Source organism: Ochotona curzoniae, unplaced genomic scaffold (assembly GCF_017591425.1).
Source record: "Ochotona curzoniae isolate NIBS_2020 unplaced genomic scaffold, NIBS_Ocur_1.0 scaffold_1852, whole genome shotgun sequence".
Classification (NCBI taxonomy): Eukaryota; Metazoa; Chordata; class Mammalia; order Lagomorpha; family Ochotonidae; genus Ochotona; species Ochotona curzoniae.
Window position 1 is genome coordinate 34,787,160 of NW_024467087.1, and position 72,089 is coordinate 34,859,248.

Genomic DNA, 72,089 nt, shown 5'->3' on the forward strand with positions numbered 1-72,089 from the left:
GACGTGGAGCTGCGTGGGCTTGGTCAGCTCTCCCGCGTGGACTCTCACCAGCCACTCAGAGGAACGCTTGCAAGTCGTGACCTTGTATCCAAGTGAGAAAGATTCTGATTGGGCTGGCTCTCGCGTGCTACTTTAAACCAGCGCACGTGACCCCAGCATGCCTTAGGACGAAGGTTCCTCATGCTGGGTTCAGACCAGGGCTAGTGCGCATGCGCTCTCTGTCTCTCTGTCATATTCAATGAAACACAATAATTGGATATTATCAGCCAAAGAATTTGACTTGATATGAAACACACAAGGGCTCTTGAGGGTAGATTTTGTAGAGCTGACCATTTCATGGATGGATGCTGGGTTCATGAGGAAATGTGCATTTGGCCCCAACCAATTCTTCATCATGGGCAGCTTTCTTGAGCTGATCCAAATGTACCTTTGGTTTCCTGTCTCTGAATTGCTTCATCTAAGTCCCACTGCCTACCGATGACTGCAATGACCTGTTCCTCCTAAGGCCACACACCCAAGTCCTTCCCTGTCAAATACACCATTAGTGGCCACTCACTCCAACATATCCACCCACCCTCTCCTGGGGGCGGGGTTTCATGTTCAAGCACACCATTACACAACTTCCCCACTTACTTCGATGAACATTATGAACTAGGCAAGTGTGCTGGCACACTGGTATAGTTAACACAAATTTGGTATTAACCAGGTTCAGAATGCCTGCCAGCCTTGGGCTACTTTTCTCCCAGCACTTTAGCACTTGTCCAGGTACAAGGCAACCTAGGCAGCTGCCCGAGGCTGAAGGAGAAGTAGAACATTCAGACTGCGATGTTGGAGAAGCCATTTCCAAGTGCTCCTACACTGGTGTCAGCTTAAGTGCTCTGATCTGCTGACCCATCTTCATGAGCCTTTCCATCTAGAGCTAGGAGCTGCTCAGCAGCGCTCCCTGTGATTGGCTGCTCTGTCTCTGGGCGGAATAGCTGTCCAATCACGCGTGAGCCGAGCAAGTGTGTGGAGGGGGAGGCAGGGGGCAGCAGGCCTGTCATCCTGTCTGGGGCGGAGACTGCCGGATCGGGCAGCCGTCCTGAGTATATAAGCCAGACTGCAGCGCCACCCGCGGCGACAAGGAGATGGCTGAGCCCCATGGTGACTCGACTTCTGAGGAGACCCAGGAGCCAGCCTCGAACCCTCCAAGGGAGGAGACACCTCGACGCCGCTACCGCCACCACCGCCGCCGCCACCGCCACCAAGGCCATGAACACAGCTTCGCCGGCTGCTTCCCCAGGCTTCTCCTGAGGCGCCATGAGGACCTCACTCTGTCCAGGGCGGCCAGGAGCCTGCTGGACAGTTACGTGAGGGAACTCTTGGAGCGCATCGCCCAGGAGGCCTCCTGCTTGCTCCGGGAGAGGAACCGCTCCGTCCTCACCCACGTCGAGATCCAGGACGCCATCCAGCGCCTGCTGTCTGGCGAGCTTCGCCTGGTCTCTGTCTTCCAGGGCTCCAATGCCCTCCTGAATTACCACAGACACAACTGAGCTGCCGAGGCGCTGCCCAGCGTCTCCCCACAAAGGCTCTTTTCAGAGCCACACACTGAGGCGAAAAGCCTGTAGCACTGTCTCTGAGCACCCACCCCGGGCTGTACCCCCAGTCACTCTCCTTGTTGCTTCACATCGCAGGCCTGACTAGCATAGCTTACACTGCCCACACTGCACACCGTGCGTCCTCTGTGTTTCTTTTTGGTTTTGTTGTTCCGACCTCCCAGTAGGTTGTTCTCCCCGCCTTCCGGTTGGTGTTCTATCCCCTCCTTGATGGTTACCACCAGCTCTGATTCCAGAAAGGAGCCCACAGAGGCTGTACCCTGAGGCCCACAGAGGCTGCACTGGCAGGCTGCTTTGGCAGCTGTTCCCCGAGTGTTGGGTGGTGATTGTGGGCACAGTGTTCTGACTCCGCAAATCGTGTATGGTTCCTGGTCCCTGACGACATACAAATTCTGTTTCTCTGAGACAAGACCCCAGAGGTGGGGGAGGAGAAAGAAGGGGTTGGAGGCTGTTGATCATTGGATGGGGAACCTTAGGAGGCCATGGTGTCCTCCATGTTCTCTGCTACAGGCTGGCCAGGTAAGTGGAGGGACTTGTGTTGGGTATCTGTCTGGTGGTCATGTTGCAGTCAGAGGAGCACTTGATGTCACACAGCACATGGGCGGCCATGAGGACGCTGGGCTGTCAGACATGCCTCACCCAGGAGTGAGTGAGGTTGTTCCTGCACCCAGGACAGGCCGAGGTCTATGTTCTCCTGCTTTCAGACACTGTGCTGGTACTGTCTGAGTTCCGTGAAGATTAGACTCTGCTCAGAAGTCGGGTGAGTGGCAGACTCGGCCTCTGGGGTGCCATGGGTTGGTGTAAGGGAACCCCACACGGATGGGTGGGTGCTTCGTATGGTACCCATTCCGTACCCAGCTGTCTTCCCCCTCCCACTAATGTCTCTTTTCAGAGCTGCCCACTGAGGCTGAAAAATCCTGGAGCAGTGCAGCTGGAATTATTAGATTGTATTGATGTCCTGGGCCTTTGTTGAAAGCACTAGGGACCCTGCCTGAGACCTGGCTGACTGGATTGAGCTCCTGGACCTGGCTTCAGGGACATCCAATAATACCAATTTTAGAACTTAAGGAAAGAAGAGCAGATGGGATATTTCTATGTCCCTCTGTCTGTCAGTTACTGTAAAATATTGGTCACATTTAGGGGAAATCTGGGCTAGAGAGAGCCATTGGGAGACTGAGTAGGTCTTTGAACTACTGAATCACTCTCCAAGTGGCAACAATGACTGTGGCTGGGACAAGCTGAAGCATGGAATCAAGATCAGGCTAATCTTGGCTTTGGGCAGTAAGGGCTGCAAGTGCTTGGGCTATCATCTTCTGCTGACTCCTGAGCCACACTGATTAGCAGGGAGCTGCATGGGAAGTAGTGCAGCTGGGAACAGGTGCTCCCAGGGCAAGCCAACATGGCAGGCTGCACTGTAACTGTGTTGCAGAAGTGTAAAGTGGTAGCATGGGCACTTGGTCCTGCAGGTGAGATATCTGCCATGATGACAATATCTAACATTGGAAGGCCTGAGTTCCAGTTCAGGATCTGTTTCCATTCTGGTTTTCTGCTCATGCCCACTGTGAGATTCCGCAAGTGAGGGCAAGAGCTGTTGTGCTCCAGTCATTCCCATGCAGACCTGCATTTTGGTCCCGGTGCTTGGATTAGGCCTAGTTCATGCAATATGTTTAAAAAAATGTCAGTGTGGAATCAACGGTGGGCATTTCTTGTCTTTCTCCCTCTGTCTATAGCTATGCTTTTCCTTAGTTTTGAAAACTGGTATTCATTTCAAAGGCTGAGTCAGCGAGAGAGAAGGAGAGCCAGGATAGAGAGACATATTTTCCTTCCTTCTGCTTCTCACACAAATTGACCAACATCCTCGGTAGGACCACAGGGAAGCCTGGATCCTGTCATTCCACCCAGGTCTCCAGTGTGGGTTGGAGGGACCAGAAGATGATGAAAATGCTCCCTTGCTTTTCCATTTACATCAGCAGGATCAGGATCAGGATCAGGATCAGGGCAGGAGCAGCCTGAACTCAGATCCTGGCTTTGATATGCATTGTTGGAGATGCAACTGCAGATTAACTTTCTTGAATACTATGCTGGCAGACACTCTGCTCTTTAATTTCACTAAATCGTTGGCTGATACATGTTTTGAAGCTAAACTTTCTTATGATAGGAAGTGAAGTGAGAGGTGAGTATTGCAGGCATTTGGGAACTGGACTTGCCCCGGGGGTGCGGGGGGCAGAGATAACTGTATTGCCTCCGACTCATCCTTCTCCCCTTCTCTGCCTCTGCCCATGTAATTCACGCAGTCTCTAAAATAAATAAAATTTGTTTTTGAGAGCTAAAGCTGTGGGCTGTGCATCAATTGTGCAGTTTATGTCTGCAGATGCTCACATGCCACATCATGGAACCTGGTTTACAGTCCATGTTGCCTCCCACACTTAGCTTCCTGCCTATTGACTGTGCACAGCAGTAGGTCCTGGTTCAAGCTCTAGGGACACTGCCTCGGACCTGGAAGACTGCAGATAAACTTCCAGTCTTACCTTCCTGCTGGTCCAACGTGAGTGGTTTTGGAATTTTTGCAGGAAAACAACACGTGGAAGATTGCAGTCCGGTTGTCTCTTAACGTGATTTTTTTTTAAAACTTGTTTTATTTCCCTGAAAAGCTGAGGGAGGGGGAGAAATGGAGGCACTGAAGGAGAAGGAGAGTTTTCAGCTGCTCTATCACTCCCAAAATGGCAGCTGAGTCTGGGCTAGGCTGAAGCCATGTGCTCAGAGGGCCTCCCTGGTCTCTCTGTGGAAGGCAGTGGACCAAAAGCTTTGGGCTATCATTTTCTGCTACCTTGCCAGGTAGGGGGCTTGATGGAAAGTGAAGTAGCAGGACTAGATCACATGTTCACGTGGGATGCCAGTGTGTCAGATGGCACCTCAGTATGTTGCCCCAAAATGCGAACCCCCCCCATATTGTTTTAAGGGCATAAAGGGGTTGCATGGGCATTTGGTACAGCAGGTCAGACATTTCCTTTGATGCCAGCATCCCCTGCAGTAGCGTCTGGCTTCCAGTGCACACATCATCCCTGCTCTAGCATACAGTGCTTTACCCAAAGTGATGGCAAGAGCAGGCCTATCTCAGCCAGTCATCTGGTTGTCCTAGTTTAAGCTCCTGTCCTCTGCCTGGTCCACCACTAACACCTTTCAGAACATTTGGGAGATCAGCAACTGGGAGGTTTCTGTGTGCCTGATTGTGCTTCTAATATTTATTTATTGCTTTTTCAAAATATTTATTTTGTTTTTGTTGGAGAGTCAGATGCACAGAGATGAGGAGAGACGTAGAGGAAGATGTTAGGTCCCTTGATTCAATCCTCAAGTTGCCACAATGTCCAGAGCTGAGCTGACACAAAGCTTGGAGCTCAGAGCCTCTTCTGGGTCTCCCACATGGGTGCAGGGTCCCAAGCCTTTGGGCCATCCTCAGCTGCTTTCCCAGGCCCATGCAGGGAGCTGTTTCCTGGACCTGCACCCATTTTTCTGTGTGGATGGAAGGTCCCCAAGGACTCAGGGTAGCCTTGTGGACTTCCCAAGCACATTTTCAGGAAACCGCTTTACAAATGGAGCAGCAGTGCCTCCAATCTGTGCTCATATGGGAGGCAGGCATGGCAGGCATGGCAGGCAGCTCCTTAACCTGAGATGCTACAATGCCAGTGCCCAGAAGTAGGCTTTCCAAATCTATAGCTGCTGTGCAATGGGCATTTCGTGCAGTAGATGAAGTCTTCCCTGTGATGGCCACAGTGTACAGTCTGGCTTCTAGGCCAGATCAGAATCTGTTCCCATTGCACCTGCCTGCTCATGTGCTGTGGGTATGGCACAAGACGGTCAGAACAATGGTGTCCTAGCCACCCACGTGGCAGCCTGCATTTCACTGCTGGTACCATGTTTAGATCTGTGTGCACAAAGTGTTTCAGATATTCTTGGAAGGAATCAGCCAATACGAGGTTTCTGTCTGTCCTGCCTTTTATCCATTTTCTTAAAAATGTGTTTGAGAGGCAGAGTCACCAGACAGAGGAGGGAAAGGGAGAGAAAGAGATTGTCCCCACCACTCGGTCAGGGCCAAAGTCAGGTTCCCGGAAGTCCATTGGGATATCCTGTGTGGGCAGAAGGTGTCAGAGCCCTTGGACAGTCTTCCACCTTGCCGGACACATCAACAGGGTGCTAGATCAGAGCAGGAGCACGAGGAATTCACAACAGGTGCGTTGCTGGAGTTGTGAACTGTGAATTAACTTTCTGGGATATGGAAGCTGGTGCTCCCAGGTTTTCAAATGAACGAATTAAGTGATATACGTTGTAAGGTTAAACTTAAGCACGATACTGGCGGCAGTGGGCATTCTACGTAGGCATTTAGACACTGAACTAGAAGATACCATGCTTCCCTGGGCCTCTCCCAACCCCTGTACGTCTGTCTCTCTGTTTCCAGTTTCAGAACAGAATATTGTGGGTATGTGCATTTGTGTGTGTACATGTGTGTTTCAGTGTGTGTGTCAGTGTGAACCTGGGATTCCAATTTTTACTTTATAAAGCTGTGTGCCTGTAAAACTAGGGCCTGGGAAAACTAGTGGAAGCACATTGGTAGCAGCAGGTACCACATTTGAAACATGGCCCCATCTCACTTTGTAGAGCCTGGGACCAGTCCAGTCTCTGTTCCCCATCCCAGCTTCCTGCCAGTCCACACTGTGGGGGAAACATGTGGTGCTTTAAGCAGTAGGTTCTCTGCCCCATTCCTAGGAGACTTGGATTAAGCCCCTGAGGCTTAGCTGTGGCCTGGCCTAGCATAGCAATTTCATAAATTTTGAGAGGGAAACACTGATGGCAGATTTTTTTTTAAAGATTTATTTATTTTTATTGGAAAATCAGATATACAGAGATGAGGAGAGACAGAGATTTCCTGTCCAATGAATCACTCCCCAAGAGACTTCAACAGCCAGAGCTGTGCTGATCCGAAGCCAGGAGCCAGGAGCCTCTACTGGGTCTCCCACATGGGTGCAGGGTCCCAAGGCTTTGCGCTTTCCTCAACTGCTTTCCCAGACCCAATCAGGGAGCTGGATGGGAAGCAGGGCTGCTGGGATTAGAACCAGCGCCATATGAGATCATGGAGTGTTCAGGCGAGGACTTCAGCTGCTAGGACACCACGCTGGGCCCTGATGGCAGAATTTTACCTCTGTGTCTCTGTCTCCTTTTTCTCTCTCCCTTTTCTTTTTAAAGTTTGCATTTAGCAGAAAGAGTGAGAAAATAGTTGTCGCTGAAGGAGATGTAGGTCTTTGGTCTGATGTATGCCCTCAAGTGTCTGCAAATGCAGGGACTGTGGTCACGTGTTTGTCAGTGTGGCAGCCATGGCTTTTATATGCTGTCCCATAATCTGACCCCAAATATATGCACTAAAGATGGAAAGCTGGCCCAGCATTGTGATGTAGCAGGGAAAACTGTCACCTGTCAGTTCATACTGGCACTTCCTGTGAGCACTCATTTGAGCCACAGATGTTCCTTTTATGATTGTTCTCACTGCTAACGTCCTGGGAAGGCAGCAAAGGATGGCCGAAGTGCTTGGGCTTTGGCAGCCATGTGGGAGACCCAGAAAATGCTCCTGGCTCCAGCTTCAGCTTGGTCAGCCATGGCCATGACAGCCACTGGAAGGGTGAATCAATGGACTGTCTGTCTGTCTGTCTGTCTGTCTCTCCCTCTCTGCAGTTCTGATTTAAAAATAAATCAGTAAATAAAATAAAATCTTTCTGAGTATGAAGAAGTGTATGTTAGCAATGATATAAAGGAACTATATGGGGTGGGTGAAATTGGTGAGGGGATAAGGGAATATGGAACTGTATCATAAAATGATAGCAATAATAATAAAATGCAAAAAAAGTTACAATAAAAATATACTTTTATGTTTAAAAACAATGTAAAGCTGGAGGATGGTCATTAGGTGCAGTAGCTTAGATATTTATTCTACACTCTTCACATTTTGGCATTGCCTGGGTTCTAGTCAAGGCTGTATTCCATTTCCAGCTTCCTGTGTAGACTCTCCCTGGGGTGCTGTGTGTGATGGAGAGAGCCATCGTGTCTGGGACAGCCACCTGTTTTTGCTGTTGGTGCTGTTTGTTCTGGCTAAACACAAGCTATTTCAGAACGTTTGAGCAGGAGTCAGCTGAAGGAAGGTTTCTGTGTTTCTGTCCTGTGTCTCCATTTGTCTCTCTGCCTGCAATTGTTTTCTTTTTAAAAGATTAATTTATGGCTTTTGTAAAGGAAGATTTAGAGAAAGACACACACACAGAGAGAGAGAGAGCGTTTCTCCATCTACTGGTATACTCCCCACATGGCTACAATGGCTAGTGCTGCAATGGTGTGATGTGAGAGTTAGGCCAAAATCAGCAGCTTAGAACACCATCCCTGTCTCCTTTATGACTGGCATAGGCACACCATGCCAACAGGTGGCCAATTTAGTAATAGGGCCAGCATGTGCTATTTTCTTTCCCATGTGCATTAGCAAGGAACTAAACAGGAAGCACAGCAGTGAGGACTCAAATGTGTGCTGCTATGGGGTGTCAGCTTCAAAGGCAATGGCTTAATCTACTGCACCCTGTCAAAGCCCCTCTTGATGTTTTAAATAATCTCCAGAACAGGGGGCATTTAGAAGGATTTCACTTGCATCATATTCTATCAACATTTCTTTTTCCTAGCTACATATTTAAAATAGTATTTATTTAATTTGATTGAAAAATTAAGTATCTGATTTTGCAATGTACCCATTTAAATGTATCATTAATATGAAGTTTTCACAATTGGCTATCTACTGTTTCCCTTAGGTTGTATTTTCCAATAAACTACAGTGTTAGATTACCATTACCCACCAGAAGACCCTTTCCCTGAATTAATCATGGTAATGAATACTCACAGGTAATCAGCCTCACTTTGGGTTCTCCACACAACTTGTCCACTCTCATGCAAACAATTCATCTGCTTTGGTCCCATGACAATTTCTGTTTCAAGCAAAAGGCCTGTTATGGTGCTCTCTGTTTTGATCAATCTACTTTTTGATTTTTGAACTGGCAAATAGAAAATCCCATAAGCAAAAAAAAGGTAAACTTTAATGGTCTTAGTTTGCTTATCACAATAAAGTATGTAAAGGTCAATACATATGGAGAAAACTTTGAAGAATCATTTCACGCCGTATTATAAAGCTTGATATTCTGATGCAGCAGCAACTCTCATGGTTCAGTGATTCAATGGACTGTTCTATTGAGTGTTATGGGTCATCTCAATAGGTGCATGCCTTGTGTCTTTAAGGAATTATGTATTTTCATTCATTAGAAAGCAAGGACAAAGGAAGAAGATGTTCTCATCCACAGATTCATTCTGCAAATGCCCCACCAGCATGGGCTGCACCAGAAGAAACCCTAAACTAAATCCAGGTCTCCTGCTAGAGTGGTCGTTACTAACATGCTTGTTTGCTTTCATAGAATGAGCATTAGCAGGAGTGTGGATCAGGAGCAGAGTAGCTGAGACTTGAAAGCAGCAATCCAACATGAGCTGTCAACATCCCAAGCTGTTACTGATGCCACTGTCCAAATGAATGACTTAGAAGGCTCCGTGGGTATTCAGAGATTCATTGCACATACACACAATGGTTTTGAGGCCACATTCTGCAAAATTTACTTGCTGCTGTTATAGTATAGGTTTTTATATTTTCTTGTTGATTTTGTTGCTGCCAGCAAGGAGCCTATCCCACTGCCCCTCCGGATTTATATTTTAAAATCAGGAATAGAATAACTTAGTATGGAGGTTGGCTTTTGGCAGGTCCCTGGCCGGGTTTGACTCCATGCTCAGAACCGTGATTCTAGGCACCCTGAACACGCGGTGAAATGTCCCCAGGCCTGCCCGAGCTCCAGAGGCTACTCCCTTCCTTGTGAGTACACTTAGAGGAGATTTCTGGAGAACAGGGCTGGCCCTGGTTTCAACTGCTGCTAACATCATGTGGTGGATAGGATTAGGAGGGGGGCAACATTGGGGTCTGTCGGGGCAGAACTTCCTGCAGCCTGTTGGCTGTTGACAGTTCCCAGTCTAAATTTGACTCCATTTTGGAGTCCTGATTCCAGCCACTGGGAACATGTAATGAGATGTCCCGGGGTGGCCATTGCGCAATTTGCCACCAGGCTCTGCCTGCTGGCCCCCTGGCAGCAAGCTCTGGGTTTTGGGGTATGAATCGCTGCCTAGGTACCTACATGTTGAACCCATTGTGCTTGTGGGTTACGAATCAATCTGGAAGAACTCCCAACAACAGAGTAAATTTTCCTTTGTAGGTAAGTTAGGGTATTGAAACCTGGTGGGTCCAACTGATATACCAGCCTCCTTTGAGTCCTTTGTAGACCTTGTTATCACCAAACAATGCTGACCACCACACACCAGTCCATGCAAAAGCTAAGGCTGGGGGCTTGTCTAGCAGGGTCACTAGTACCTGACAGAATGTTGGATCAGGAGACACATCACATTAGGCAGGGCCATGACGTTAAGCAGCACATGAGAGACGCATTTCCGAGGGTAGTTTCTGTGGGGCACATGTGGCCCAAACACTGTACAAATACTAGTCCCACTGGTTAGCTTAAGAGTTGGGATGGTGATGGGCTGAGCTAGGTGTGACCAAGGAGCCTGCCATCACTCACGGGTAAAGGAACCGACAACAGTCTGGGCTGATCAAAGTAGCAGCACCTGAATGTGCCTCCTAAATCGAGTGTGGGTTGGGCTGGGCTGCAATGTTCACCAGCTCATACAAGGCCAAATGGAAGGCCACACTATGCAGGACACTGTCCTGAGACCTACTGGCATGTAGGAGATCTGGATCTAGGAGTAGGTCAAGTGGAGGAACTTGGGAAACTCCCCTGGCGGGTCACAACTCTCACTGATGATCACATGGCCCAGACCTGGGAATAGGAAAAGCTGAGCAAAGTAGCTCCAATGGCTGTCTAATGTGTGGGTTGGTAATGGAAGATGGCAGATTGCGCAGGGCCAAGCAAACCTTAGCTCACAAGCAAAAGCAGAAATCAGGATGGAGCACAGGTCATGCCAAGCTAGGCTCTAACACCTACTGGTCTGCATGAGCCAGGGACGCCAGGCATCTAAGGCAAAGGCCAAGACAGGTGAGGGCTGTGCCAAGCTGGGTCAGAGCAACCACTGGCATGTGCATGATCTATGCCTGGGAGGAGGCCTGGTTGGGGATCTAAGGGGGCACCCTGGCTGGGTTGGGGTTCCCACTGAGGAGTGCGAGGGCTGGTGTGGGGGCTGCATTCTGGTCTGCATATGGCTACAGTCTCCGTTGGCACAAGTGTGTACTGGGACTGGATGCACAGAGCCAGGCTAGACTCTAGTACCATCTGGTTCTCTGGAGGACCAGGGTAGATGTGGGACAGACTAGGCTAGGTCTCTGCCCCTACTGAGCCTTGTATGAGCAGTGTCTGGGTATAGAGGAGCGTTGGCAGGGCTGAATGAAGCCAACATCATATTTGAACAATGGAAAACTACTCAAGTAACACCCTCAATACATCCTCCCTCCACCCCTATCAGACACACATAAGCGGCCCAATGCAAGGGCTCAATTGGCTAACTCACCCTCCTCAACCGCGAGAATATCATATGAGTAATGATATGTATCCTGCATGCTCCACTTCCCATTCAGACCCCCTGCTTTTGGCCAGGGAAAACTGCAGAGGATAGCCAAAATACTTGGGTCCTGCACCCATATGCAACACCCTAAGGAAATTCCTGTCTCCTGGTTTTGTATTGGCTCAGCTCTGACCACTGTGGCCAGTTGGAGAGTGAACCAGTCAATGGAAAATTTTCAGACTCTCCTCTCTGTAGATCTGCATTTCCATTAAAAATCAGGAAATCTTAAAAATGAACCTACACTTAGTGCAAGCAACAAAGTGTTTTTGTTGTTGTTATTCTTTTAACCAAAAGACGGCTGTCTTTTTGGAGTAGACTGCTCAATCTGCAGGACTTGCAGCAGTCATTACAGACTACAATGTACTGGGGCCTAAACGGTGCCTTGAACCTGTTATTGAGGTTAAATATTCACATATTTAAGTGAATTCAGGGAAAGGATGTGTTGGGGAAAGTGGATTAGACGTGTGTGTGGGTGATCTATGCCAAGGTCTTAACTTTATGTATCATTTCATACACACTAAAGCTGCCCATCATCTCACCTATGTCCCTGTGGCTAAGGAGAGTATGAAAAACAAACAGTAACATGAGAAACCATGACTGGCTTTGGGACAAGGAGCTATCTTACAAGAACACACTTGACAGAAATGAGCATTGAATAAGGCGTTTAATAAATGCACAATGCATACAAGTTCTCCCCATTCTCCTTGGAGGAGATGGTACCCATCATAGAGAATCTAGTAGAATCGATGAGGTGAGTAAGTCCATGAAGAGTGTCCACGAAATATGCCAGGCACGGTCTGTCCCAAGCCCTGGTAGAGTCCCCGTGTGCAATGCTGCAGGTCTTTCCCGCTGAGAGGGTGGCCATCGGGTGGGCAGGGACAGGAGGCCCGAGGCGGCTCACTTGCTGGAGATGAACTTAATGAGGGCCTTGTTGGCCTGGCTGTCTGCGTAGGTGTAGAGCTGAGTGGGCAGCACGAGGCGCATCCCACTTTGAATGTCTCTATAGGTCAGGGTGGAGCCCTTCTTGTTGCGGACCAGGCTGGCGGCCTCATCAGCGATGCGCTCAAACAGATCTCTCACGAAGCAGTCCAGGACGGCCTTGGCCTCCTTGGACAGGCTGAGGCCTGCGTGAACTTCCTTCAGAACCTTCGGGAAATAGATGGCGAAGGTTGGCTGCTGGCTGGTGCCCAGGCGGCTGCGGCGGCGGCGGCGGTGGCGGCGGTGGCGGGGCCTGGGTTTCTCCTCTTTCCCGTTGGGTGAGGACGCCTTCTCGGGGTCCTGGCAGACCAGGGGTTCCTCAGCAGGCGAGGGAGAGCCCGGCTCAGCCATGGCAGAGGCAGTGGCTTGTGGCTGGGAAGCACAGACAAGCCGAGAGGCCCCAAGCCTGCGCTCTTTATATAGGCAGCTTGGCCTGACGTCACAAACTGCAAGTCTGTGACGTGGAGCTGCGTGGGCTTGGTCAGCTCTCCCGCGTGGACTCTCACCAGCCACTCAGAGGAATGCTTACAAGTCGTGACCTTGTATCCAAGTGAGAAAGATTCTGATTGGGCTGGCTCTCGCGTGCTACTTTAAACCAGCGCACGTGACCCCAGCATGCCTTAGGACGAAGGTTCCTCATGCTGGGTTCAGGCCAGGGCTAGTGCGCATGCGCTCTCTGTCTCTTTGTCGTATTCAATAAAACACAATAATAGGATATTACCAGCCAAAGAATTTGACTTGATATGAAACACACAAGGGCTCTAGAGGGTAGATTTTGCAGAGCTGACCATTTTATGGATGGATGAGGAATTGTGCATTTTCCTGGAGAGATGTGTCACGAAGGCTATAGAATACTATGGAATTCAGAAGGTGTACAAGTCCGGAAAGTCTGTGTTGATCATGCCAGAACGACCCCTGTCCCACCCCTAGGTGCATCCCCAGTGTAGTCAGTGTTCAGGACATTTCCCCTGAGAAGGTGTCTCGGCAAAGCCCCTGTCAGGGAGGGACAGGGGCCCCTTAGCTGCTAGTGGCGGGTGATGAACTTCAGGAGGCCTTGGTGCCCTCCATGTCCACAGGCTGTGCAGTTCATGGGGAACAAGAGGGAGCCATGTTGGGCATCTCTCTGGTGACCCTAGTCAGTGGAGCTGTTGATGTTGCAGAGCTGGTGGGCAGGATCCAGGGCATGCTCGAAGACAGTCATTGCCAAGGAGTCTGGGAGGCTGCTGGGTACCTGGGACAGGCTGAGGCTCAGGCTGTCCTGCTGCTGAGTCCTGGGGAAGCAGGTGCCCATGCTGTGCTTGCAGCCTGGACTTCTCCTGTCACAGGTGGCTGAGGTGACTTCTGGGCCCCGTGCTGACCAGTCTGCTCACCAGGGGAGGCAGAGGTGGACCATGGCACCATGGAGCCCGGTGCTGGTGAATGGGAACAGGACTTGGGGAATCAGCACTGCTGGGAGACTGTGGTTTGGGGTTTTCCCTTCTCCTGCATTCATTGGGAATTTTCATCAGAACAGGTGACCGCAGCTGGACACCCAGGTCCCTGGTCTCCCACAGACACCCTGCAAGCTATGGAGAGCAGTTATTGCTTCTGCCATCCTGGCTCCTCCTGTGCACTGGCAGACAAAGCACTCAATGTGTCCATTCTGATCTCTGAGGCTTCAAGATTTGTGGTGCATGACAGGAGAGACATGCAAACAGAAGTTGTACTTTCTTGTTTAAAAAAAACTTTCTTATTTTATTTTTCATTTCATTTGTATGGTTTATAGAAATGCTGGTCTGTATTTACCTCCTGTCATATGGGTAGTGGCAAGGTTGGGAGGAAGGTGTGTGGGACACATGTTTTAATTTTATGTTCTGTGAGCACTGAGTTTGGCAACAGTGCCGGGTCTAGTCTTTACTGTCACCTACATCAGCTCTTGGGGTTGTGGGACAGTCATTTTATCATACCTTGGAGAGCCTGGATGTGGGGACTTGTGTTCAATGTGTATTACCTGAGTGCTTTTGATGGTTCTGAGATGTGGGCTTCATTCCATAAAAATTGAACAAATCTTTCCAAGGTGTATTGGATGACCAAGTCAAACTTAGTACATCCACAGACCCATACAATTTCTGCAGTCTTGGCCAGAATTGTTCAACCTGTTTGCCTTTCCATCCTCTGGTGAGACAGCTGTCTATGGTACAGGCATCAGCAGCTAAGGAAGCCCAGTACTGATATACGCACTCCAAAGCCAGACCACACATCCTGTGATTTTCTCTTGGCCAGAGTTTGAGTCCAGTAGTCCAGTTGGGGGGTCCCCGTAAGAAACATCACCTGGAGTGACCTCAGACTTGACTCTTATTTGCACCAGTGAGTGCAGGCGTAGTCAGGGTGACCCCAAAGAACTTACATTTGGCCCCCCTATTGTTTTTGTGCTTGTGTCTGTCTGCATGTGCCAGCCTCTGCTGCACCGCAGCCCAGCTCAGCACAGCCAAATGTCATCCAACTCTTGTGCTGAGCTGGGCCAACTGGCCTCCAAACCCAGTGCTCACTTATGCTAATAAGTGACACAGCCTTGTCACTTATTACCTGCCCAACCCCTGCAAGCCCTGGTTCTGGTGCTTACCAGGAACAGGAGTAGCTTAGCAGTTGAGTGCCCACCATTCTCCTGCCAGGCAAGTTCCCAGTCTAAGAACTTGTGCCTGCCAGGAGACACTGTGGTGCATCCAACATGATTTGCACCCAGCCCTGACACTTTCTTGCTGGTACTGTGGCCTAACTCAGTTGATCACATTCAGTTTGGCTCTTGTGCATGCCAGTAGGTGTGGCAACCTAACCCAGCCTGGCCCACACCCAGCCCTCATGTGAACTGATGGGTGTTGCAGTCCAATCTGGCCTGACTTGCATCATGTACTGGCTCCCACTCGTGCCACGATATGTTGTAGATATGCTGTAGTGCAGCCTAGCTTGACTGCCCCATACCCATTTGGCTCTCACCGTGGGTGTTACAGCCTGAAGCACCCCAGACCTGACTCTCTCATTACCATGCTGGTGTCACTTCCTAGCCTGGCCTGTCACACACCCATTCTGACTCTAAGGCTCTGTAGAGGGAGCTGAACTTCTTCCAGCCCCAGTCCCCATCAGTGTCAAGTGTGTTCTTGTCAGGTGAGCTCTGTGGTCCAGCCTGGCTCTGCCCATCACCATCCCAGCTCCCCATGTAATCTATCAGGTATTACAGTCCTACAGAGGCGAACCCACAATTCTGCTACAGAATCTGCTCCCAAGATCAGCTTCTCTTGTGTCCTATTGGGTGCGTGGCCTATCCTGATGTGGCCCACCCACTGCTCTGACACTCGCTGGTGAGTACTGAGGCCTTACCCAGCCAGGCATGTGCCCTTGCTCAAACGTCTGAGTACCAGCAGGCAGTGGGTGATGCAATTTAGACAGGTGCCTTGTTCTGACTGAGTCATGCCTCTGGAATCCCTACTGTAGACCACCTCACCTGAGTTTCCTTGCCTATTGGCTAGGACAGTTACACTTTCTGTAGAAGCACCAGAAATCATTCCTTCTCTCATGAGCAAGCCCTCAGTTGTCCCACCCCAGTACACCCTCAGACCCTTTCCCCGGGCAATCTACAGTATGACCTTTGGGTGGAGTAGTGCATTCCAGCCCAGAGTTCCCCACCTTCCCCACTTATCTTTAGAAAGAAAGAAAACTAAAGAATAAGCGACTATGTTGACACACTGGTATAGTTAACACAAATTTGGCACTAACCAGGCACATACGCCCACCAGCTTTGGCCAGCTTTTCTCTCAACTATGTAACGCTTAACTAAGTACAAGTTACCCTAGGAAATGCCTATAGCTGAGGCTTGAAAAACATATCTTTTGGAGATACAGAAGAGTGTTGCAACGCTCTGTTGCAAATGGTGATGATTTAAATAATAAAATATTTATTCAATCTGAATTTCTGGTTTTTTAAAAAATTATTTATTTTTATTGGAAAGGCAGATTTACAGAGAGAAGGAGAGACAAAGAGAAAGATCTTTCATCTGCTGATTCACTCCCCAAGTGGCCACAATAGCTGGAGTGGAGCCAATCTGAAACCAGAAGCCAGGGTTTTTCCTGAGTCTACATGTGGTTGCAGGGTCCTAAGGCTTTAGTTCAACCTCTATTGCTTTCCCAGGGCACAAACAGAGAACTGCATGGGAAGTGAAGTAGCTGGGACACGAATTGGCAACATACGGGATCCCGGCATATGCAAAGTCAGAATTCAGGGACTAGGCCACCATGCTGGTTGCTGAATTAGTTTCTTTTCTTTTAAAGGTTTATTTATTTCATTTAAAAGGCAGATTTTACAGAGAGAACAACCACAGTTGGGTCGCTCTAAAACTGGAAGCCACGAGCTTCTTCTAGGTCTTTCATGTGGGAGCGGGGTCCAAGAACTTGAGTCATCTTTTGCTGCATTCCCAGGCCATAAGCAGGGAGCTGGTACTGAAAGTGGAGCAGTTGAGAATCAAGATGGCAGAATAGGGTAAGGACACATTTAAATGGACAGAGAAACATTTCATCAGGATGAAACAGAGAGGACACATTCCAGGAAATAGGAGAGGACAGAACAACAGCAGAGGGGCACCTGGAGACTGACAGACACAGGAAAGCAGCGGACACAACGGTGTGGTGTTGCAGTGACTAATACTCCAGCAGCATCCAGCTAATGGCAATCTGAACTCCACCAGCAGCCGGAACTCCTCCAGCAACCAGGTGGGGAAGGGACTTTCACTGGGAGCTTGGGAGGTGAACCCAGACAAAGAACCGTTCGTCCTGCTGGTCTGTTTGATTTGACCAGGAGCAGAGACAGAGCAGAGGATCTCACATGGGCAGTGAGAGAACAGAGTGGATTTCACAGCCCAGTCAGCCCCCTAAGGCCGAATTGGGCAACACTTGCCGTAAGGAGGCAAAGGCAAGGGAAAGGCCTAAGCATAAACTGAGCATAAATTGACTCAGTGAACTGCATCAACATGGTATTCTACAGGTCCCACCCAACATAGGCCTGGGTAGCCCTCAGACCTGATGGCCAGCAGATCAATAACTCTAGTAGTGGCACGTCAGGTGCCATTTTGTACAGTGTGGCAAAAGTTTTAGGACTTCAGGGGACAACAGTGAACTGTGCATGTACTGAGCTTGGGAGAACTCACTGAGTTCAGTGGATTGCACTGGTCCCACAGGAAAATAATACCGACTGTGGCATTGTACTGGTCAAAATGGGTCCGTGTGGCACCCAGACCTAATGGCCAACAGGTTCTGGCAAGATCAGCACCACCAACAACCTAACTATATAGGACACCTGGTGTCGCGCTAATCCTAGGACCTGCTCCAACCGGAATAAGGAGAAAGGTTGCAGAAACAACAGTGCAACATCAGCATGATACCACAGGAGGTGGAGACTGGTGAGCCAGGAGCTGGGGCTACAGAGACCATGGTGGAAATCTGACATAAGAACCCAGACCTGGAACTCGCTGGAGGGGGTGGCACAATTGGCTGCAAGCAAAGAATTGTGTACCATCTGCAATAACTAAAATTACATTGTAGACCTGTGGGTGACACAGCTTAGAAACCTGCCCCAAGGAGAAGACTCTGCTAACCAGAAGTACAATGATCAAGAGCAAAAGAAGAGACAAAAGCACAATGAACATTACTGAAAACTCCCCTTCAAAGGAGCAAAACCCTTTGCCAAACTCAGAGTTAACTGAGGAAGACATCAAGAAAATGGGGGATACAGAATTCAGAAAACTCATTATAAAGCTTCTGATCAACAATGAGAAGCTTCTGATCATACAAGCGTTCAAAGAATTTAAGGAATATGTTACACAAGAAATAGCAGCAATAAAGCAAATCAAGGCTGATATATCAGAAATGAAGAACACAGTAGAGCAAATTAAAAGTACAGTGGAGAGTCTCCAAAATAGAATGAAGCAAGCAGAAAAAAGAATCTCAGAATTGGAAGATATTTCCTGTCATCGGGGGAAGCAAACAAAAAGCTGGAAGCAGAGCTGGATCAGGCCAAAAAAGTATTCAAGAATTGAAAGACACTATTAAGAGGCCAAGTATAAGACCTATGGGAGTCCCAGAAGGTACAGAAAGAGAAGCTGAGTTTGCAAATGTATTTAATGAAATAATAAAGGAAAAATTCCCTAATCTGGAGAAACAATTGGGAAACAACATCCAGGAGGGGCACAGAACTCCCAACAGGATTGATCAAATGCGATCTTCACCAAGACACATGATCATCAAGCTCTCCTCAATCGAACATAAGGAAAAGATCCTAGGGTGATGTATCATGATGGCATAACAAAGGGAGATGATGAAGAGAGTAAAAGTGTGCCCCAGCACCCCTGCCGCTTGCCTTACCCGCTCACCGTGAGATTGTTTCTCTGCCATCTGTCAGCCCCACAAGGTGCTTAGTACAGTGAGACACCACCTTGGACTGTGAATCTTCAAACTGTTAGCAACAAATAAATGTTATCTTTCTCAAGAAGCTTCTATTTAGTATTTAAAACATAGCCAAAAGCTGACCAATGCGAGTAATGCTTTTGCTTCAGTTTCCTTATATGCTGTTGGCACATTTTTAGCATATAGAAAATTAGGCAAATATATAAAATAAATTTCGCACATTACTAATCTAGTTTTGCATAATCTAACACCAAGAAAACTCAGCTAGAATTTTAATACATGTCAACGAAATACATAAGCATCATAAATTGCTTTTGTTTCATCAGCCTTCAAATAGCTTTGCTTTGCTTTACTTTGCTTTGCAATGACTAGGACTTGCAATTGTAATAGTACCATTATGATCTAAATTGTTTTAAAAGAAGTAGCAATTTGCAAAGTAAACAGTGTCATGTTTTCAATAAAGACTGTTAACACTGGGGGAAAATGAGATGGCACTAGAATTTTAATTTTAGAGATTCATTTTTTAAAAAATATATATTTCAAAGGCAGAGTTAAAGAGAGAGAAGAGGCAGAGAGAATCTTCCATCTGGTTCACTCCCCAAATGGCCACAATAGCCAGGGCTGGGCAAGGCTGAAGCCAGGAGCCAGGAACTTTTTCAGGGTCTCCCACACAGGTACAGAAGTCCACGCCCTTGGGCCAACTTCTGCTGCTTTTTCAAGTGCAGGGATGGAACACTGGAACTAGAAACAGCACTAATATCAGGTGCTGGTGTGGTAGGCAGAGGCTTAGCCTACTACGCGACAATGCCAGCCCCAGTGCTAAGTTGTGTTTGTTGTTTTTGTTTTCTTATGACTTTGTTTGGAATTTAAATCTCCTCTGAGCTCAAAAACTATTATTAATATCAAATTAGCAACAATCTTTGCACACATGCAAGAAACCATGGAAAAAGAACATGAAAAATGAGAACTAATGGGGAACAAACATCAGCTTCAATAATTGTAAGGCAAAATAGTATAAAGGTACAAAAAGCATACCAAAAATATATTTGTTGTGGTTTTTAAGATTTATTTATTTATTTTTATTGGAAAGTGAGATATATATAGAGAGGAGGAGAGACAGAGAGTAAAATCTTCTGTCCCATGATTCACTCCCCAAGTGAGCGCAATGGCCAGAGCTGAGCCAATCCGAAGCCAGGATCCAGGAGCACTTCTGGGTCTCCCACATGGGTGCAGGGTCCCAGGACTCTGGGTCGTACTTGAATGCTTTCCCAGGCTGCAAGCAGGGAGCTGGATGGGAAGTAGGGCCGGCGGGATTAGAATCAGCACACATATGGGATCCTGGTGTGCATGGTGAAGATTTTAGCCGCTAGGCTACTGTGCCGGGCCCAGCTCAAACATTTTTTTTTTTAAGACCTGTCACCTAAACACTGTCCCCCTGTGGACTACCCCTCATACAGGAACCCTGGGGGTGAAAAGCCACTTCTAAACCATCTGTACCCTCCTACTTTGTTGCCAGTAAAATGAGTTTCCCACATGGCTGGCAGTGGCTCAAAAATTTGATCCTTCAGTTGCAGTCCTCCCAGACATATTAGCAGAGGAGAAGCTGGGGCATGAGGCAAATAAGGGACGTGGGCTTCGGATCGGCATAGCATCGGCCGCTGTGCTCACTTGAGGAGTGAATCATCGGACGGAAGATCTTCCTCTCTGTCTCTCCTCCTCTCTGTATGTCTGCCTTTCCAATAAAAATAAAAGAAATCTTCTTTTTTAAAAGAAGGCTTATACCTTTCAAAATTTTAAAGTACAAACTGATTCTGTTACCTCCAATGTGATGAACAATTCTGTAAAATTTAATTCAGTATTTCCAAAACTCAGGTGGAAGATTTTTCCCCAGCATATGTGTTATACAATTACGAAGTAATAGACTATCAGTAAGTTATAGTTAAGACAGCTAAATTAATATCACTTTCATTCAATGTCATTATGATATACATGTACAGCCTCATGGTACTGTCATTTTCCCCGTTTTTAAAATTATTTTTTTTAAAGATTTATTTGTTTATTGGAAAGTCAGATATACAGAGAGGAGGAGAGACAGAGAGGAAGATCCTCTGTCTGATGGTTCATTCCTCAAGCAGCCACAATGGCTGGAACTGAGCCAATCTGAAGCCCAGGGTCCCAAGGCTTTGGGCAATCCTCTACTGCTTTTTATGGCCACAAGCAGGGAGTTGGGTGGGAAGAGGAGCCGCCAGGACCAGAATCGGTGCCCATATGGGATCCCAGCGCATGCAAGGTGAGGAATTTAGCCGCTAGGCTACTGCACTGGGCCCTAAAATATTTTATTTTTAAAAATAATTATTACATGGTTAATCAGGGTGGGAATGATCAAGGTTTAGGGAAAATTGGGTGAATTCATTACTTCCAAATTTGCCACTTCTTGTTCCTGGGAGAAGAGAAAAAAATTTTAAGATTTATTTTTATTGGAAAGTCGAAAGGGAGACAGAGAGGGAAAGCTCTTCCAACTACTGCTTCACTCCCCTAGTGAACAAAATGGCCAGAGCTGAACCAATCTGGAGCCATGAACCAAAACCCTCTTCTAAATCTCCCTTGTGGGTATAGGGAACCAAGGATTCGTGTCATACTCCACTGCTTTTCCAAGCCATAAGCAGAGAGCTGATTAGAAGTGGAGTACCTCAAGACACAAAACTGGGTTTGTATGGGATGCTGGCACCACGAGGCAGAGGATTAACATGCTGTGCCACTGTACCCACCCCACCCCAAATTTCTGAAACTTGTTTCTTTAACCCATGAAATCCCAACCTTTCAATTCTGTGAAATGTTTCAATGACAGAGTAATTATTTCAAAGTTACTATAAATGATACACTTATAGCTCAATTTGATTTTACAGATGTTCTATGTCTAGGTTGACTGGACATAATTGACATATGAGGGTATTTTTAAAGTTTGTGGGGAAAAAAAAGCAAGTTTCTTTTGGGGCAAAAAAAAGTTTGGAAGGTATACATTCTAGGAACATCAAAGTCGGTTTTTAGATCACACAAAAACCCAGTCTCACAACTTTATAAATCACTCCTGATTGACAAAATCCAACAATCTCCAGCTTTCTCACCCGCATTAACCACCAGACATTCTGCAAATGACCCTTGGCTAGTTTCAAAACCCAAAATGTCTCTAAAAAGACAGTTTCTGTCATCAGGTGGAAGATCTCCCATTCGAGAACATCATAAAAGGTATGAAATATTGTCCAGAAAAATATATCAGCAAACAAAAAGATTTGTTAGCAGTTTTGAGCCCTAGACAACAAGTTAGAAACTTCTGATTTGGGGATACAAAGAAAATCCAAATACACAGAGAAGACACAAAAGAAAGCTTCTGGATCCCCAGCTGTCAGCAATGGCCTAGGTTGCCTTGGACCTAGGCAAGAGGTACAGTGCTAGGAGAAAAGCAGCCTATAGCTGGCGGACATTCTGGGCCTGGTTGATGCCAAATCTGTGTTAATTATACCAATGTGCCAGCATAGTTGCTTATCACCCCAGTCCTCAGGCAGACTGCTGTACAGTTGGGAGGCAGGGGACTGCAGATTACCCAGGGAACAGGGTCTGGGGACATGCTGGAGTAGGGGTTGTCTAGTACATGTTTGACAGGAGAGAAGTGACTTCTGGGGGTTCCTCAGATTGGGCCACTGGACTTGTAGGTGGACAAGGGAGTTGAAACGGAGGCTTTGGGGTAGGGGATCTGGAGGTCATGCCTGGGTCAGGCCAAAACACCTGCCCACATGGAACACCTGGGCTGAACTAAGCCCATTACCTACTCATGAAAGCTGGGGCTGGGGGCATGCCTGGCTGGGCTAGGCCACAGTACCCACCAGTGTGAGGGCAGGTGCTAGGCTACACTAGGCTGGGCCCTAACACCCACCTGTAATGTGAAAGAACCAAATCTGGGGAAAGAGTCTGTAGGGCACTTGTGGACTTATGCCTGTGGGACTGTAGCACTGGTTTGTGTGAGAGCTGGGGACGGTGATAGGCCCAACCAGACTTGACCATGTAACACACTCTTGGGATCCGGGGCTGGGAGGAAACCAGGCTGGGCCAGGCTGCAGCACTTAGCAGCACATACAAAGGGCAGGTATGAAGGCAGACCATGACAAGGGGGGCCTTGCCACCTTCCAGTACAAGTGAACTACAGAGCTGGTAGGATAACTTGGGGAACTTACCTGCTAGGCCACAGCTCCCTCTGGGGACCACAAGAGCTGGGGCTGGAGGTGGGCCAGGTCAGGCAGGGCTGCAGTACCTGTTTGCAATTGCTGGAACTGGGTAAGAATCATGTCAGGCTGGGCCACAGTAGCCCCTGGGAAACACAAGCTCCAGTGGATTTGGGGGGCGGCAGGTGTGGAAGTACAGCAGGATAATCCAACATCCTGTGATGCCAGCATTCCATATAGACCCTAGTTCATGTCCCAGCTGCTTCACTTCTGATTCAGCTTTCTGCTTACAGCATGGGAAAGCAGTGGAAGATGCCCAATTCCTTGGGTCCCCAGCATGGAGGTCACTTTCTTCTTAGCATAAAGTTCCTATTAAAATGGAGGGAGGGCAGAAGATGAAGGCATAACGTTACAGCAACAGACCTCAAGGAGTTCATTGGCTGAGAGACATCAACATCACATATTAACTCCTTAAAGTGAAAATTACCAGGCCCCACCCCAAGATCTACTGAATCAAAAATTCTGAGGGGTAGGGGGCGAAGGCTGGGCATCAGCCTTTTAGCAAGTGCTCCTGGGGATTCTGATGCACTGCTCAAGTTTGAAAACCATTACGCTAGATGATCTCCAAAGTGTCATCAAGATATCAAACTGTATAGTTCAGTTGCAATGTTTGAACATGGCTAAGTTAAAATACTAAACAAAAATCAATAATATCAGCTACATCTGTTTAAAAAGATGTATTTTTTAAGATGAATTTATTTTACTTGGAAATTCAGAGTTACAGAGTCACAGATATCCTCCATCCACTGGTTCACTCTCCAAATGGCTACAACAACCAGAGATGGACAAATCCAAAGCCAGGAGCCAGGAGTTTCAGATCTCCTGTGTCAGTGCAGGGGCCGAAGGACTTGGGCCACTCTGCTGCTTTCCCAAGCCATAGCAGGGAGCTGGATTGGGATGTGGAGCAGCCAGGACATGAACTGGCATCCATCTAAGATGCCAATGTCAGCATTTGGAGGATTAACCAGTTATACTCCTGTGCCAGTCCCAAAATGTATTAATTTTTAAGGGATAACAGGATGAGAATCTCTTATTTTTCCGAATATTTCTCTCCCCTTCCCCCTAGTACCTTCACAGAACTCTTACATTCAAATCTCTGGAGCATCTACCTTGGGCTGAAACAGCAAATTCTTGGGTCCATAAGTGGATGGAATGGAGAAAACTTAGTTGAACTTGATCATGAGGAGCTACCAACTCTCCTGCCTGTCACCCAAACTATTCTGTGGGTTAAGTCACAAAATAGTGAAGAAAACAACTGGAGTTTGATTTTATTTGAAAACAATAGAGCTCACTTTCTTTGTAATTGTGCTTAAGACACAATTACCAGTGCTTAAGACTCAATTACTAGCAAACAGTAAAACACCTTATCCTGGTACTAACACAAATGACTATGTAGTGGCCTATGGAGTAAAGTCTTAAACTGAGCTACAAATATATAATTTATGATGACTTTGCACTGAATATCCTGTCATTGAACTATTCATAAAAGAGAGCTTGGGATGCCAATATCATCTGTCTCCTAACTTGGACTTCCAAATAAAATAAATCTTTAAAAATGCAAATGACTTTAAAATTATGATTTAGATCTTAAATAAGTATGCCAGATATTGGGCGATAAGGAATTTAAGAAATTTAACAAATATTGCTAAGGATGTAGAGAAACATACACTTTTGGTAGGAAAGTAAATTACCACAGCCATTATGGAAAACACTCCTCTCAATACAAACAGGACTACCAAATAACACAGCAATCCCATTACTAAATATACAGCCAAAGGGTTTATCCCAAGCTTTCAATTTTGTCTGGCTCTAATGGCTAATCATCCACCTCCAAGAGCTGGCACCCCATATGGGTGCCGATTCATGTTTTAGCTGCTTCACTTCCTATGCAGTTCCCTGTTTATGGCCTAAGAAAGCAGTTAAAAGATGGCCCAATTCCTAGGCACCCTGCACCTGTGTGGGACACCCGGAAGAAGCTCCTGGCTCCTAGCTTTGCATAGGTTCAGCTCTGACCACTGTGGGCACTTGGGAGAGTAAACCAATGGATTTAAGGGTTTTTTTGTCCCTCCTTCTCTCTAAATCTGCCTTTCCAATAAAATAATCTTTGCAAAATAAAATCAGTATGTTGAAGTGATAACTATAACCCTATTTTTGTCACAGCATTACTCACAATAGTCACCATTTGGAATCACATATGTTGCTCATCAGTGGATGTGTGGAAAAAGAAAATGTGTCAGGTACAAAAAGCCAAATTTCACATGTTCTCATTTTATTGTAGAAACTAAAGTTTATCATAAAGAAGAGAAGAGAATGGTGTGTGCCAGCTCTGGGAAGACAGGGATAGAAAGAGGGCGGCTAAGTGATTTTAGGCTAAGTATAGTTTGACAGGAGAAATAATTTTGATATGTTATATCATAACATGATAATTATGGTTGACAATAATTGAGTATTTCAATATAACTCGTATAGGACTTTGAGGTCAAATATAAGAAAATCATATCAGATCTATCAATTACCCTATTCTGATCACTATACACTGTATACAAGCATTTAAATGTCACATAGTGAATATCTACAGTCCTGCATACCAATTTAAAAAAATATTAAAAATAGGGACAGGTAATATGTACAATGGAGTTTGACATGGCATGTCCTGCCTTGTCAGCATCCCACCTGTGTGGTGGAGTCCCAGTCGCGTTTTCGATCCAGGTCAAAGACAATGTGCCTAGGGAAGCAGCAGAGGGCCCAAGTCCTCACGTCCCTGTCACCCACATGTGGATCCGACACTGAGCTGCTTCCACTACCTGGCTTTGGCCGTAGTCATTGCAGCCTTCTGGGGAGTGAACCAACCAACGGAAAAATCTTTCTCTTACCCTCGCTTTCTCTGTGATTCAACTGAATAAATGCATTTTGAAAATATGCTAAAGGGAACCTATTTCACTTGTGGAGTTATGATGATGGCATCATAGTCATACACGGGTGCTCTTTCTTAAAGCTCACATACTTGGGATGGTGCTGTGTCTCTCTGCCTTTCTAAAAATTAAAAGCAGTTAAACAACTTAGGCTTGCTTATGAGCCAGGAGATAACCAGATTTATATATTTTCAGTGTTGTTAAAACTTCTTTTTGGTAAGCATAGTTTTAAAAAGCTGAGTCTTTAAAAATGTCTGTTTTAGTTCTGTGCCCCAGCATTGTTGCTCAACAACTGTTTCTGAATCAAAGCACAGACTCCCAGAGCAGTGTACAAATCGTGAAAGCTCGGGGGCAGCCGTGTGCAACAGAACTCTCCGTGAAGATGAAGCTGTTACACACTCATGTCTCACAAAACACCAAGTAGCCTCTCGCTACATGGGGCTACGGGACATATGGAGTATTATCCATGGGACTAAGGATGCAATTTTTCTGTTTTATTCATCTTTAATTCTTTCAAATGCCGACCAGCAGCTGATGCCTATCAAATTGCTTAGTGTGACTCCAGAGTATGTGAGAGAAGAAAAAACATACACACATACATACAGTTTCACTTAATATCTAATTCATGTTTATTAAAAATCGAAGATTACAGAAAAGCATGAATAATATTTGGCTGCATTAAACATAGCTTAATTAACTTACCTCTGACTAATCAAAGAAAGCGTTTAATACCACAAAAGAAAGTTTCAGGATAAGGTGTATGCCAAAAGAAAAGCAGCCAAGACATGTCCCAAACGAGAGAGCAGCCACATAGCTCCCTCTAGCGGCCAGAGTTGCTGCTGCTGAAAACCTGAATGGCTCGTGGAATTCTCCTAGAGCCACACACATTTCCTTCCCAAAACTGTAACTTAAAAAAGATTATATAGACACACAAAAAAATCGATCTTATATTTTGCCAGCAAAAAATAAGACCTAATTTTCATTTTACTGTGCAAGCTAACCTGTCTAGAAACCTGAACTCTTCAAGAAAAAAAAAAAAAGTTTTGGCAATGACACTTAGGGTAACTGGGACTTTCACCAACCAAGTTTAGAGTCTTGGATCTCACATCATAAGCAAAAAGACAGCAACTTCTCTCTGTTGGGAAATGTTCTGTGATGAAGCATGAAAAGCAGCTGATGTGAAATATGGATGCAGAATACAAAATAGTATACAAGCAGCAGAGTTTGTAAAAACTGAAGATCTATCGAAAGAACCAGTAATAACCAAAATGACACTTTCCACTCTGAAATTCAGTTGCAAAGGACAGTTCTCCCACACTGACAACTACAGTCATACACATTCATTTAGCGTTAACTACTGAATTACTTTCAAGTACAAGGAGAAACTCAAAATAGAAATGACTTGTGTTACAGCCACTGGTATTCCCTCATGGCTTCAGGAAAAAATCAGGCTTTATATACACTGTAGTTAAGTACAGAATGTACAGAAAAAAGCTGTATGTACAAAAGTGCATTAATATAGTCATATATTTAGCAGGAATGCAGGAAAAAAATCCTGGTTAACAATCTGATACATTACAGTATTTAAGACTACTTGAAGATTCTCCAAACTAGCCAACTTCCTACTTGCTTTGGTTATGATATTGATGCTACATAACTAATCGCTGAAACCTAAAAAGGCAAACAAAAAAAAATTCCCATCAGCAATTTGAAGATTTTAACCATCTGTGAAATGATTTACACACACTTGTGTTATTAATAGCTTTTGTCAACAGTCTTATTCAATCTGTAATAAAACAGATTTAGAATGGATAATATTTAAATTAGGGTGCTCCGATACAAAATTAAATCAATCCACTACACAGGAACAGACGTTATCCTCTCTATTCCTAAAAGCCTCAGCTAGATAACCTAATCCTCAATCTAAATGGAAATCCAATAGGTCAGCTACTGTTTTAGGGCAGGTGCTGCAAAACAAGCCATGGATTCAGGCCACTGTTCTTCAGAACAGTAAGTGTTAACTTGTCATTTGTACATATTAATTCTACAACTATCTTTACATAATCCAAATGTATATGCATAATTAGAGCAATTCTCCCTTTTTTCACCCCCACAAACAACAACAACAACAACAGCAACAACATAGATTTCCACAGGTTCCACAGACCATGAAGATGCAACAAAAATTTGACAATACAGAAAAAGCACTAGATACTGAATTCAGAAAAGACTAAATCAGGTTTTCTCGGCTCAGTATGTATGTCAAATTAAAATCTAATTTACCACTATAGGATCTAGGCTAAAAGATGGATCTTCTTAACTAAAAAAATGATTAGAAGGGAAGCTGAAAATAACTTATTGGGAAAGAATTAGGGAAAGTAAATGTTAGCACATCAACTTAAGAGCTTCGGCTCTACCATGCAGTCTCCTTACTCTTAACAGCCAGTTGGGGGAATGTTCAGAATTCCTTCTAAGCCCTTTGGAATAAGCTAGTTCCTTTCCAAAGAAATAATACAGAAGCATTCTGAGGAGCTATGTCCCAGAAACTATGCTGATAGAGTCCAGTTTAAAATATCTGGTGGACGTCAAATTTCAAATTTTAGATAAAATTTATCTTACTTTATCAGACTTAAAAACCAATCCAAGTTTCCACAGTTATGAAATCACTTCAGAAAGTTCATGGAAAAAAACAGAATTAAAAGAATATGTTAATTTGGTACAAATAATGCAGACCATGAAAAAGTATGCCAGGATTTCAAAATTCCTTTTTGTTAAAATAAATTTCCACTTTCAATTCCATGTTCCACAAACTTTTTTGAAGTTTCCTCATACGTGTGTATACAAATGCTCAATTCCTAACTAACATTCCTTTTCAGGATTAAACTGATTAGTTAGATATGTTGAATGTCACGGCACTCAACATCAAAACTACCATTTGACTGCCACTGTGAATTTTCCTACCAACTATTCCAAACTATAACTTTCTTTAAGTACTCCTCACCAATTCCAAATCAGCATTCTTCAAGATAAAAGTGCTAAAAGGTAAGTCAATAAAGGAAAGGGGTAAGGGGTGCTCCCGCTATTACATAAGTGAATTCAAAGAATCCCTAAAGTTAACCAGATAATCATTTTACTATATAATCTCTGTCCTCAAAGTACTTTTGCCTATACCTTGAAAATGATCTTTCCAGGTCATTAAACACTATCTCAGTTAAAAAAAAAATCACCCTGGCAGCTATGATCTTTTTCAGGAAAAGTCAAAATGAAAAAAAGTCATGAAGCAACATTTAAGGTAATCTTAATGGTTCTTCAATGATCTAGCTGGGCCAAAAAAAAAAAAATCCATGCAAATAAAATTTAAGATCTGAATATTTTTGTTTTGTTTCACTCTATTATTATAGATTGGTTCATTTTAATGATACAATTTACTCGTCTCTAATATCATGGACATTATGTAAATTGAATTACAACATTCAGATAGCTTTTGAGTTTGGAAAGCCTGATATTGACAAAAAGTACAGAGTTTACCACTTTTAAGGCACATGAGGCTATACAGAGTAAGCCACAAAAGAAAAAGTCTTTACTACAGAACATGAAACAAATAAGACTTCTACATTGGCTGTACATGAACATTTTTGGCTTAAATACAAAGACACTGAGTAATTTTACAATTTTTAAAGCTTATCAGAATCTGAATATCTATAACTTCCTGTAATTTTTCCTTCATGAGGGTATTTGATGCTTGAAAAAGCTAGCTTGAGATGTCTACCCAACCTATGCAGAGTCAGCATTTTATTTTAGCAGTAACGTTCTGGGTTTAATTTAACCTTATCTAATTTACCTACTGGAAAGAGAAATTGGACAAAACTGCCAGAGCAAACAGAAATGAAAGAATTCTCATAAAAATGCTATTATACTCTTAAGTTTTTGTTGGGACAGAATGAACTAGCTCTTAATACCCTATTCACATGAAACTACATAGCTCCCTTCAGTCTGTTGCAAAACTGTAGAAAAATACATGCCTTTTTGTCCAATTCAGGGTTTTATACTTTAAAAAGCTGTACTAAGTTTAGACTACTACCAATCTCTAATAAAATACTACTGAATATACCGGGGATTTTTTCATTTCCTTAAGTTAACAAGAATAAGTTTTAAAGGGAGATACTTGTTTCTCCAATGTCAATTTTCTGTAAGTGAGCAGTGACACTGGAACATGAGCGTTCCACCTTGCAACAAATGGTTAGCTAAGGTTTATATTTTAAAACATACTCAGTTTGATTTTAAAAACTGAACTCAGAAATATGTCAAATTGAGTTATAACTTATTTCAAAGAGATTTGAATTAAGTATATGAGGCCTTAAAACAGAAAAAAAAAATTAGCGCACAGTGTCAAAGACCAAAGCGCTTTTTGTTTGTGTCTTTTTTTGTGCTGGTTTCTTTTTGGAGGATAGAGAAAAAACCACAGGATTGTAAAACAAAATTTAAAGTTTTTGGATTATAGATAAGTCCAAGCTGTTATACCTTATTTTCTTTTAACTGACAGAAATATTTTTAATCTCCTCTAAAAACAACTTTGTAGGTTAACCTACAATTAGTACTACAAAGACAGTGCATCTGGATTTAGAAGACTCATGCCAGTCTATAATCAAACCTTTCCAAGTTTTCAAACTTGGCTTTGGTGGCACTTGGGTAAACTTGTCCAATAGTGACTTCAATGAAATCTAAGGTAGTAAGATTGATTATGTGACCACTAGGAGAGGGAAAGAATTGGTCTTCCATTACCTCAATGACCCTGTTTAGGATTTGTTTTTACTGGTCACTGTTAAGTAAACAGTTTCCAAGTACTAGAAAAACAGATAAATGCTGCTCATTGTTCTCCAAAGAACAGATCAAAACAGGCAACTCTACTGTGGGATGTTGCCCTTAGTATGAGCAGATAAGCTGTTTAACTCTATTTGTTTTTCCTAAACTTTGAAGGAGAAACAAGGAGATTGACCCATCATGTCTTCCTCAGAGTATTCTGAGGTCCATCCCTCAACTCTCATTGAGCCCCCTAAGCCGGTTAAGAGCACCAAAGAGGGTAGCAGGGAAGTCAGAAGGGCTTCTCCCACTGCAAACCATATGCACATACATGCTTTTATTTTATTCAATTTTAAAGCATATACTTTAGCTGTTTTTAAAAATCACAGATCTTAGCTAAGTTGCAATGAATGATCATCTTCACAATTAATGCTTTAAACCTTTAAGGAACCAAGATGAAATCAAGCTTTCAAAATACGGAACTGTAAAGGTTTAAGCCTTCATGTCAACTAAGAATTAAAAATGTAAATCATGGTTCTTTTTTAGTGAGTTACTTGGTTACAACAAAAAGATGACAGTAAAAATCCTACTAACCTCTGAACTCAAAAGTTTTTAAAAATACTGATTACAACTCTTCCTACAGACTCATGAATGTAATGTTACACACAGTAAAAGTAAATTATGAAAGTTGGAAAGCAGCTTGATTGTCAGTAGTATCACTTCCCATCTTCTCTGAACAAGTGAACGTTAAATGGCATGTGATAAAAGCAAAGGGATCACACTATTTATAGTTTCATAAAAGCAATCTCTCTATGCAAGCATTTAAAGTAACTCCATAACTTCACACGTAGAGATCTATTAACAACCGACAAAGTATTTTTTCTATGTCATTGCTTTGCATATTTCTAATAATTTATAAGAGAAATTTGGCAGAACTCTAAGGGTTCTCATTAGTTAATTTTGAACATTAAGCTTTTCATTTCACATGCCAGAAAAAGATATTATTATCAACTATTTAAAACTTTAGAGCTGTGCTGGAAATAAAAAAAAAAAAACTGACTTACAAAAAAATAATCAGAAAGAGAGCTATTGATTGGTTTTCTGTCTTTGAGATAGTTTTACAGCCCAAAATTTCAGAAAGCAGTAGACAAGCAGAACTGGCTACTTTGTCAAACTGCTTTTTTTCCATTTTAATATTAGCAAAGCATCAAATCTAAAATTTAGTTTCTAATAACATTATCTTCTCAGTAGTTGTCACTTCCAAAAAGGAGTCTGATTTTACAGAAGGTAAAAAACGAAAACAAATCTAACTGGAAAAATATTAGGGCCTCTTTTTATGCCTTTGACTTCACAAACGAAAATAGAACTAAAACTCTAAAGAAGGCACTATTGTAAACAGTAACCCACACCTTGCTCACGCTTCAGAAAGAGATCAGGAATTGAGAATTATGCTATGGCCCTTTAGGAAAAGTATAAACTAAGAAATCATACTAAGAAGGAATCTGAATTATGATCTCGATATAAGTATACACACTGACATAATAAACTACATGTCAGCAGTACCTTGAACTCTTAAATCATCAAAACATTTACCAAAACCAGTGGTTCTTAACCAGAGTGACTCTGAATAACCTGGCAACTGGTTAAAACGCACCAGCTGGGCTTCTCCCCTCAGTTTTGCTATTCCTTAGGTCTGGGGTGGAGCCCAAGGGTGCCATTTCCAACAATGTCTCAGGTGATGATGGAGCTGCAGGTCCCAGGACCACCCACTGCAAATCACAGACAAACTAGTAATGATACATCAGCACAGCTCTAACCAAAATTTTGGTCTTGATGCATGTAAACCAAGAAGGACAAAACACTTCAATGCTTATTTCAAAAGAATGCTGATGAATTCACACTCATTACATCAAAACATCAACATCTGCCTCATGGTCTTCCTCAGTCACTTTCAATGATAGAACTTCTTCATTAAGGAAGAGCCCACTGAGCCGCTCCTTCCGGGCCTGCCTCTGTTCCTTCAGCTGCCTCTTGCGAAAGGCCTTCTGCTGTAATTTCCGCTGCTTGGATCTCTTCTGTCAAGAGAAAAATTCTTAAGTCAGTAAGGTTTAGTACTTGGTAGGTCCAAGCCTGGATCAAATTCTCTATTTTCTATTTTTATGAGCTGTTCAAAAGGCTCTGCTGTTTGATCCTCACCCCAAAAAGTGAGTCACTGACTTAGAAAACTGAACTGAAAATGATTCTTTAGATTCCATTTTCACAGTATTTCACCAATAAAATACCAATCAAGACGCGTTGAAAAATGGTCAATTTGGCTATTTATGGATAACTGGTCATATAAAAGATTCTTTTAATCAAAGTACGGTGTACTGTTGTTAATGCATAGCGATTACACAAGCAATATTAGGGGAGAATACTGAATGCAAAGGTAGAGATTATTGCCAAATCTGTAATGTGTATAGAATTAAGGTACCTTTTTATCCAAAATCACTAGCAATGTCACAAAATCTGGGAGGAAAAAAATCACACATTTTTTTCATATTGGGCAAGTATCATTAATGCCATCTTAAAAGACTATTAGAGGGGCCCGGCTGCATGGCCTAGTGGCTAAAGTCCTTGCCTTGAACACCCCGGGATCCCATATGGGCGCCGGTTCTAATCACGGCTGCTCCACTTCCCATCCAGCTCCCTGCTTGTGGCCTGGGAAAGCAGTTGAGGACAGCCCAAAGCTTTGGGACTCTGCACCCGTGTGGGAGACCCGAACAAATTCCTGGTTCCTGGCTTCAGATCGGCATAGCATCGGCCATTGCGCTCACTTGGGGAGTGAATCATCGGATGGAAGATCTTCCTCTCTGTCTCTCCTCCTCTCTGTATATCTGACTTTCCAATAAATAAATAAATCTTAAAAAAAAAAAAAAGACTATTAGAAACCCATTGGGTATTTCAATCCCTGTCAGTGGTGAATGGACACCAAAAAGCAATAACCATAAATTCAGAGAAATCCCTTGGTATCAGAGTTGGCTACATTTTTGCTGTTTCATCATGAACTAGGGATCGAATCACTGTGCATTTTCAAGTCACAACTGGGTTTCCAAAGACTTTGAGAGATTCTCTTATCATTCTTAACTCTTGCCACTGCCAGGGACTAGAATTCTCCTGCTAAGCCACAGAAGCATTCTAAATATACGTACATATACTTTCCTCTAAGTGTCCAACAACACTATACAGAATTGTTCAAATTAAACAATACAGTGACTAGAAATTACAGGACATATCATCATAACGTGAGGGCAGAAGCAACATGCACAATTAAAATATTCAGAGAAACATCTAACACACAGTAGAAGACACACAGAAATTTTCAGAGCTAATAGCCACGTAGTGCAATTTGCTCAGCAGTGAGTTGCAGTCACTATTGCAATCCTAAGAATCACTTGTTAGTTCCGTTAGGTAATCCCATTTCAGACACAAAAACACATGAAACTCAATGTGATACGGTTGTGGGTCAAAACAATACTTCAAAGCAACTCAGCTGAGATTGCTTTGTTCAACCACAGAGTTTCTTACTTGTTCAATTAAAACCAACCCCACAAGTATCTAGATAGCAAGATTATTTTAGCGTTCCAGTAAGTTTAGATGAAGGAGGACTACTGTTAGTATTGAAAGGTAAAGTTTTGTAGTGATGAGACATTTTACTTTTGAATCCCGAATCCGCTCTGCTGCACTTGCAGACAGGTTGCTGTCACTGTGTGCTCGACTCATGTTGGCACTGGAGTTTGAAGCAGAGTTTCCAACACTGGACCCACTGCTGCTTGCAGAACTGACCATGCTGGCACTGCTGCTGCTGGCGCTGGCACTGGCACCGCTCACTCCACTGGTGCTTGCACAACTAAAGTTGCTCCTCTTCCAGGCCTCTCTCGCAGGCCGTTGGCGAGGGCTATGTTCCTTGATATAGTTTCTGACCTTGAGACACACAGACATAAACTTATTAGTGGTGTACCTTGACATCATACCCTCAAAGTTTTGGAGAAAGAAGTCATAGTGTCTTTAAAATTCTGATAATACTTCTGCAGATGTGTAAATAAGATAGAAGGGCAAAAGAAACCTTTACATGTAGACACAAGTACCAGGAGCGACAGTGTGGCACAGTGAGTTAAGCTGTGACCCAGGATGCAGGTATCCCATATGAGCACTAATTCAAGTCTTGGGAGCTTCATTTCTAATTCAGATCCCTGTTAATGTGCCTGGGAAAGCAATGGAATATGGCCCAAGAACTTGGGCCTCTGCCACTCAAATGGGAGATATGGCTGGATAGAAGAGCTCTCTCTCTTTCTCCCTCTTCACATCTACCTACCTATCTTCTCTGATTTTCAGTAAGTAAACCTTCCTAAGAAAGATACAAGTGGGGTGCAATAGCTCAGTGACTAAATCCTCCCCTTGCATATGTCCAGGATTCCATACGGGCACTGGTTCATGCCTCGGCTGCTCCACTTCCCATCCAACTTCCTGCTTACAGCCCAGGAAAGCGGTAGAGGATGGTACAAAGCCTTGGAACCCTGCACCCACATGGGAGCACTGAGAGAAGCTCCTGGCTCTTGGCTTTGGATCAGTTCAGCTCCAGCTGTTGTGGCCACTTGGGGAGTGAATGGAAGATTTTCTCTTAGTATCTCCTTCTCTCTGTATATCTGCCTTTCCAATAAATAAAATAAATCTTTAAAAAAAAAATTCTGCCAGTTTTCAGGTATCCAGAGATGGGAGCCCTGAGCACAGAGCTAGCCTCTGATCTATGCAACAGTTCCACACTGATTCAGGAAAATACTGCCAAGTGAGACCGACACAAACCTCATAAAAAAACAAAACCCAAACTCAACATGCTTTCAAATATCATAATTTTTTCTAGTATTATAGCTCACGTCAGTGATTCTGACTTTAATAACCTATATATTTACAGATGATTTACATAGAATTATCCAAGCCTGGTGGAAGATGGTGGCTTTTTCTGCATTTTCTTCACATACCTGCTTTAGTTTCTCATCGGTGAGACAGTTAAGCTCAATAATAAACTCACTGTCTGTTGGGGAGATTTGAGCAGAAGGATCAATTATTTTAATAATATCAAGTTGCTCCCGAAGTCCCATCTCAGTACTAACTTTGCGACTCAAATATTCAATATATTCCACCTGTGTGATGAGAAAGGACAACAAACATTAATGCTCAAAACCTCTGTTCATTTCAACGGCGTTCTATGTACTTAACATATTTGCTCCCTGACAGTTAAAACTCCAATTCAGACTTCCTAAGAACACCAGGTTTACCTAGCTAAAAACAGGCACTAAGCCGAATTCTCCACATCCTCTATACACCCTTAAATGCCGACACCATTACCTGCTCATCGTTCGTCATCGCACTCCAAGGGAGCTCATCTAAATTCCGGTGTTTGTTTTTCCTTTTAGGAAGCAGGCAAGGTGAACTTGGAATACTGGGTATGACATCAGAAAGTACATCACTTCCACTGGCAATATCACTACCTGGTAACTATAAAAACAAGGAGGGAGAAGGCAGGAAAAAGATTTTGAATGCCACAACATCTTTTGTACATTAGAAAAAAGCTGATTTTAAAACATAAGATTAATGATAAATATAAAATCAGAGGATTAGTGGTGATTTATGACAAGTTTATGTAAAGTAACAACATCAACACAATCTGTGTATATGCTCACTTATTCAATGAAAAATACTTCCTAAATGCTTAAGTTGGGGTTGGTAGTGTGGCATAGGAAGCTAAGCCTCCACCTGTGGTGCTGGCATCCAATATGGGTAGCAGCTGAGGTCCCGGATGCTCCACTTTTTTTTCTTTTTAAAGATATTTATTTATTTATTTTGGAAAGTCAGATATATAGAGAGGAGGAGAGACAGGAAGATCTTCCGTCTGATGATTCACTCCCCAAGTGGCCGCAAAGGCTGGAGCTAAGCTGATCTGAAGCCAGGAGCTTCTTCCAGGTCTCCCACGCGGGTGCAGGGTCCCAAGACCCCAGGCTGTCCTTGACTGCTTTCCCAGGCCACAGCAGGAAGCTGGATAAGAAGTGGGACTGCCAGGACATGAACCAGTGCCCATACGCGATCCCTTTGCGTGCAAGGTAAGGACTTTAGCTGCTAGGCTACCAGCTGCTCCACTTCTAATCCAGCTCCCTGCTAATATACCTAGGAAAACAGCAAAAGATAACCCAAGCAACCCAGAGGAAGCACCTGGCTCCCAGTTTCACATCTGCCCAGCTTCAACTGTTTTTAGCCATCTGGAAAGTGAAGCAGCAGATGGAACATCTCTTTCTCCCCCTTTCTGTCCTTCTCTCTCTGTAACTCTGTCTTTCAAATAAAAATAAACATACGATTTTCAAAACCTTAAAATCGTAATGAGGACTTGTTAAAATGCTAATGTAAGAGTCAATCATCATTAAAATCTTTAATTTATAATGCAAATGTGGATATGGCCTGCAGAGCATCATAAGAAGTACTACTGGTTTCTATCTTGCAAGATCAGAGCCATCTGCCACTAACTGACTTTTTATTTATTTTGGTATCAGACACTAATGCAGACATATGGCCAACAAAAAGACAAATAAATCATGGTCCTTGTCCTAAATCTGTCTTAACCTCTAAACAACTAAAATATTTCAAATGTGCTACTAACATGAAGCTAACCATTTTGGAGAAAAATATGAAAGGAAAATTGTAAAAACAGAATACCCAGGAGAAATAAAAGCAAACCCCAAGTACATGGAAAATCAAATCGGTTTCCAATGAGACCAACAGCTAAAAGTACAGTTCAATTTCATACTTCCTATTTTAAAAAGAGTAGACTTAATTTTTAACAGTGCTGTTGATGTAACCAAAAGGCTGTACCCACTTAATGCATATAATTTTATACATTATAGATATACATACGCATACACCTATAAAACTCAGGAAAATCAAGATGATAAATGGAGCTATTGCCTTCAACAGTTAGAATGGATTTTAATTTAAAAAATATTTAAAGCATTCATGACTATATTACTGTGGAGGAAAAGACTATGTTATGTACTTTTTCTCTACAAAGGAAACAAGGCAATTTTCAAGCCTACTGTTTTCACTGTTTTAAGGTACAAAACAGCACTTTCCTTTGTTGATTTCTGGTTCTGTAGAGGCAGAAAATGTGTCTTATTTCTAGGCTTTTTAGATTATCAGAAGAGCTACTTTAATCATGAGAACCATGGTGATTGTAAGCATTTGGACTTCTGTAGTACACGCAACATCGTAATAGGTACATGGGACTCAAGAAGAATTAAAATCTAATGCTTACAGAAAAAATAGTTTATACAAACATAATTAGACAACAGAGCACATGACTTTGCCTGTTTTGAGATGACAGGTCACCAATGGAATTATCTACCAGTTTACTGAAGCTATAAGATTAAAACTTAGAATAGCTACAAGGGACTACAGGTATGTATTTGGGAAGTAACTGCACAGAAGAGACGACTGAAGTGAAAAAAACTGGGGTCAATTCCTATGTAAGATGATGTTTAGAATACAACTGTCCTAATTAGCTTCAAATTCCAGCTGACTATTGATGTCCACTCTCGGCGGCAGCAGGAGAGGGCTCCCGCAGGTCCCTGCAACCCTGGGCTGAATTCCCGTGGAAGTTGGGCAGTGACACCACAAATGAGGGTGCTTGCTTTCTCCCCCACTCCTTCTCAAATAATCATAATTTTTTAAAATCTCACTAACAATGTTACCTACTCAGCATCATATAAGGAAGTTGACTAAACACACACACAAAGGGTATTTCATTTAATGACCAAAAAAAAAAAAAAAAGAAATGTTTTTCTATTTTCCTGTTTCATTTAAAAAATGAGACAATCACCAAATAAGCCGCTTTGATAAATAAGGTATAAAAAGGAATTCTTAAATACTTATACCCCCAAATTCTAAGAAAAAAAAAATGTTTTTCTTCTAAATTTTTAAAGAATATCTGCCAGGGCCAGATTATATGCTAGGCACTTAAAATTTGCACATTCAACTCTGTACATGTATTTGCTGAGAGAAGTACAAAACAAGAAATGATCCTTTGTATTTTCAGAGAAGTTAAAAGGTCTCAAATTTCCAATCTCAACTCTCCTGCACCCTGGTAGTAGGCCTTGCGTATGTTGGTTCACCTCTTTGAGCTTTAGAGTCTTAAGTAAAATGTGATTAACGCCATTAATCTCCAGGGAGTGGTGAGAGGTTGAAATGAGCCATATGTAACAATAAAAATGTATGTGGGTATTTCAGCTTGTATAAAATGGAAATAAGCGATAAGCTTATTTTGGTGCAAGAAATTTTTGAAATCCATGTATATGAAAATCATGTATATGAAATTCTTTTCAGAAAATTCATGGAAATGTATATTGTAAAAAAAGACTTTGCAGGGATTTCAACACTTTTTGGACCTGTATAAACTTATGTTCTAATTCCATTTTCTGTGAACTGTTTGAAATAACCAGGGTTTTTTTTTTTTCTCTTCCTTCAGTTTTGAACCCTTAAAACAGGTACCATGAACCCTCAGCAAATGTTCTATGTTGTTGAAATGGCTGGATACAATTTTTAGAAGATTTATTTATTTTTATTGGAAGTCAGATATACAGACAGGAGGAGAGACAGAGGAAGATCTTCCATCTGTTGATTCACTCCCCAAGTGGCTGCAATGGCTGGAGCTGAGTTGATTCGAAGCCAGGAGCCAGGAACCAGAAGCTTCTTCTGGGTCCCCCATGTGGATGTGGGGTCCCAAGGCTTTGGGCTATCCTCAACTGTTTTCCCAGGCCACAGAATGGAGCTGGATTGGAAGCAGGGCCTTTGGAATTAGAACTGGTGTCCATATGGGATCCTGGTGCATGCAAGGACTTTAGCAACCAGGCTATTGTATTGGGCCCAGCTGGATAAAATTTTATACCATAAGGTTTCAGAGTGATCAAAGAGGAAAAAGAAAAAGGCATTTAGGTAGGGAGAATAAATTACTAAAATCAGAGAATAAAAAACATACAATGGGGGTGAAAAACAGATGATTATTAACAAATTAGTTCTGGGGATCAGAAGGTTCTATAGAAGAATCAGAAGACATAATATGCTATGCAGAAGTGGGCAAGGGAGGCAGCACCGTGACATAGTAGGCTAGGCCTCTAGCTGTGGCTGCAGCTGCGGCATCCCATATGAGAGTATCAGAAGTAAGAATGGATTATAAGTGTTTAGGAATGCATGTGGGATGCTGTTTGCACATGGATTTGTATTAGAAATACCTGTTGGACTACTGACCATGATCACAAGAAACAGAATGTTCCAGACTCAGAGCAATACAGCAACTGAATAAGATGCTCTAGAAATCTCCCCAAAATACAGCAATTTGAACAGCCATGTACACATGAAGTCACCTTTAGAAGAGTCAAAGACAGGATGGCAATGTGCAGTAGCCGGTAAAGCTGCCACTTTGGCACAGGCATCCCATATGGGTAGCAGTTAGGATCCCGGCTTTTCCATTTCCTATCCAGCTCCCTGCTAATTTTCCTGGGAAAGCAAATCCTTGGGCCTCTGTACCTTCTTGGGATATCCAGAGTTGTTTCCTGGCTCCTGGCTTCTGATTGGCTCAGCTCTGGCCATTGTGGACATTTGGGGAGTGAACCAGAAAACAGAAGATCTCTCTACTTGTCTCTGTAACTCTGCCTTTCAAATCAAAATAAGATAGATCGCTAAAATTAAAAAGTGGGACAATAACATTTTCTCAGTAGAAATAACCTGATCCAGCTGGACTTCAGGAGACTCAAGTTAGAAAGCATAATGGGAACAAAATGTAGTACGAAGGTTACAATTATACAGGAAGCTCTTGTGAACGAGCCTGAACTAAAACAGACAAAAATGGGAAGAAAAATGGGAACAATTATAAACATTTTTTTGAATGAAAAGCAACTTACAAAGCTGTTTGATAACTGAAAGGAAACGGGCAATTGAATCAGATGTTGAAGTCACAATAAGACTGGTAATGTTTGAGGCTCATCTAACCTATCCTGTGTGATACACTGAAAGATCTTAATTTTACAGAAAGATAATTGAAGTCATGTTACCAGTCTTCTAGTACATAACACTCATCTTATATGTAGGAAAAACGATGTGCAAACAACCAGAGACAGAATCCAAAGGAAGACACAGTGATTTCCACTCTGCCAGGCAGTCCGGCCTCGGAGGTATGTTGGCATGAGAGAAGAATGCCATGTGGGACATGGAGAGGCTGTAGCAATCAGAGGAGAAGCAAGCACAAGTGTCCTGTGAGCAGGGAACAGTCATTCTTTCCACTGTGCTATAAAACATATCACTAAGCAGCCTATTTTTTCCCATGGAAACACTATAATTGCAAGTTGCATCTGTGATGCTGGGGTTCAGCATCAGACAGCATGTTAGTATTAAATAATAAGGTCATCCAAGTAGAAATGTCAAGTAGTCAATTAGAGATACACGATGAGCAGTCAAATAGCAGAATTCGTTCTACGGCTTCTGGTGTATTTATTGCACCAGTAATTTTCCAGGTTACAACTGGCAATATACATCGGAATAAAAATGCTTAATGTTTCTCGTATTTTTCATGAACAGTATTTGTCATATTTATATTATAATCAGTAATTGTGACACACAGGGAGAATTAAATCAAACCTGTGCCATATTTTCTGCAGAGTGCAGCAGAATTTTACGAGTAAGCTCATTGTTGTAATAGCTGATGTGTAATTTCAGATGGTACCTCTACATTTCAAGTATGACAGCTGAATTACTCACTTTTTTTTAATTTTATATATAAGCTTTCCTGGATCAGCAATGGAAATAATTTCTCAAGCTCTAACAATAATAAAAGGACTGCAAGCAAAGAAGACTATCAGCAAAGCAAAAAGGCTTTAATATTATTTCAAATGCTAAAATTCTCCTTTATCTTAAGGTTAAAAACCTTGCCTCAGCATGTAGTTAGTGAAATTTCGCTTCCTTTCCAGAGGATGTATGAATCATTTACATTTACTTTAGCTGTAGCAAAAACATCTATTAAAAAGAAAGATTTATGGAGATGGAGTTTTTACAACAGAGGTAATGCACATTTTTAAGCTAGAACTACACGATTTTTAGTCTATTAATCCTAACATATAATTTGTAATTATCTTCTTGGATAATGTACTGCTCATCATGATGAGGTCCCACAAAGACAAGACTGCATTTAAACCTTTCAGCGTATTTAAATAACGAATATCCATGGTAACAGAGTACCCATACCCAATTTCAGAGGTGGCAAAATACATTACTAAAGCAGCCCTGATTTTTGTTCAAAGTGTAGTCATTCATGCTCATTAGCAGTTAGTGGTTAGGACAGGCTTTCTACTCTACCTACTCATGAACTAATTCAGCAACCACAACTTACAAATGCATGCTATCTTCAACATTATATATAAAATCTAAACAGTAAAGAAATCACAAGAAATAAGAGGAAAAGATATTTCTCAGAATAAGGGAGGATTTCATCTGATTGCATTTGTAATTTGATTTTAAATATAAAGTATTCACTTGATATACGAGGCACTGAAAAAAAAATAATATCCATACAAAACTGCTAACCGCTATCATGTATAACAGAAAAAAATGAAACAGATTATAAACAGAGGAATGATTTCACAAATTCTAGCACATCCAGTGGCAGGGATACTATGTAGTCATTAACATATTCGTTATGAAGGATCGTGAAAAATTTTTTATATTTAAATGAAAATCTTACTACAAAATTTTATAAAGAAGAAGGAATACTTTCCACCTCTTTCTGTGAGTTCAAGCATTATCCTGATATCAAAACTAGACGAGAATTAAAGAGAACTATAGACCAATATCCCTGGTGAATAGGGACGCAAGTGTGTAAGCATTCTCAACAAAATGTTTGAAAACTCTGCACCCAGAAGCACATTAGAAGGTTAAACATATGACCAATTAAGACTTAGAAATTCTAAGAATGCAAGGGTGTTTCACTATATGAAAGTTAATCAATATAGTACCTTATACAATGAAAGAAGTCACATGATCATCTCAAATTCTCAGAAAAAGCATTTGACAAAATCCCACATCCTTTCATGATAAAAAAAAAAAACACATCAAACAAACTAGAAATAGAAGGGAAATTCCTTGATATGATACAGCTAACATTAGATTCAATGACAGAAAACCTCCCAGCATCAGGAGGAAAAGCATTTCTCAGACAACTTAATATAAAAAAAAAATCAAAGCTAACAAATGAATTTATAATATTTAAAAATCAACTGTATATCTATATATACTAACAATAAGAAATAAAAATGAAATTAAGAAAATACCATTGATACATTCCTCAAAAAGAATAGGATAGTCAGGATTAAATTTCACTAAGGCAGTATGAGGAAACTTCAACATATACATGGAAAATGCATATTATATAAAAAAGGATATACTTGAATTTAAATTATTTTGTACCAAAAATAAACTTTCAACCACTTTCCATGAACTTTCTAAAGTATCTCTGCCTAAGGCTTTAACACTGAAAACTGCAAAAATAACAGCGAAAGAATTAAAGAAACACATAAAGACATTCCCTCCTTTCCTCATGGATTGGAATACTGTCTGTGTCCCATTGTCAGGTTGGCAAAACCCTTTAAAGTGATCTAGATTCAATGTAGATACTATCAAAATTCCGACTGCTCTTTTTGCAGTAATGGTAAACCTGATGCTAAAATCTATATGGAACTGTTAGAGACATCAAACAATCAAAACAATCTGTACAAAGAACAAAATAGGAGGATTTCTATTTCTCAATTTCAAAACTTACTGCAAGGCTACAGTAATCAGAAGTGTTATGCTCCGTGAGTATACACATGTGCATCAGTGGAATAGAACTGAGAATCCCACAATAAATCCCTACACCTGCAAGTAATTCATTTTTGGCAAGATGCCAAAATCATTCCATGAGGAAAGAATAGCCTTTTCAATAAAGTGATGTCATGACAACTGGATATGTGCATGCAAAAGAACAATTTTGAACCCCTATTTCATACAATATACAAAAAATAGCAAAATGTATCAAACATCTAAATGTAAGAAACCCAGTTCTCAGAAGGAAACAGGTGAAAATCTTCACACTGGTTAAGGTAGGCATTTGCTTTTAAAATATGGCATTGTAAGCACAGCAACAAAAAGTAAATAAATTGAGCTTGCTAAAAATTACAAGTGTGTGTGTGTGTGTGTGTGTGTGTGTGTATCAAAGTACACTATCAAGTGACTGGCACCATCAAGTAAAAAAGACAGCCCAAGAAGCTGCTGTCCTGGCATAGCAGGTTAAGCCATGACCCATGTGGGCACTGGTTGAGTCCCATCTGTTCCATTTCTTATCTAGCCCACTGCTAACATACCTGAGAAAGCAGAGGAACATGGTTGAGCTGCTGCCACCCACCTGGGAGACCTGGAAGAAGCTCTTGGCTCCTGGCAACTGGTCTGACCTGGCCCAGTCCCAGGTCACTGCATCCATTTAGGAGGTAAACCAATGGATGCAAGATCTTTCTCTGACTTTTAAACATTTTTTTTAAAAAAGACAACCTACAAAACTCAAAAAGTCTTATAAAGATTTTTAAAGACCACTCTCTCTTCCTCCACCTTTCTCTTATTAACTCTGCCTTTCAAAAAATAAAATAAATTTTATAAAAAATAAAGGAATGAAGTGTTTTGATATACTACAACATGAACTTTTGGAATATAATGCAAACTTAGAGAGGACAGGCGCAAGAGGCTGTGCATTCTGAGTCCATTTATAGAAAACATCTAGAAAAGCAATCCATAGAGAAAGCACATTAGCGGTTACCAGCTGACAGGCTCGGGGGAGACTGGAACTATGTTCTCATGGGGTATTCTTTGGGGATAGAAACATCCTGAAATCAGATAACCGTAACTAACAACTGCACAATATTATGGATATACTAACCACTGAGTTCTATATTTTAAAATCATTAAAATGGTCAATTATGCCTCAGTTTTTTTTTAAAGAAAAGATTCATTTTATTCTTATTTGAAAGGAAGAGCTACAGAGGAAAAGAGATAGAAAGATCTTTTATCCACTGGTTCATTCTCCAAATGGCTGTAGCAGCCTGACCTGGACCAATCTGAAGCCAGGAGCCAGAAGCCTCTTCCAGGTTACCCACATGGGCACAGGGGTCCAAACACTCGGGCTATCCTCCACTGCTTTCCCCATTTCACAAGCAGGGAGCTGGATCTTAGGTGCAGTAACTAGGATATGAACCTGAACCCATAAGGGATATCAGTGCCTCAGGTAGAAGCTTAGCTTACTATGTCATGGTACCAGCCTAAATCTTATTTTTTTAATTAAAAGATTACACATTTTTACCCAAAACATATTTATAATCATTATAGCATGCAAGTTGAAACAAAATAAACAAAGCAGAAACACAAGGGTTAGAATTTTCTTTTCCTTTATACCTTGTCTTAGTTTTCAGCACAACATTTTTTGTAAGAAAAAAGAAATCAACCTAAATAATCACCATTATGAAGCTGGTTAAATCATAATGCAACTATAAAAAAAGCACAAGATATATCTGTGAAAAAGAAATAGGACCAAATAGTAGATGAAATATTGATCCCATTAACATATTTCTAAAAGGGAAATATGCCTGTATATACATAAGCTCTTAACGGTGGTAACCACAGTGAAGAGGGACTTTGGGGAAACTTCTTTTAAAAAATTATATCATTTAGTGTTATTTGATATTTTAATAAAAAAAGATTTGAAATAAAGTAGCATTCTTTTAGAATATACTTTCTACTATTTAGATGGTTTTTTCAAACATGGTAACTATTCAAGCTCATCTGTTGAATAAAACATTTATCATATATAAAGCTTCTTTATTTTTATCATGTACAATCAGAAAATGGATGTTGCAATAAAATAGTCTTTATTTTGTGACACACTGCAGTCAATATATCACATTTTCAGCGTTTTCATAAAATCATTTTACAAAATATATATGCTATGAAAATAAACATCTCTACATACATGAGACAAGATGAGAACTCACATTGTGTTTCTGATACCAGAACCGAAGTTACATGGTAGTAGTAAGAGTGATTTATGATATTAGATTTATAACCTGATGCCAGTGTATATCCTGAGGATATGAAGGCTATTTGTTATAAAGTAAATTTGCTTGGATTCAAGGGTAGGAAGGGTCTGATTATATATAATATGTATGAAATTACATGAAAATCTACAAAACGATATGACAGTATCAGAATCCTAAAGGTACAATAGCAAAAATAAAGGATACATATTCCTTTTAATTATTAATCCTCAAACAAGTCTGAGAGTTTCCAGAGCTGGATAAATACTAGGCCAATTTGCTTTGAGGTAGAAATGAGAAAATCAAAAGGGAAATTATACCGCTACATACTTAGCAATGATGCCAATAAAAAAAAAAAAAACATACCTGCCATTCAAATTCACTATCTGACCAATCCCAATATGTGCTGATAGAAGAGGAGACATCACTGCATACACTTCCCTCGGGGAATAAATCAAAAGAAGTAAAATCTTGATCATCTAACAGGGAATAGCAGTCATCTTGATCTCCAACAGAAACTGATGAAAATAGCTCCTCACTGCATTCTGAGCTGGCAACACTTGTTCCACAAGAAGTCAGGTTCCACCTTTAAAAATACAACATAAGAACAATCACAACTATAGAATCCACACAATTCCAAGATATTAATATGAATATTTATGACACATACAACGAATTTATTTTTAGATACGATAATGTATTAAAGAAACCTATAGCTTTTAAAGAAATATAGTAAAATCTTTATGAGTGAAACATGTTTGTGATTTACTTCAAAATAATAGAGAAGGTGCTGAAGAATGAATGGGCTAGGGGGTACAGATGAAGCATGATCTCACGTATGAATAACTGTTTAAACTATGCGATGAGTATACTTTCATAGCTGTCTTAAAATCTACAATAAAATACTTTCAAAGGAATGTATTGAAGTTAGGAATAAAGTAACACCTACATCTATAAACAAAATAGCATAGTGGTTATTTGTAAACTCTGTGGAGTCAGAATGAGTTTAAATTCTTCTTCTGTCACTTGCTACCTATTTGATCTTCAGCAAATCAGGACCTTACAAAAACCTCTATCCCAACTTTAAAAATGGAATTATTGAAGGTTAGAGGAGAATGTGCACAAACCACTTAATACCCATAAAATGTGCTTAATACATGGTAGTTATTATTGAACTGAAGGAAGAAGGGAGCCACTGCAAGGTAAAGGAAAGCACTAGAAAAGAACACAAATACAAGAAATGTTTGCTGTATTTAAAGTTAACATGGTAACGCTGTAAGGATCAATGCAAAAAAAAAAAAACCTGAAATAAATAACAAAGGGGTGAAGAACAGCAAAAGGGTCAATTATCCATTAAGAGCTAATCCGTAGCATTTTGCTATCTTTTTCTATGAATTTGTATTTTTACAAAATTAGCACTTTATAAAGTACCTATATTTTATTATCTGTTTTTTTTTCACTGAATATTTTCTTAACCACAGGTTGAACATAAGTTATCTGAAATGTTTTAGACCAGAGGTATTTTGGATTTCTGTTTCTTAATGTTTTTTCAACTTGGAATATTAGCATATCTATATGAAATATCTTGGAGAACACTAACCAAAAACTTATCTGTGTTTCATAAAATTTTGCCCACACACACATAAAAGTAATTTTATACAACACTTTGACTGTACTTGCATTTTGACTGAACCTGTCATACAAAGCCAGCTGTGGAATTTTCCATTTATGGTACTACCATCCATGATGGCCCTCAAAAAGTTTCAGATTTTGAGGGCCAGCACCGTGGTAGGCTAAGCCTCCTCCTGCAATGCCAGCATCCCAGAACATGGAAGCTGGTTCATGTCCTGGTTGCTCTGCTTCTCATCCAGCTCCCTGCCTGTGGCCTGGGAAAGCAGTCAAGGACGGCCCAAAGCCTTGGAACCCTGCACCTGTGTGGGAGACCTGAAAGAAGTTTCTGCCTCCTGGCTTTTGATCCAGCCACTGTGGTCATTTGGGGAGTGAACCAACTGATGGAAGCTCTCTCTCTCTCTACATATTTCTAGTAAATGTAAATTTTTTAAAAAGTTTCAGATTTTGGAATATTTCACATTTCAGGTTTTTGAAACAGGGATAGGCTCAAACTTCATATTACCTAAAAACTATTTTGCTACCTATAATAACTCACCAACTTATTCTCCCAATAACATATATGTAGGCTGTTTCAATTTTTTCTAACATTAAGATATTTGTTAATAATTATTTACTCAAACATAAGTTCTCTCAAGATAGACTGCTATAAAAGTAAGTCGAGTCAGAGGATATATGAATGCTTTTAAGAGTCATGTTGTCTTTAATCAAATACTGTTGTCTCTTCTCTAAGACAATATATTAAAATGCTCATCTCTACAACTTCAACAGCATTAAAAATTTTGTTGAAAGCTCTGTATCTGATGGAACAAAAAAATTTGCCATCAAGTATTACTGCTTTAACAGTAAGGTCAGAATTTTAAATGTTTAGTAGCTCTTTTGCTCAGTGTTTTCTAGGTGTGAATGTTTCCACTACAGCTTGAGTTCTTTATGTACTAAGGTCATAACACTTGGCCTATAGTACTCACGGTAAGGATTTTTTGTGTGAGTTCTTTTTAATTTTTGTTTTGAAATATTTCAATTTTCACTTGTAAATTTCTAATTGCAAGCTATTAATGAGATAATCTTCACTGTTTTATACTTAGCATAGGGAATTAATCTTCAAACTATTTAGTGTTTTGGATACTAATAACCTACCGAAATGATTTCCTGAAGAAAGGCTTCTTATATCTCTATTATTATGTTGTTTCTCATCCTTCATTAAATTCAGTTTATTTTTAAATGATGTGTTCTTTTTAATTCCTCCTTTATTTTATATGGTTAATTAAAATTCAAAAGTTCTCATTTTCCAAAGAGTCCCAAAATACCTTATCATTATTTCTATCATTTCTAGCTCTTGCAATAAAAACTATGAACAATAGGGCTAGCACTGTGGCTTAGTAGGTTAAGTCTCCACCTACAATGCCAGCAAAAATATACAAGCCAATTCAAGTCCTGGCTGCTCCACTTCCAATCCAGCTCCTTCATAATGGCCTGGGAAGGCAGAGAAGGATTACCTCAAGTCTCTGGGATCCTGCACCCACATGGGAGACCCAGAAGAAACTCCTGGCTGCAGAACAGCCCAGTTCTGGACATTGCAGCCATTTGGGGAGTGAAGCAGCGGGTAGAAGACTTCACTCTGATTCTCCTTCTCTATCTGTGAATCTCCGCTATCTGTAAATCTACCTCTCAAGTAAAAAAAAAAAAAAAAAAAAAAAAGCTATGAACAGTGAAGTTCTCTCTAGATAGTAAACCATAGCCACATTGTGTCTTAAATAAACTACTTTTCCTTATGTCTTCAAATTAGAAGTGGCTGTTTTCCTTTATTCACCCATTCCACATTTATTCAGTATCTTCTATGTTCCAAATAGTATGTAGTACGCTAGGAAAAACTGTTAGATAATAATTGTTTTTAATTAAAATTTCTTTTCAGCTTCACTGACAAAGGAGTAGTACATTTGCTTTGTGTTTTGCTCTCCTGTTAGTCAAAATCAGCACATCCCCTACTGTTTCAAATTCATGCATATATAAAATATCAGAATATTGTCAGAAGTCCTTAATTTTTAATTTTCTGTGCCAAACTGGGCTCATCCTTGAAATAGTCTACCTAATAGAAAGAGAGCATTTTTTCACTACTAAGGATTTTTTAAAATTCTATTTCTGCCAATTTATAAAAATTAATTACTACTTTAAGGCAAAGTAAAAAAGAACAAACTAGGAAGTAATTTTATCCATTGCTGGTGGGAATGTAAGCTGACATAATCTTTCTGAAATGTAATTTGGTAGTATTTGTATAGCAAAAGCTTTAAAAAGGTTCATTCATCTGGCACCAGTAATTTCCCTTCTAGGAATCTATTCCCTTCCTTAGGAGCAATTTTTGGGGAAAAAAGATGTATGTACAAACACATTCAAACAGTATTATTTGTAAAAGGCAAAAGAATGAAAATAAATGCCTCCAAACCATGGGGAGTAGTTCAAGGATACGGTTGAATGATGGACTTCATAATCCTGAAAAATCAATAGTTTCAGAATATTTAGTGCAAAGGAAAACACGCAACAAGATGGGCAAAATAGATAAGTCACAAATGGTACCTACAGCCTGATGTGGATTTTGAAAAATGATATAGGACATAGGAAGAACATTAAAAGAACAGTATCTGCACCTCCATGGAAAGTGATCAAGAGTAGCCGCCTTGATAGCTTTTTAAATATCCCCTCATTTAGATTATCGCCAGTTCCAAGTTTACAATGAGAGTCCACCATGAGCTTGTATCATGGAACTCTGCCAGTCTGCCTACCCTCACTTCTTATTCCACCAACACAGAGCTGCCCAACACTACAGTTTCTGCCTATAAACTAGGAGATTGCTCTCAAAGGAGACGTTCTTTCAAGAAAAATGCTATAAGGAATTCTGATGAAATAGTGTTTAACTCAATAACTAGGCTGGCTGCCCAAATTTTAATTAAAAAGTAAAGCCAGGGACATTCCTCTGTAAGGGTTTTAGTAAGAACATGTAGACTAAGGATTTCCAGTGGTTGTTTTGGCACTCTTCACATCTTCCTCTGCAGCCCTCTTCCCCTCTCCAAAGGACCTACCCAGCACTCCTCAGGATGAGAACCCAGACAATGAGCACCACTGAGTCAAATCCCAACAGTGCAGCTCATGAAGCTCCCTCCACAGCCATGCTATGCATTTATCCTCAGGGAACAGCCAGCTACCCCCCACTACTAGCATTCAACACTAACTCCTTGTAATAATTCCTACAGGCACTGGGCAACTTTTCTAGAGCCCATAGGGCCACACAAGTATGGCAGGTGGCTCAACCCCTAGCTTCCTCACTTCCATCTCTGGATGTCTGAGGTCATTTTGCATCTTCCCAATCCCCACTGTTTCACCTGGGCTTCTGAATTTACCTCCCCCACCTCTTTAATTTTTCAACTGCTCCTTTTCCTGCAGCCTGCTTCCAAGAAGCTAAAATCTCAATCTTTAGAAAATAAAATTGCAAATGAAGCAAAAACAGTGAAGGTATTCTTACTTCCCTACTTCCCTTCCAAATTATTGTACTTCCTCCTTCCTTTCACTGTTAAATGTACTGAAGCTTCAATTCCCTTTCAATCTGTGTAACCTGTGGCTTCACTCTTATCACCCCACTGGAATTTCTATTAATTATTCCTTGATCTGTATTTCTGGCAAAGGCATTCTGGCAAAGCCTGACTGACCCTCATTCACAATTTGTCTCACAAGTTCTGAAATTGGATTCTTTCAACGTGGTTCCAATAGCTCTTTTGCAGTTCCAATTCTATTTTTAGATAGGAAACTGTGGGTAGTACCTGAGGGATACACAGTCCAGGGGATTTTCTCTATAATGGTGATTGAAAATAGAACACAAAATTCACAAAACTGAGTAACTGATTTATACAATACAGCTCATTTCATAATCTGACAGTAGGGTGTACAGAAGAGGGCACTATCCTCCCACATGTTTTTCATCATTGTTCAATGTCAAGGTACAGATGCATTTCTAAAAGCAGAATAACACTTCTCGATTCCATGATAATTTCCTTCCCCTTATTACTTAATCACAGGATTGCCCAATATTTTTATAATTTTCCAACTTCATAAATATCCTTTTTCAAAAAATATCTTTTGATTACCTTAAAGATAGGGAGGGAAGGAGGGAGAGAAAGGGGAAGGAGAGAGACAGAAGAGCAAGAGAGAGAGAGACAAAGAGAAGGATTTGTGTTGTTCCTTTCCTTTCCAAATGTCTACAAAGGCTGGGGCTTGGTGTGGGTGAAGCCAGGAGCCTGGGGATCCATCCATGTCCCCCGTGTGCGCAGCAGGTACCTAACTACTTGAGCCATCATCTGCTGCCTCCCAGGGTCACATCAGAAAGAGGCTGGATTCCAAGTGGAGGTATGGGCAGGACTTGCTTGTAGGCACTATAACATAGGATATGGGGTTCAGCTGCCCCAAGTGGCACCTTTATGGCTGTGCCAAAAGTCTACCTCTATAATACATCATGTGAGATTATGGTAGTTTAGACATGGCTGCTGTAACATAACAAGGAGAAGGAGAAGAAGAAGAAGAAGAAGAAGGAGAAGAATCACTGACTGAAGTGCTTACAGGAAAATTCCATGTATATCTGAAAAATGTTGTTCCCCAAAACCAAAAAGAAAAATCGTAAGCGCTGTATATATACTCCACACTGACATTTCAGTTTTGTTTGGTCAAGATGATTAATGTTTTTGACTTACTGAAATTTATCCTATTTTGCAAACTTCTAGTCAAAACAAATTTGGCAATAAAATCCTCAAATACACTCCCAGAAAATTTAACTTGTTATGAAACAGGCTGCATCCCTGCAACTTACATTCCACTGAACCTGTACCAGTGACATGCCAACAATAATGTCCCTGGGGACTCTAATTTGAACACTCTATGCATTGAACTTCAGGGGCTATGGACTATTAATGCCGTGTCTCTTTTGGTTAATAAAGATTGCAGAAATATCCCCGAGTACAGCACATAAACAGAAACAAAAACATCATCACAAAGCCCTTATCAGGAATACTACTTGGGCCCGACAAGGTAGCCTAGTGGTTAAAGTCCTCATCTTACACGCACCAGAATCCCATGTGGGCACGAGTTTTTGTCCCAGATGCTCCTCTTCCCATCCAGCTCCTTGCTTGTGGCGTGAGAAAGCTGTCGAGAATAGCCCAAAGCCTTGGGACCCTGTACCTGCATGGGAGACCTGGAAGAAGCTCCTGGCTCCTGGCTTTGGATCCGCTCAGCTCCAGATATCGCAGCCACTTGAGGAGTCTATCAGTGGACAGAAAATCTTCCTCTCTGTCTCTCCTCCTCTCTGTATATCCCACTTTCCATTAAAAATAAATCGATCGGGCCCGGCGCGGTGGCGCAAGTGGTTAAGTCCTCGCCTTGCACGCCCGGGATCCCATATGGGCGCCGGTTCTATCCCGGCAGCCCCGCTTCCCTTCCAGCTCCCTGCCTGTGGCCCGGGAAAGCAGTCGAGGACAGCGCAAAGCTTTGGGACCCTGCACCCGCATGGGAGACCCGGAAGAGGCTCCTGGCTTCAGATCGGCATAGTATCGGCCCGTTGCGCTCACTTGGGGAGTGAATCATCTGGTGGAAGATCTTCCTCTCTGTCTCTCCTCTCTGTATATCCGCCTTTCCAATAAAAAATAATAAAAATAAATCTTTAAAAAATAAATAAATAAATAAATCGATCTTTGAAAAAAGGAAAGAACACTACTTAGGGGCTGGTGTTCTGGTGTATCAGGCTAATTCTCTACTTGTGACACTGGTTCAAGTCCACACTGCTCCACTTCCGATCTTGCTTGTAGTCTGGGAAAGCAATGGAGGATGGCCCAAGTCCTTCAGACCCTGCACCCACATGGAAAACCTGGAAGAAGCTCCTGGCTGTTGGCTTTAGATTGCCCCATCTCTGGCTATTGCAGGCATTTGGAGAGTAAACCAGTGTCTCTCTGTCCCTCTTTCTCTCTGTCTTGCAAATAAAAATACAATAAATTTTAAAAAAAGAAAAGAACCACTTAGACAACCTCCACAGTTTTCTTATAAAGTAACAAAAAGGAAGCAAACTTAAGAAACCATTTTTTTCTACTCACTAACCAGGTTTCTACTTTATGTGAAATTTGTTTTGCAGGGATTAAACTCAAGGTAGAATTTCAAAACTGCAGTATTCAGGTTTAATTTGGGGAATTTGTTGCTTGAATGGGTGGATGGTAGGCTATTAAGGAAAAAGAAAGACATATACCTCCCAAATAAAGGAACTCCCTAAACTTAATGTTGCCCACATATGATTTGCTTCTCCCAGAAAAGAAATGGCTGAAAACATATGGTCATTTCAAAAGCCATCTTGAAAGGGGTAAGAAGCCAGAACATGCCAGAAGGAGACAAGATGTAAAAGCAGGATAGGCCTAGGACAGAAGCATCAACTCCTATAAATGCTGCTAATTTAGCTTCCCATATCCTCTGAGGAAAGAAGAAAGAGGATTAGATTTCCTGCTGCCATTCCAAGCATGGTAAAAATTTTTGGCAGGAGGGGTAGGTTTAAAAAAAAAAGTATCTAAGAAAAATAATTCTGGAGCTTATGGCAATTTCCCCCTCCCCTCTCGCTGCCCCACTGTGGAAAACAGCCTTGAACTATCACAGTCTGTAAGAAAGGAGGAAGAAAAGGGGGCAATGAGGAGGAGTAGGAAGAACAGAACAAACTGTAAAATGTGTATCATCTCCATCACCTCCCCTGGGTTTGGCAGTGTTGTCTGCACCGCCTTGTCCTAACCACTGGAACAGACCATTCTAGAATCATTTTCATTATCTTTCCTGTGTATGTGACTTGGCTCCAATACTATGGCAGACCCTAATACCAACTATGGACGCAGGTATCTTTGTTTCTTAGGATGCTTTTAGTGCTTGAATATCTCACTTTCATGCTATGGTGATATCCTTGATTGAATGGGCTTCTGTGAGTCTAACAACCTAGAAGGACCCCCTCATAACAGCAGACCCCTGGTTCTATTCCAAGTTTCATCCTTGGCTCCCAAGGAATAGGCTTGGCCTGATCACATCTTTGCTTGATTAGGTTTTGTGACCTTCAACTGCGTCTTCTCTCTCTATCCCTCAGCTTTCTTCATTTTTCACAAGGAGGATTTGGAAGAGTTGTAACAAATGTGTCACTTTCTAAAATCTGTCACCCAGGCATTCTGTATGATTATAGTCTCACCTTGTTTTCAAAGAGACTAAAGTTTCTCTTAGGCAAAAATACTTTATACTTTCGTAAACTTGGTAAAGCTCAGTGAATCTGCAGACTAGAAGGAGGGAAATGTTCAAGATATTAAACAGGGGAAGGATTCAATGAAACTGGTATTGTTAAACTTGAATCAATAACAAGAACTAGATTCCTTAGTTTATCCCAGTGTTTTGAGCGCACTTTGAGCGCTTTGTATCTAAAATAACCACCTAAAAATCGAAATTGTTATCCCTAACTTCTAAGTGTCCCATAACGTGATATTAAGTGTTCACATAAAGAGAATTTGCCCCAACACTACTATCCAATAAAACCAGTTAGAGATGAACCATGTGAATAAATTGGTGTAAGTTCAACCTAGACCTTGCTTTGTTTGCCGTCCCCGCAACCCAACTGGGGGAGCAAACCAAAAGGTACCATACCGGAGAGAGAATCTTCTAGATTTAAGCTTAAACATTTCAGTAGGGCCTAAAGCAGTAAGGCTAAGAGTTTAGAAAGGAGGGAAGAAAAATAAAGGAATTGACTGGTTTCCTCATGCTCCCCCACATAATGGGGGGGTTGGGGTGGGGCGGGGAGTAGGACTGTGGAGCACATCTGCTAAAAACTGGGAAAGGGAAGAAAGTTCTTGCTTCACAAGTGCCACTTTCACAGGATTCCTGGACAGACTCGGAGTCAATCCCGAAAGCCACTCTACAGCGTACCGGAAATGGAAGGGGTTAAACTTTTGCAGACGGATGGGAAATAGGGAGCCTCTGAAAATCAAGGGTGATGGTTTGGGATTCACAAGGGTCTATAAACAAGGGAGGGAGGAGGCGGAGAGACAAGAAGGGCAGCGAAAAGGTAGGGAAGGGAGGGATTGCTACGACCACAAGATGAATGGGGAAAACAGAGTAAAGGGCACAGGTAGAAAGGAAAAGCGGAGGGCAGGAGAGAACAGAAGGGGGGAAAGCGAAGGAGCCCGGGAATGAGCTCTGGTCCAAGGAAGGTTGGGGGAGGGGGCGATCAGAAACACGAGCCTGGGGAAGGACCGGGAACAGAAGGGGGGAAAAGGATAAGGGCATCCTTGTGTCCCCCAGCCAGAAGTAGGGGTGTGGGAAACCTAATCTCCCCCTAAACGGGGGTTCATACCTGTTGGTATGGAAGCGGTGGAGCGGGTCGGTGCGGTGGCAAGAGGACAGCTGGCAACCGAAGTCGCTGATGTCCAAGCAGCCCGGCTCCTCGCTGGGGCAGGTGCTCGCCCCGCGAGGGGGTCCCAAGAGCGGGAAGGGTTCCTCGGGGGTTAGAAACTTCTCGTACGAAGTGGTAGCCGATGCCTCGTCGGACATGGTTAGAGATGGCCTGGCTCGGGCTCTCCCTCTGGCTCAGAGCTTCTCCCGCGCACCGCCCCTGCCCCCACTCTGACCTGCCGGGTATCGCCGCCGATCCCGGGTTTGTGCGCCGCAGCTCTCGCGCAGGCTGAGGACCCCGGGCCGGACGCTGCCGGGACTGTGCGAGGCCGCTCAAAGACGCTGCTAGGTGAAACAAACACCGCGTCGGCCACCCGGTCCGCGCCACAGTGGCCTCTGCAGTCGCCGCCGCGGCCGCCACTGCCCGCCCTAGCCCGTCACAGCCGCCCCGCCCTGTCCGGCCCGCCCCGCCCACTGCGCTGCAGTCCTCCCGGCGCCGGGCTGGCGAGGAAAGGCGGCTGAGAACCGTTCTCTGCGCCCCCTGCTGGAGCGGAGGAGGAACTGAACCTTCTTGCGCCGCAGCCCTGCCCGGCCCAAGTCTCGCCCTTCACGTAGCGACTCAGCGATTCTGGGGCGCTGGAAGTGCTGGGCACCTCCGGTCAAACTCCTCCCAGGCTTTCTCACTCGTTTCCGATGACTAAGCAGCAGCCCCAGCCCCGACAAAGGGACTTGACCAAGGTCATACAGCGAATGTGTGTGAAAGAATAGTTCCCAGCACAGTGGATCACTCTGTCTCAATTGAACAAGTATTTATTGAGCTCCCCTGCAGTTTGTGCGCCCGGCACTGTGCAGGGAGCTGTCTGGGGAAACTGAGCCAAGTACAAAGATAGCCCCGTGCCTCACCTTTTGACATCTAACTCCAAGACGTTACACTACAACCACGGGGCTACTGGGAGCTGCTGGACACGCAGTGTTCTTTGGTACTCTGTGCTTTCGCTGGCATTATGCATTCGGATTGGAATGCCTTGTCATTCCTCCGCTGCCAATCCTCAAAGCTCCAGCTCAAGCATTTCCATTTGTTGGAAGCCTTCCACAGGGGATTTAAGCTCTCCCTGTACCCCCATCCCATAACCCTCCGACCACCCCCTGAAATAAGTTGAGGAGTTTAACTTGTTAAACATAATCTAACTTACAAAGCAGTATGTTCTGTTCTTTCTTCGTATCACTTCTTTGTATTCTAGACACACAAGTCCAGATTTTAAAGTTGTAAAAGTTTTAAGTTGTATCTGGACGCAAACCCAATATGTCAATTTTTTTTTTTTTACTTCGCCAAGTGAAGAACATTTTTAAAATGAAACTACTGTTTTATAAAATGAAGCATATTTTCATGTAAACTTACAAGGTTGTTGCTTTTTTATTAACAGTGTTCTTTGGATTCAATATATTCAGCTTCATAGAAAAAATTCATAACATTGATCTTTGAGCAATAGGAGGAAAGAAGGAGCAAAAATTCAGGAGAAAGGGAGGAAACAGGGAAGAAGCAAAGAGTTGTCACACAAACCAACCCCATTTGGTGTTAACTACCCTGGCCTATCAGTGCAACTTACAACGAAAACAATTCTTCAATGACTACTTTCAAATTCATGTATGCAGTTGTCCCTCAGCATCCACATGACATTGGTTCCGGGACTCCCTGAAAGGACAAACATCTGTAAATGTTCTTGTCTTTCATACAAAATGGCATACTGTTTATACACAACCTATGTGCAACCTCTGACACAATCAATCATGCTTAGATTATTTATACTAATTCACAAAATGCAAATACTATGTAAATATTTGTTATCCTGTATTGTTTAGTGACCAAAGACAAGAAAAAGAAAATTTATGCACATTCAATTACAGATGCAATTCGTTTTCAAATATTTTCTGTCTGCATTTAGGATACGGAAGCTGCAAAGAGGATCATCTGTGTTATGTGCTTCTGTTCCTTGATTGCCTGGCTGTGATTAGGTCTGCTTTCTTTCATTTAGATTGTAAGAAGGTGTGTTGCAGTGTGAATGTGGTTACCAAAATCAACATTTATCACTAAGAATTGTAGATCTGAAGAAGGGGATGGTTTGGCCTAGGATCCCCAAGCACCATCCCACAGGACTGAGGCGGAAGTGGTCGTGTCTTCATGTTCGCAAGGAAGAGTCTCAATTGTCTAAGTGAAACAGGAGTCATGTAGTGCATGATAATGTAGGTACTCTGACGATAGCACCAGCATTTGTTCATAAGATAACAAAACAGTCTAAATATACACATATTTTACACATATTCTTAGAAGCAGGTGTTTTCAAACCAGAACCTAAATAATAGAGTCTGCAAGTTTTCTACAAGTATGTTTATTTTTGCATTTAATTTTGAACAATTTCTGGAGTTATCTGGATGATCTCCTGATGGCTAGCTGCTGTCACAATAATTAACACATGTATTTAAGCCTGTTTTTACAATCAAGTTGGCACAAGGTAGCACTACTTTGTCATGAGCTAGTGAGAAAATCAGTAAAGTGAGCCCCATAGTGTGCTAAACAAATTAAGGTTTGCTTAGTTTTCAAAGAACTGAGTTGGGGGGGGGGCGGTGCTGTGATGTAGCTGGTTACGCTGCTGTCTGTGATGCATGCATCTCATATGGGCACTGGATCAAATCTCAGCTGCTCCACTTTTGACCCAGCTCTCTGCAAAGGCACTTGGGAATGCAGCAGAGATGCTTGGGCCCTTGCATCCACATGGGAGACTGGAAAGAAGTTCCTGGCTTTGACCTGGCCCAGCCCTAGCTGTTGCAGCCATTTGGGGAGTGAAACAACAGATGAATGACCTATTTCTGTTTCTCCCTCTCTGAAATTCTGCCTTTTAAAATAAAGATAAATCTTCCAAAAAAATTCAAAGGCAGTTTCAATGAAGTGAAAGTCAAGAGCCTATGATACCAGAAGGTAGTATGTTCATTATTTTTATTACAGTAATGCATATAGTATATACTCGATATGTATAATGTTCACTCAAGTTTTATTTATATATATATATATAAGCTTTACCTGTGCTCTAGAAAGTAATTTTTTCAATCTGTGCTCCTTACATACGCAATTAAAGATTCAGAGAAGAACCAAAAGATGACTGGTAAGAGTCGGTAGAAAGGACACTGGTCAAAAAACGCTGGTCAAAAACCTAAAGGCAAGGTCATGTAACAATAAATGCAGATATTTTTAAACAATTGGTAACTTTATAGTTCAACCTACAAATTGGAGACATGCTCAATAGATAATTATGTGGACAGACATGATATTTTACCAGAAAAACCACCTGAATCTCCTAACCAGGTATTCTATGTGTTAGAAATGGGTGAATGCAAAGGGGTTAATGTGGAGGTTTAAGGGAGAGGAGAGCAAAAACAGTAGCGGTGGCGAAAGGGATTCTGGGACCTCCGTTATCCTTGAGCCCTGGGCGGCTGGGAAAATGTTATGTTTGCTCCATCAGGACCGAAGTTAGGTGGGATTCTGGCCAATGCCCTAAGCTGTACTGCAGGGGCCACCACCAGGGCCAGCTGCCGAGGCAGAGGGCGGTCAGCGGTGCTCATTGGAGCGGGGGAACCCTAGTGAAAGTAGTTGAGGGGAGCAGACGTGCCAACGGACCTGCAAGCGATACTTGGTTATGTTGTTGTAGGGTTCCGGCTTCTCTTTGGGGGCAGGTGCGCTCTCTGTGGAAGGCAGCGAACAGCCCCTTGAAGGCTCAGATGTGGGCACAAACCTGTTGTCCGCAGGGTTGCTCGAAACAGATACTGCCAATGACTAGTTGATCGATTATCTTCACACATTGCCAGTGGGTACCTGCTCTGAACAGCATGCTGCACTAGGGGGATGTGGCTGAGGAAAGCAAGTAGTCTTTCTCATCAATGTTTACAGCACACCAGTTGCCATCCCCATTTGAATACAGCTTAAAATGCCAGGAGGAAAAGAAGTGTTGTGAGATCCTGCTGGGGGTCACCAAACTCCCTGAAGGCTGCAGCCTGGGATGGCTCTTTGATGTGACGATTTAAGGTATATTTTGAAGGTAAATAGGGCAAACCTTAATTCAGTTTTCCTCCTGCTTCATTGCCTCCCTATCTGTATAATTCAGGTGTAGTTGCTCGGATAAACTAGCATATTTCTGATGAGAGCATTTGACCATCACAGGGACACTCTGGGAAGCCTTCCGGCAGAGGCAGTGTTATCTGAGAACAAGGCCTCCCTTGAGAGTGGAGCCCGCAAGCAATGAGCAGGACGCCAGGACCGGAATCACACCCGTGAGCATCTGAACACTTTGTTGCCAGTTAATTGGTTTCCCAGCAAACTGGGCTCACAACAGAGATTCAAAATCTTTGGAAGCGCCTGAATCATCAAACCTTCTGCTTAGTTAAAGAAACAGCAGGAAAGCAAACAATCTGAGTCAGGGCTTCTCAAGCTCTGATGGGCCCCAGAAGCAGCTGGAGGGCTTTTAACAACACCTCGCTGGGCCCCATCTCCGGTGGTTGTTTTTCACTTGGTCTGGAATGGACCCCCGCATGTACACTGCTGACAGGCTTCCGCAGAGAAGCCAATCTTGCTGCTCCTAGGCGCACGTGTGCAACGCATGGTCTGAATAGACCTGATGAAAGGACATGGTGTTTAGGGGTAGGTTGGCACACACCTGCATTGTCAGGCACATCTCAATTAACTTATGGTGGTCACGGAGTAAAATGGCTGGTTTTGACACTATATAGAAAATAGTTATTTTTATAGTTGTGCTATTACATTCTAACAAATTATACTTCTATATATTTGTGGAATAAAAGGGATGATATACATATATGTGTGTATATATATATATATATGTAATCATATGAGATGATAAAATTGAGATAATTAACATATCCACCACCTCAAATTCATACTTTTTTCTGGTGTGAACATTTGAAATTTGCCTTGCAGTTTTGAAATAATACACTGTTAGTGGCGATAGTCACATGCTACATGATACACGTCTGAAAGCTTACTCCTCCTTTCTGATACTCGCACTGTAACACCTCTCCATTCCCTCTATCCTTTGCAAACCATCAGCTGACCCTCTGCTTCTATGAGTTAAATGATTTCAGATTGCATATGTAAGAACATGCAGTGTTTTTCTTTCTGTGCCTGGCTTACTTGATCTGACATAATGTCCTTCATGTTCACCCATATTACAAATGGCAGACTTTTGCTCTTTTTAAAGGATGAAGAATAATCCATTGTATGTATGTACCTCATTTCTTTTATCCATTACTCTGTTTTAAATATTTCTTTATTGAAAAAAACATGACTACAAACAGAAAAAAAAATCTTCCATCTGCTGGTTCATTCCACAAATGGAAACAACGGCCAGGGCTAGGCCAAACTAAAGTCAGGAGCCGGGAGCTTCTTCCCAGCTTCCCACATGGGTGTAGGGGCCCAAGGAGTTAGGGCATCTTCCTCTGCTTTCTCAGGCCATTAGCAAGGAGCTTAATCTAAAGTGAAGTAGTTGGAAATTAAACTGGTCCCCAAATGGGATTTGCTGGCATTGCTGTCAGGGCCTTAGTATGATGCACCATGTTAGTGGTGTTTATTCATTCTTTTTGGTGGAGACTTAGGTTGGTTCTTGGTAATAATGCTGCTATTCCTCATGGTGAGTTTAATTCAAAGTTACATGTGGGTTAATGTTATTAATAAGTTTTCATATAAGTGTTGCCTATTTGTATGTGTATATTGAGAAATGTCTCTTCCAATCCTTTGCCCGGGATTTAATTGAGTTATTTCCTTGGCATTCAACTGATCGTGTTCCTTTTATGTTTTGGATACTGACCACTGATCAGATACATGGCTTGCCAATGCTGTCTCCTGATCTGTGGATTTTCTCTGAAGTTTGCCAGTTTTCTTTGCTGTGCATAAGCTTTTTAATTTGATGTGATTCTACTTGTCTAGATTTCTCTATTTCTTACCTCCACTTTTGGAGTTACAGCTAAAAAAAGTGATCACTCAGACCAAAGTCATGTAGTTTTACCTCTTCGTTTTCTTCTACTAGTTGTATAGTTTTCACCCTAATGTTTAGACATTTTTACTATTGATTTTTCATATTTTAGATGGTTTGGCAAGTATCATGGGAACTAAACCAAGCAAATCTTTTTTCTTCAGTTGTGGTTATCAGATGGCCTTATATCACAAACTGCTTAAGAATAAAGTATCCATTTTCTAATCACAACTCTTGCTCATGCGTAATCAAGTAGTCAGTTATTTACAATGGACCTCACACTCCTATTTATGTTATCAGCAACGGAAAAATAGGATGTTCTTAATTTCTGGTGATAATTTACATTTGAAGATAAAATAGTAAGACAGTTGTGACAACTGAACTGTTAAGAACAGTTAGTACAAAGAATTGAAATTGCAGAGGTATGCTTGCTATTTTCCCATCTTAAATAGAACCGTTCCCTCCTTGGAATAATCAGTTTATTTACTGTTGAACATAGAATCAGAGAACCTGCTGTTTCAGACCAGAACGCCGAGCCTTCAGGATTGATTTAGTTTTGTCTGCTGCTGTTGGGTGACAGTTCACAGCCATACTCACCCTTCCAACTCTCACAAGAGCCTGAAAAAGGCCCTCATATGTTTTCAGAAAAGTCACCCATTATTCTAGACTCCTGCCAGTGCTGCATTTCGAATATCCTTAAGCTGGCTACAAAGCAAATAAAACCTGAAAACTAAGCAACGAAAGTTTCTGGATCACACAAATGTGAAACAACAGGAGACTGGCTTGTGCCTACTAAGTCTTTGGAGGAGCTAGCAAGATGCTAGGAGGACCAATGCTCTGGATGCTTTAAAAGTTCTGTTATCTGGGGTAGGTGTCTGGCAGAGTGGTTAAGACACCCTGGTTGGAGCACCACACCCCATACCAGAGAGCCTGGGTACTTAGACCTAGGCATTCACATGGGAGTTCCTGACTCTTGGCTTCAGACTAACTGACTCAGCCTCGGCCATTGGGGAAGTCTGGGAAGTGAACCAGCAGGCGGATACATCCATTTCTCTCTCTTTCTCTCTCTCTCTCTCCTGTAACTTTGTCTTTTGAATAAATGAAAACAGTTCAAACAATAGCATCAGATTCCTGATCAGTTTGATCTCCCAATTTAGATGCTACTTCCTGAGTTTTATCTCCGCAAATTTTTAAAGTTCAAGGTTTTGGCTTACTCAGGCATTTGGGAAGGAAATGAAGTAGTATTTTGTTTTGAAAGAGCATAGGTAAGGGCCCAGCGGCGAGGCCTAGCGGCTAAAGTCCTCACCTTGAACGTGCCGGGATCTCATATGGGCGCCAGTTCTAATCCCGGCAGCTCCACTTCCCATCCAGCTCCCTGCTTGTGGCCCGGGAAAGCAGTCGAGGACGGCCCAAAGCTTTGGGACCCTGCACCTGCGTGGGAGACCCAGAAGAGGCTCCTGGCTTCGGATTGGCATAGTATCAAACGTTGCACTCACTTGGGGAGTGAATCATCGGATGGAAGATCTTCCTCTCTGTCTCTCCTCCTCTCTGTATATCTGCCTTTCTAATAAATAAATAAATCTTAAAAAAAGAAAGATTTTATTTATTTGTTTGTTTGTTTGTTTGAAAGGTAGAGTGACACAAAGAGAGAGAACGAGATCTTCCATCTGTGCGTCACTCCCCAAATGGCCACAGTGGCTGTGACTGGGCCAGGCTGAGGCCAGGAACCAGAAAATCCATCTGTGTGTCTCACCTGAGTGTCAGATTTGCAAGTACTTGCTTCATCTTCCACTGCTTTGCTAGGAACATTAACAAGAAGCCTGATGGAAAGTGAAATAGTGGGGCTGGAACCAGTGCTTATATAAGATGCTGGCATTGCTAGTGGTGGCTTAACCCGCTGTATCTTTGTTTACGTGCTCACATGGTTTGTTTCCTATTATGTCTCCTGTTCCTAACTCAGTGTCAAATCCTATGCATTGATTATTAAAGTAATTTTTTGGGTAAATGAATGAATGTGCATAGGTAGACATTTCTGACAGGAAGAGAGGGGTTAAAACAAGGCTTGAGAACATGTCATTTTGCAACCTTGAACAATTAACAGAGTGTGTTTCTTTCTAGAACTTTCAGTTCGGCTTCAGGAATGAAAGGGACACATGATAGCCACTGGGTGGCGCCATGGTATAGGATTATCTGCAGAAGGACCCGCTTTCCCCAATTCTAGCCTTGTTTATGTCTGTTAGTTTGGCTATCCTGTCCGCAAAATTGTTAGGACTGTGATTTCTTTCCCTTTGTCTCACTGGTCTTGGAGCATTGCCATTCATGCCTGCTTTAGGAACTGTCTGGTGGTCTAGCCACACTGTCATTGCCAGGAAAACATGATAAAGGATGCTGAGTCTATTTCCAGCACTTCTGATGTTTGGATTCTTATTCCCATAGCACTGACTAGCTGTTTCCCATGCTTAGAGTAAAAGGAGTGAGCAGAGAAGCAAAGCTGATGTATTGCTTTGTTTTTGAGACATCACACATCACATCAGTGTCAGTCATTCTATTTAATTGTCATAAAGCCTTGAAAAATTAGTTTTGTTATTTATTTCATGCTAAAGCAATTATCAGTATAGGTATGAGCAGTCTCGATCAAATATATGCCACCCAACACTACCAAGTTATTTTTTAGGCAGATTGCAGAAAGTATTTCATTGCATTATTTTTAATTATTTTTATTGGAAAGTGAGATATACAGGGAGGAGAGACAGGGAGGAAAATATTCTGTCTGTTGATTCGCTCCCCAAGCAGCCACAATGGCTGGAGCTAAGCCGATCCAAAGCCGGAAGCCCGGACCTTCTTCTGGTCTCCCACACGGGTGCAGGGTCCCAAGACTTTGAGCCGTCCTTGATTGCTTTCCCAGGCCACAAGCAGGGAGCTGGATGGGAAGCAGGGCCGCTGGGATTAGAACAGGTGCCCATATGGGATCCCAGCACAAGTGAAGCGAGGACTTTAGGTGCTAGACTACCATGCCAGGTCTCATTGCATTATTTTAAAAAGATATTTATTTGAAAGAGAGAGGGAGAGATGGAAAGACAGAGATCTTCCTCCCACTGGTTTGCACTGATATATTTCCACTATCAGGGCCCTGCAGTATAAATGGAGCATCTAGGACATAAATTGACTCCCACATGGAATTCCAGTGTTGTAGATCATGGCTTTATTGGCTATACCACAATGCTGGCCTCATTTATATTATTTTATACTTGCTTACATATTTCTAAAAGGTACGAACTTTTTATTAACATACCCATGAAAACATTCTAACACTAAAAACTCAATAATTACTTACCTAGCTAGTGTTCAAATTTATCCGATTGTCTCATTGTCAGAAATGTTAGTCGATTTCTTCTAATCAAGATCCAAAGTCTATAGATCGCATTCATTTGATATGTGAAATATGAATCATATTTTTATAGCAGGAAATTGAAGAACAGAGAAAAAAACACCTGCTCAGTACTCAGGCAAAATTTTGCAGTGAGTCAAACTTGTAGGTATGTATCAGCTGCAGGAGGCACACAGATTAGGAAAACCTAGTCCTGTCTCACCGAACTCAGTCCTGTGGTCCCATAATTTGCTGTGACTATATCTCCCTTAAGACTTACCACTAAATGTTATTCACATGTGTTTAAGTAGCTGTCTTCCCCGGATAAATGATGAATTAGAAGGCAGGAGTCTTCCTTTTAAGATTTATTTTTATTTGGAGGGGAGAGTGACACACACGTACAGAAAGTGAGAAAAACACAGAGAGAGCTTCTATCTGCTTGTTTACTCTTCCAATAATCTCACTGTTCAGAGCTGGACCAGGCTGAAGCCAAGATCCCAGAGCTCCATCTGGATCTCCAATGTGGGTAGATGGGTTGCAGGGGCCCAAGAACTTGGGAAATATTTTGCTGCTTCCCAGCCACACTAGCGGGGAGCTGGATAGTGAAGCAGAACAGGCAGGAGATCTGCGTTCTGATACAGCCAGCTTTGCAGGCTGTAGCAACCTGTAGCTTAGCAGGCTGTAGTGAACCCTGTGCCACAACGCTAGCACTGGTGGGGACCATCTCAATATTACATTCTTTAAAGATTTATTTTTATTATTTTTTTATTGGAAAGGCGGATATACAGAGAGGAAAGACAGAGAGGAAGATCTTCCATCCGATGATTCACTCCCCAAGTGAGCACAACGGCCGATACTATGCCGATCCGAAGCCAGTAGCCTCTTCTGGGTCTCCCACGCAGGTGCAGGGTCCCAAAACTTTGGGCCGTCCTCGACTGCTTTCCCGGGCCACAGGCAGGGAGCTGGAAGGGAAGCGGGGCTGCCGGGATTAGAACCAGCGCCCATATGGGATCCTGGGCGTGCAAGGCGAGGACCTTAACCACTTGCGCCACTGCGCCGGGCCCCCCAATATTACATTCTTTATGATAAGGCCCAGTACTGTAGGTACTTAGCAACTCTGGGGAGTTGAACAATTTGGTCTGATTGGGCACTGGGAATCAGTGAACACTTTCAAGCAGGAAAGTGATATAATATGGTTTTCATTGGAGGTTGCAGGTTGCCAGTTGGTTTGGAGGCATGACCCACAGAAGGCGGGGGGCTGGAGGGCTCGGAAACCAAGTGTTCATGCTGGAGAGGGAGAGATCCAGAACTAGGGTAATGGAAGTGCATAGGGAAAGAAGACAGACTGGAGAGTTATTGAATGGGCAAAACTTGGAGGGTAAATTCAGGCTTGCGTGACAGTGGTGTGACCAACGGATTCAGTATGAAGAACAGAAGCAAGTGTGGGGTAAGCAATCTGGGTTCAGTTCTGAATATGCAGAGGTTGAAGTGTTTGTTTAGCTGATGTGATCCTGTCAGGACGTGCAAAACCGAAACTTTTGGCCACCAACAGGGCATAATAGGTCAAGCCTCTATCTATGGTGTCAGCATTCCACCAGGGCACTGAGTCAAGTCTAGGCTGCACCACTTCCAGTCTAGCTCCTTGCTAATGTGCCTGGGAAAACAGCGGAACACGGTGCAAGTGCTTGAGCCTTTGCACCCTTTGGGAGACCTGGAAGAAGCACCAGGCTCCTGGCTTGGACTGGCTCAACTCTAATCGCTGTGGCCTTTTGAGGAGTGACCTAGTGGATGGAAAATGTCTCTCTCTGCCTGTCCTTCTATCTCTGTGAAACTGTCTTTCAAATTTAAAAAACAAAATCTTTTAAAAATCCAAAACTTAGAAAAGAGGTCAGGGGTGATGATCTGGGGCACACATGCATGTAGTGGAACTTAAAAATGGAAGCCAGGGCCAGCCTTGTGGCACAGTGGGTTAAATTATTTGTAATGCCAACTTCCCATACTCAAGTTCTGGTCAAGCTCCTGCTGTGCTTGTTCATCCCCTGCTGTGTTTCTCGTTCAGATTCCTGCTAATGCCCTTGGGAAAGCAGTGGAAGATGGCCAAAGTGATTGGTCCCCTGCACACATGCAGGAGACCCAGGCTTTGGCCTGACTCAGCCTAAGTCATAGTGGTCATTTGGGGAGTAAACCAATAGATGGAAGACCTCTTCCTGTCTTTCTCCATCTCTCTAACAAATAGTAAAATCTTTATTGTTTTTTTTTTTTAAAGGAAAAGTAGAGTCTGGCATTGTGACATAACAGGTTAAGGAACTAACTGCCTGCGGTGTTAGCATTTTTTATGGGTACCAGTTCAAGTTCCAGCTGCTCTAATTCCAATCTATGTCCCTATTATTGTGCCTGGGAAAGCAGCAGGGAATAGCCCAAGTGCTTGAACCCGTGCATCCATGTGGGAGGCCCTAATGAAACTTCTGAATCCTGGCTCTGGCCTGACGCAACCCTGGCCTTTGTGAGTAAACCAGTGGATGGAGGATTTCACTCTCTCTCTCTCTCTCTGCCTTTAAAATAGATGAAATAAATCTTTAAAAAGTAAATGCGATCATGTAGGAGCAGGGCATGCAGTACAACATGCAATGACTAAGACTAACATTGGGGAACCGTAACACAGAGAAGGTGAAGACTAACGGCTCATGGAAATGCTGGAGATGGGAAAATGAATGGCTAAGAGCTAGAGAGAAGCTTAGAAAGTGTGCTGCCCTAGAAACTGGGATAGGGAGAGGCTCAGGAGGAAGCGAGTGGAGTGCATGACATGTTAGAGGCAAGTAGGAAGGGCACTGTAGAGTCCCATGTGACTGGGCCATGGGATGTCATGGAGCAGTGGCAAGAGGGGAGGCCAAAAGGGCCTTGTTCAACAGGCTTAAAAAAATCAAGACTCATTCTTTTGTTTTAAAATTCATTTATTTTTATTGGAAAAACCAGATGACCAGAGAGGAGGAAAGACGGAGAGGAAGATTTTCCATGCACTGATTGACTCCCCACGTGGTGGCAATGACCACTGTACCGATCTGAAGCCAGGAACCCAGAAGCTCTTCCAGTTCTCCCACGCAGGTGCAGGGTCCAAAGGCTTTGGGCTGTCCTTCACTTCTTTCTCAGGCCACAAGCAGGGAGCTAGATGTTCCCATCTAGCGGGGCTCCTGGGATACAAACCAGCATCCATATGGAATCCTGGCTCGTGCAAGGTGAGGACCTTAGCTGCTAGGCTACTGCGCCGGGCCCTCAAGACTCATTCCATAAACAGGGCTGTGTCACCAAGAGATTTCAAGTTGGACTGGCTTGGTCAGATCTGGTAATGCAGGAAGGTGAGGCTGAGCCAGTATAAAAGAAGGTGATTGAATCCAGGACTCACAGGAGGAAAGTTTAGTGGCATATGGGCTGTAGCTGGAAGGGGCAGTCCTCTAGGATATTTTAAATAAAATCAGACCTTGGGAATGGTGGGCAGGGCTGGTTGTGCACGACGTATGCCAGATGCTGTTCGGAATGATCACATGAATGACCTGAGTCCTTCCAGGTAGCCCATGGGATAAATACCATTATCATCATTCTAGGCATGAGGAAAGAGGAGCACAGAGAGAAAGCAAACTGCTGAACACAGATAGTAATCGGTATAGCCTAAACTCAAACTCAGAAGGTTTGGTTCTCATCCAGACAAAATGTATTATTTGACCTTAGCTAGACAGGAGCATGCATGAGGAGGTGCCAGCTGGCATCGGGCTTAGCAGTGAGTGGTCACTCAGCAAAATTCACAATGAGGTAAACAGGGAAGCAAGTCACTTACACTTTTCCTGTTAAATCCTAAACACCTTACTGTCCCCTCATCTCCATTGTGTGATACTTGTTGGGACACAAGCATCAAGTACAGCCATCCCATTCCTGTTCCCGGAAGGAAATCCGGGATATGGGCAAGGAAGAACAGGCACTGAAGGACAATGTGTAGTCCTTGATCTGAAATTCCAGGACTGTGACATTTGTGCAGAGGATTGTACCATGCATGACACTGTCATTGACTAAGGCAGAGAAGGAAGGAATCTTGTTAGGACTTTATTGCTTGATTGCTTGTCTGTTTTTCTAGTGTCTTTGTGCCCGCCCCCTGCCCCCCAAGAAACAAAGCCTGTGTTGCACTATTTTTAGGTGTGCTCTCCCTCTCCTGTTCAGTCATACAATTCTAGTAGGGTCTTCCAACCCCGGTACCATGGCTCCCTGGGCCACAATTGAGTTGATTGATTGAGGTATGGCCGTGTGATCCGGGTTAGGATTTCCAGAATCCTTCTCATCAAGTTCTTTATCAGTTAATTGGGGGATAATGCTGTGTCCCACTTTTGTGGGACAAATACAAAACCTTCTAGTAGCTCTTTTACCGCCAGAGGGAATCAGTGTCAGAGAATACAGTTTGCAGGGTGAGTCTCTCCTCCTCCCTGTGATTTTGTGAGGCTTCCAATAAAGTCCCTGTTTTGCCCACGTTCAAGTTGTATTTTTTATTTGCAATCCAGTCAAATCCTTAAAGCTATGTTCTTGAGGATAATTCTGGAAACAATGTAGGGGTGTGTGTGTGTGTGTGTGTGTGTGTGTGTGTATCAGGGCTGAGGGCTTCATAATGAATAATAATCAGAAATAGGAAGAAATATTATGAGACTTTCTCAATAGTATACAAACACACATACACACAAACAACAATGAGAATGTAAACTAAAGCAATATCAGGAGTATCAATATTGACCAGGCTTGCCATGTCTTGTCTCTGGTGGACCTTAGGCCAGTCACTCCTACCTGTAGGTTAGTTATCTCTTCATGGTCATAGTGAATTTATTATGGCTAGTCATTATGAATGTATTTTCTTCTATGTCCTTGAGCATTATGATACTAGCCACTTAAAAATTCTAGTCTATAATTATTTTTAAAGGGTTGTTACTTTTGTTTGAAAGACAGATTTACGGAGAGGAAAGACAAAGAGAAAGACCTTCCATTCACTGATTCACTCCCCAAAGGGCTGTAATGGCCAGAGCTGAGTCGATCCAAATCCAGGAGCCAGGAGCTTCTTCTGGGTCTTCTACTTGGGTGCAAGGTCCCAAGGTTTTGGGCCATTCTCCACTACTTTTCCAGGCCATAAGCAGGGAGCTGGATCTGAATTGGAGCAGAGGGGACCCAAAGCAGCAGCCATATAGGATGTTGGTGCTGAAAGGTGAAGGATTAGCCTGTTGTACCAATACACCTAGTCTGCTAAATCTAACACATAGGTCAACTCAGAGTGAGTCTTCATTAATTCTTTTTTATTGTCTTGTTTCTCATGTATTCAGTCACATTGATATGTCTTTTGAACCTTGTAAGGGATATGTCCTAGAGAATCGAGAATCCATTGTAGTGATTGGTCTGTGTATTTTAGCCGGAAGTTAACTTGTCCTGAACTCAAATGTTGTACTTGGTTTCTCTTGTGGAAGGCAGCAAATGGAAACCACCATGTGATCATTTTAGGCCTATCATATATTTCTAGAATACTGCATATGTACTTAATCTAGAAGTGAAGCAAGGGTTTGGGCAGAAATCTTACACGGAATTTAAGGCTCCATTATTCAGGTTGTCTGCATTCCAGAATTTTGTAAACCCAAACTTATCAGCTGAACTGAAGCTTCTTAACTTGCAAACTTTCCTCTCTGTTTTTCATTTTGTTTTGTTTTGTTTTTAAGGCAGCTTTAGTCAGTCACCAAGTCACTGGGTTGACTACCCTGTACCTAAAAAAGCCTTGACAATGGAAATCTGGTTTCTTTTTAATCCCTTCTTTTACATGTAGATTTTCTTCTAGTGATTCTCTGCCTTGGATTTCTTATAAATGCTTACCGACAGTTGGTTTGAACAAGAAAGAACTTCAAAAGTTCATGGACAGAGACCAGCACAGTGGCTCAACAGGCTAATCCTCTATTTGCAGTTCGCTGGCATCTTATGTGGACACGAATTGTAGTCCCAGACTCTCCACTTGCTATCCTGCTCTCTGTTTATGACGTAAGAAAGCAGCAGATGGCTCAAGTCCTTGGGACCCTGCACCTATGTGGGAGACCCAGAAGAAACTCCTGACTCCTGGCTCCTGGCTTTGGATCAGCTTCAGCTTCAGGCACTGTGACCACTTGAGGAGTGAACCAGTGGGTGAAAGATCTCTCTCTGGGTCTCATTCTCTCTGTAAATCTGCCTTTAAAATAAAAACAAGTAACTAAAAAATAGTTCACAGGGCCCAGCACAGTAGCCTAGTGGCTAAAGTCCTCACCTTGCACACCCTCACTTGGGATTTCTCATGAACCATCAGAATTCCACTGCCAGCAGTCTGAGTTACTTGCTCTTTGAAGAGCTTTTTTTAATGAAATGCCCCCCCAATTTGCTGAGATGTGTGAATGACCTCTTATTTAAAAGATAAGAAGTGATTGAATTTGTTACAGTAAACTATAATTACTGTTCATTGTATAGATCAGAATGAACACATGGTTGAACTCCTTCCCTCATTTAGGATAGAGGTAAGTGGATAAATTGAAACACTTTTTTGCAGGTTGAATAGTTAAGGAATGGCGACAAAGCATATGCAGGAGAATAAGACAGAGAATGGAGTTAAGGACGATGGCTGTTGTATGTGTCTGAAAAGGGGAGGGGTGAGTGCTGAAGGTCTGCTGGAGAGATTGATGCCAGATAGATGTTAGCAGCATGCTCTTGGACTTGCCAGCCTCTAGCATCATGAGACAGA

General features: G+C 42.5%; 3 protein-coding genes across 3 annotated transcripts; 1 reads left to right on the forward strand and 2 right to left on the reverse strand.

Moving 5' to 3' along the window:
* Positions 1-1,127: 1,127 nt before the first annotated feature.
* Positions 1,128-1,532, forward strand: LOC121169066 (histone H2B type F-M-like). Its single transcript, XM_040999533.1, has one exon. The coding sequence runs from the start codon at positions 1,128-1,130 to the stop codon at positions 1,530-1,532; it is 405 nt and encodes a 134-aa protein (XP_040855467.1).
* Positions 1,533-12,176: 10,644 nt separating this feature from the next.
* LOC121169067 (histone H2B-like) lies at positions 12,177-12,608 on the reverse strand. Its single transcript, XM_040999535.1, has one exon. It carries the CDS (start codon positions 12,606-12,608, stop codon positions 12,177-12,179), a length of 432 nt encoding a protein of 143 aa, XP_040855469.1.
* Positions 12,609-32,508: 19,900 nt separating this feature from the next.
* Positions 32,509-56,388, reverse strand: FAM199X (family with sequence similarity 199, X-linked). Its single transcript, XM_040999630.1, has 6 exons — positions 55,878-56,388; positions 46,223-46,442; positions 36,060-36,209; positions 35,693-35,854; positions 34,371-34,637; positions 32,509-32,749 (listed from the first exon to the last, which is right to left on the reverse strand). The coding sequence occupies exons 1-6, from the start codon at positions 56,072-56,074 to the stop codon at positions 32,579-32,581; spliced, it is 1,167 nt and encodes a 388-aa protein (XP_040855564.1). The 5' UTR covers positions 56,075-56,388; the 3' UTR covers positions 32,509-32,578.
* Positions 56,389-72,089: the final 15,701 nt, after the last annotated feature.

What these genes read in the sequence shown, in the direction of transcription:
- LOC121169066 (XM_040999533.1), top strand. Translation starts at nt 1,128, where the DNA reads ATGGCTGAGCCCCATGGTGACTCGACTTCTGAGGAGACCCAGGAGCCA.
- LOC121169067 (XM_040999535.1), bottom strand. Translation starts at nt 12,608, where the DNA reads ATGGCTGAGCCGGGCTCTCCCTCGCCTGCTGAGGAACCCCTGGTCTGC.
- FAM199X (XM_040999630.1), bottom strand. Translation starts at nt 56,074, where the DNA reads ATGTCCGACGAGGCATCGGCTACCACTTCGTACGAGAAGTTTCTAACC. An exon ending in CACCGCTTCCATACCAACAG is followed by an intron (nt 46,443 to 55,877) that starts GTATGAACCCCC and finishes GTATTTTTAAAG; the next exon opens with GTGGAACCTGACTTCTTGTG. An exon ending in CCGATGAGAAACTAAAGCAG is followed by an intron (nt 34,638 to 35,692) that starts GTATGTGAAGAA and finishes GTGTGTCTCAAG; the next exon opens with GTCAGAAACTATATCAAGGA.